Source organism: Marmota flaviventris, chromosome 16 (assembly GCF_047511675.1).
Source record: "Marmota flaviventris isolate mMarFla1 chromosome 16, mMarFla1.hap1, whole genome shotgun sequence".
Taxonomy (NCBI): domain Eukaryota; kingdom Metazoa; phylum Chordata; class Mammalia; order Rodentia; family Sciuridae; genus Marmota; species Marmota flaviventris.
The window spans coordinates 228,333-289,280 of NC_092513.1; the positions used below are offsets into that span (position 1 = coordinate 228,333).

The following is a 60,948-nucleotide window of genomic DNA, read 5'->3' on the forward strand; positions in this document are numbered from 1 at the left end:
GCCTCCCAGCCACCCTCCCAACACTTGCTATTTCCCCACAACTTTAGGCCAGTAAAGGAGTAAAAGAGGTGACTCCAGGAAACCCAGATCGGTTTCAATTCCTGTGCTGCTGTCTGTGCTGGGGCTGGGTGGAGCCATGTCAATCACACAGTTGTGGGCTCTGGGCCTCCATGCTACCAGTGGCAGGCATGATGATGGATGATGTGCAGGAGGTTATCGTGGCATCTGGGTTCAACATTGACGAGCAGGGTGTCATGATGTCCGTCAGGGTGTGTATGTGGGTGATGATGACAGGTGACATGGTGGTGTCACATGGGGTGCAGTACTGATGTTGGGTATGTTGGGGACAACGGTGATAGCCATGGGTGATGGTGACTGGCAGAGTGCAACAGAGACAATGGTGACTGGGCTGGTGGCATGGCTGCTTGGGGCTCTCTGGGGTCTTCTCTCCCCTCACAGTCTACTTTGATCTCCACATGTAACTTTTAACTCCTCAAAGCTTAGCTACTGCCAGCCTGCTGTTGACCATATTCCTACAAATATTTGAACAGCCAGTCAACATGTATTCACATTTATGTGTTATGTTCAGCGAGAACTATGAGATCCCTTTTTGCTAGGTACACCTTGCTGGGGACCACCAGCTGTTGTCTGACATGATGGTGACACACACTGGTGACTACAGGGACTCTAGCAAAAGAGGGCTCTACAAAATAGTCACAGTAGTGTAGGGTACAACAGTTAACTTCATGCAGTCATATCAATACTACTGGTTTACATCTGTTCACCTCCCTACAGGCTGCAGATGGCACTGCAGAACAGTCTCTGCAAGTTTTGATAAATTTTAATTTTTATAATAGATTTGTACTACTGTAGTAGTAAGAGATGAAATGGACTTCCATCCACATGTATATTAAGCACAAACAATAAACCTACTTTTTTTTGACATTTGAAGGCTCTGTGATCTTTTTTAAAATTGTGCCAAATCTATGAAAAATAAATCTGTATATAAATGGAAACTACAATCCAACCCTGGGTTGAAGGTCAAGTCTATGTGGGGGTGGGCGTAAAACCGCTGGATCATATAGAAATTATATTTCACTTTTTGAGGAGCTGGCAAAGTGTTTTTCACAGTAGCTGTACTAGTCACGTTCCACTAGCAATGCAAAGAGTTCCTATTTCCCAGCACCCTGAAGGAAGCTGGTCAACTCCTTCTCCTCTCACTGGGTGGGGCCTGAGAGCTCCCCTGCTCCCCCTCCTGGGTGGGGCTCAGAATCTCCCTCCTTCTGAGTGATGCACCCCCAACTCTTCTCTTCTTAGGCATCTCTGTCTGGCTCTCTGCTTCCAGTGTTGCCCACTGTGTTTAGCTGGCTGTCATTGTTTTTATTACCATGGTGATTATGAGGTGGTATCCAGGTGGCTTTGCCATCTTGAATACATTGTCTCCCAATCCATAAACATGCAATCTCTTTCTATTTACTTAAGCAGTATTCTGTAGTTCTCAGTATTTCACCTCCTTGGGTTTGCGTCTAAGTATTCTTTTTTTTTTTAAGAGAGAGAGAGAGAGAGAATTTTTAAAATTTATTTTTCAGTTTTCGGTGGACACACATCCTTATTTTATTTTTATGTGGTGCTGAGGATTGAACCCAGCGCCCCGCACATGCCAGGCGATCGCATTAAAGCTTGAGCCACATCCCCAGCCCTTCTAAGTATTCTTCATCGATAATTATCACCAACTAGCCAGGCTGGTGACCTGAGCTGGGTTCACAGAGCTGGCAGCACCAATAACTTAAGAAAACGGCAGAAGGAGCATCTAACACCTAGAAATACCTTAAGGAATCAGGGGTGGCTCTCAACCTTAAGGGTCCTTTGGAAAGAGATGAGGGGGGAGCATGCCTGAGACCCTTTTTATTGAGGAGAAAGACACTTGAGAAAGTTCCACCCAAATGAGGCAAGGGATTGGGTTTAGGGGGCTGTAGCCCAGTCTCACTGGGTGATGCCCACTCCCAGACCTTCATTCTCCTGCCGAGAGGAGATGAAATCCACCTGTTTCCATGCGCAGTGGGAACCAGTCTCACACCTCTGTTGCTCAAGGTTAAGGGTCTGTGCTCATTCCTATGTGGCAGCTTCCAAAAAATAATATTATTAGAAATAGAATTGTGTCCAGAAGAGGTGGCACACACATGTAGTCCCTGCCATTCAGGAGCATCAAGTGGGCAGTTTTCAACTTAGTGTGATCCTATCTCAGAATAGAAAGTATTGAGGGTGTAACTCATTTGTACAACAACTTGGGCTCCACCCCCGGTACTCAAAAAAATTGTTTATTTCTTTATACAGTAATCATGCACTCTCTAATTGCTAAATTTGTTTATTAGCTCTAACAGATTTGTGTGAATTCTCTGTGATTTTCTGCATGTAGAATCAACTGAAAACAGAGATAGTTTGCTTCTTCATTTCCAATTCAGATGCTGTTTATTTCTATATTTTGCTTAATAATGGAGTTGGGGAAGCTCTATACCAATACAACTGGTGTCCCTTGAAGACAGACACACAAGAAGATCATGGTGTGAAGATGAAGGAGTGAAGTACAGCAAGCCAAGGAGCTCCAGAGGTTGTGGGGAACTATTAGAGGCTAGAAAGACAGACAGATTCTCTGCAGAGCCAAAACCCTGCAAGGACTTTGACCTTGGCATTCTGGCTCCAGAACTCTTCAGGCTGTCTCCAAGTGCCCGGTTTGTAGCACTCCCTTACTGCAACCCCAGGAAGCTGACGCTCCACTTGGTGGGTGGTGTGGGTCTGTGGCTGTCTCAGTGGTGACGCTGTTCCTCTCAGGTGGTGCTGACCTCATGGAATGCATTAGCAAGGGCTCCCTCCTCTGGTGTTGTTGGAATAGTTTGGTGAGATTCATGCTGTGTCTTCTCAAACTGTTTTATAGACTTCATCAGAGAAGCCATCTGGTTCTGGGCTTTTCTTCTGGGGGAAGTTTTTGATAAGTGATTCAATCTCTACTTGCTATGGATTCTGTTGAGATTTTCTCTCAAATCAGTATTGATAATTTGTGTGATTCCCAGAGTTGTGAATTTCTAAATCATCTAATGTGTTAGAATACAACTGTTCATAACAGTCTCCTCAAATGTTTTTGACTTCTGTCAGGTCAGTAGTAGTGTCCCTTCTTTGATTTCTGATTTCAGTTTGTGCACCTCCTTTTCTTTTTTCTTAGTTGGTCTAGGTAAAGACTTGTCAATTGTGTTGATCTTTTCAAAAAACTCAATTTTGTTTTTGTGGATTCTATTGTTTTCCTACCCTCAATTCCATTTATTTTTGCTTAATCTTTATTACCTCCTTGCTTCTTTTGGCCTGGGGATTAGTTTGCTCTTTTCTTTCTGGTTTATAAGATGTAAAATTAAGTTGTTCATGACAGCTTCCTTCTTTTTTAATATAGCACTTACCCATATAAGTTTCCTTCCAAGTACTACCTTCACTATGTCCCATAAGTTTTGGCATGCTGTAGTTTTGTCTTCAGTTATTCCAAAATATATTCAAGGTTGCTTAGTGATTTCTTCTGGAACCACTGTTTTCTTTAAAAGTGTGTTGTTTAATTTCCATTTGTTTATGAATTTCCTGTTTTCTTGTTTTATTCACTTCTAGTTTCATTCTATTCTGATCGGAAGAAATATTTTATATGATTTCAATTTTTTAACACTCACTGAAGACTGTCTTATAACTTGCCATGTGATCCATCCTTGGATATGACCACCAACAAGAAACTCCATCAACTATACCTCTTGACCAGCAACTCCACCAATCCCTGGGAAAGGGTACATATTATTCTCAGAGCTACCACATTACAACATCCAAATTTTCCACTTCTTAATAAAAATTAACAAAGTACATAAAGAAACAGAAAATTATTGTCCATTTAGAGAAGAAAATATGAAATTAACAATAAACATTTCTGAGAAAACCAAGACATTGGACTTATTAGACCAAGACTGTAAAATACTTGTATTAAATGTGCAGAAGGAAACCATGGCAACTAAGAGAATTATTAATGAACTGAAAAGACTATTGATACAGAGACAGAGACTTTAAACAGAACGAAATTTTAAAAAGCACTCTGAAGCTGAAACCTACAACAGCTAAATGAAATATTCACTAAGAGGCCCAACATCAGATTAGAGCAGACAAACAAAATGATCCACACATTTGACTACATCACAATTGAAATTACCTAGTCTGAAGAGCAGAAATTAAAAAAAAAAACTAAATAAAAATAAACAGATGGGGCTGGGGTTGTGGCTCAGCAGTACAGTGTTTGTCCAGCGCGTGCGAGGTGGTGAATTCAATCCTTAACACCACATAAAAATAAATAAAATAAAGGTATTGTGTCCAACTGCATCTAAAAAAATATACATAAAAAAATAAACAGAGTCTAAGGAACTTACATGACACCATCAGTGTATACTATGAAGAAGAAGAAAGAAAGGCAGGAGAAAGTATTTGAAGAAATAATGACCCAAAACTTCACAAATGCAAAAAAAAAAAAACCATGAATCTACACATAAAAGAAACTCAAAAAAACTCTGATCAGGATAAACTCAGAACCCACAATGAGATACATTATAGCCAACTTTCAAAAGCCAATAATAAGCTGGACATGTTGGCACATATCTGTAATCACAGCTACTTGGGAGCCTGAGGCAGGAAGATCACAAGTAAAGGCCAGCCTGAACAACTTTTGGGAGACCCTGTCTTGAAATAAAACAGGACTGAGAATGTAACTCAGTGGTGGAGCCCTCACCTAGCATGAACGTGGCTCTGGGTTTAACCCCAGCACTACATACACATGCAAAAAAAGCCAAAGTGAAGGCTGAAAACAGTGAGAGAGAGAAGCAACTTGCAACATACGCGCAATCCTCAACAAGATTAAGAGCCTTTTCTTTGTCAGAAACCATGAAGGTCAGAGGCAATAGAATGGTATGTTTAAATTATTGCAAGGAAAAAAAAAAAAACCCTGTCATGTAAGAATAAAAGAGAAGTTATAACATTGCCAGATAAACAAAGGATAAAGGAATTCATCACCAGGAGAACTTGGCTACAAGAAATGCTAAAGAGAATCCAGGGTAAAATGAGAGGAACCTGTGTAATAAATCAGAACAATACAAAGAAATAAAGATCTCCAGTAAAGGTTAAAAAGCTAGTGTTACTTTGTTATGCTGTTGGGTTATAAGTGATGTGTGTGATTTAAGAAGTAGATGCGGGGCTGGGGATGTGGCTCGAGCGGTGGCGCGCTTGCCTGGCATGCGTGCGGCCCGGGTTCGATCCTCAGCACCACATACAAACAAAGATGTTGTGTCCGCCGAAAACTAAAAAATAAATATTTTAAAAAAAAAGAAGTAGATGCAGAAAACAGTAATTATAAATCTGTGAAAATTGGGGACACACTTACAAAGATGAAATTAGTTGCAACAATATAAAGGAACAGATTTAATGAATGCTGTTGAAGCCAAGTTTGTATCAATTCAAACTAGGTTGATATAAATTTAGGATTTAACTCTAGTCCCCATAGTAACCATTAGGAAAATAAAATATACAGAAAGGGATATGAAAAGGAAACCAAAACCTGTCAAATCCAAAAGGAGGCAATACTGGGGAAATTAAGGAACAAAAACAAAGGAAATATAGAAAACAAAAGCAAAATGGCAGAAGTTCTTATTTCTCAGTAATCACATTAAATATAAACATAACAAATTCATCAACTAAAGGATAAAGACTGATTAGATGATTTTAAAAATTTGATCAAGCTATATGCTACTCACTTTAGACCCAAAACACAAATAGGTTGAAAGTGAAATGATGGAAAAAGACAATCCATCAAATAGCAGCCAAAAGAGCCAGCATGGTTACAGTAACATTATACATTAGACCTAAGTGGAAAGCGTTAGGAGAGAAAAACGACAGCACGTTGACACTCACTCAGCAGACGTGATAAGGGAAAACATGCAAGCACTAGACTCTGAAGCTCCAAAGCCTGTGAAACAAACACTGAGGGAGGGAGGACTCTGCACTACAGGCTTCAAGGCCTACTCTCAGCAGGGGGACTGTCCCCATAGGTCGGAAAGGAAGGAGAAGACTTCAGGGCACAGGTAGTTGAGGACTGAAGTTACACATCCATAAAAAACACTCTGAAGTCAGCAGACGGTGGGGACACTCTGGATGTGCAAAGGCAAGGTGTCCTGGGTGAGCATGCCACACTCAAGTCCGCATTGACCGCACACAGGAGGACCTGGGGAAATGTCCATGAGCCTGTTTTCTAAACACAACCTTTTCACTTGGCCAAGACAGGACCTTCTCCAGGAATTTTCCCCTGCTGTCACCGAGGCTGCCACCCAAGACTGTGGCCCCTGGGGCTAGGCTGAGGCCTAGTCCTTCACACAGACCTGCTGGGCCCCGCACACACAGCTTCCCAGGTGGGCTCTAATGCAGAGTCACAGGTGAGGGTGCCAAATCTGGTCCTACCTGGGCTCTGGCCTAAGAGTGGGTCTGAGAGCCCTGTTAGCCATAGTGGTCCTCTTCCCTGCCCTCACAGCCCCCAAAGTGGGGCCACAGGCCCCTGGAACATGGCTCACAAGGCCCACGTGGAGCGGCAGCAGTCCTTTGTCTCTTGCTTCCCCTGTGTGTCCCCAGGCTTCAGCCAGGTGTGTTCCTGTGCATCAGTTAGTTTCCAGTTCAGCTCAGAGAGTGATCAGAGAGGCCCCTGCCTGACTGGACTGGCAAAGCCATGATCAGGATAGCAAGGCAAAGGCATTTCAAGACTTTAGACAGCAGAAATAATAGTAATCTTTTCCCATCTTAGAATGGCAAAAAGATTTTACTTATTATACAATTCAGCCTGTCCATAGCAGGTGGTTGTAGAATTGAAATTCACATCTTCTTGCTGGCCTCCCAGCCCCACCTCCATCCCAATGTCCCACAACTGTGGGATCTGATGAGCATGTTACCTTGAGGGCATCCTTAAAGGGCACCCTGTTCCAGCCACCAGCTGGGGGAAATGTCCGTGCTGCTTCTCTGGGGAGTTAAGGGGCACCTCCCGCCAGCCTCCATGGCCTCGTGTTCCCTGTGCTGCTGTAAGTCCTCCCTGAGCCCCAGGCTGCAGGGAGTGGCTACAGGTTCCCAGAGTTGTGCAGAAAAGCTTATTTGTGGATGTGCCAGGAGCCTACTCCAGGGGTCTCTGCAGAACTGTGCACAGTGGGAGAGAACTCTCAGCAAGCAGGAGAGAAAAGAGGGAAGCAAGTGACCAGAGCTCCCCGGATAGAGCCAGAACAGGGTTGCAAGTGAGCCGCTCAGTTTGGGCAATGTCCTGCACGGGAGGGGCTGGGAGTAAGCCATTCACAGTTCCTAGGGGCTGTGCCAGTGATCTGGTCAGATGTGGGGTTTTGTTTGTTTGTTTTTGTTTTGTTTTGTTTCTAGTACTGGGGATTGAACTCAGGGGCACTCAACCACGAGCCACATCCCCAGTCCTATTTTGAATTTTATTAGAGACAGGGTCTCACTGAGTTGCTAAGTGCCTCGCCGTTGCTAAGGCTGGCTTTGAACTCAGGATCCTCCTGTCTCAGTCTTCTGAGCCATTGGGATTACAGGTGTGTGCCACCATGCCCAGTCAGATGTGCTTTTTAGGATAAAGACACAAGATAGGGGAGGCATATAAGGTCCTGGAAGGAGAGCTGACTCCACAGTTTCACCCAAACCTGCTAAAAGATCCACTGAGACAGCAATTTAGGAGAGATAAATATGGAATCTTAAGGGAACCCTCCTCAAGCCATTAAGAGGCAGAAACACAGTTATAAACATGCCTTGTAAAATGTCCTTATAAAATGAAGGAAATATGCAAGCCCAGGAAAACTGGCATGAAATTGTGCAGCTCCACCCTGGATCCACCTACAGCCATTCTGTAAACACTGGACTCTCAGCCCAAGGTGGGCTCTCACTCTGAAGACAGCCTGCGTTCACCCTTGAATGTGGGTCTGCCTTTCTAACTAAAGCTGCCTGTGCCTTTTTGTGGCTCATACTGAAACTCTCCTACATCACCATGCCAAGAACCGGCTGGTCCTGAGTCGAGTTCCCCTCTTCTCTGGGAACTCCTGGGACCCTGGTCCAGAGACAGCTCCTCTCCTGTGACAAACCTTCTTTTTCCTTTTTCTCAAAACCATGTCTTCCTTATTGAATTGGCCTAGGGGACAAGGACAGAGCTTTCAGTAACAAGAACACTTAACTAACAAGTCTCTCAGACAAAGCAAGACTTGAATGAATCACATCTGTGCACTGGACACCAAGAGCCCAAGGAGCTGAACCAGTCAGTGGCAGGAGGGCCATGTGCACATCTGCTCTCCTTACCTCTTTTCTCTGTCTGCAACAGGTGTTTACCTAATGTCTGAGGTGTTGAATTGAAGAAGTCAAGTTAACTATGATAACCCTTCAGGGGAGGCTAATAAGCACATCCACGGGCTTTACTTCATTAGAGGCCTCATGCTGTGTTCACAGGCCAGTAATGTCCAGTAGGGAGGAATCCTATTGAAACCGGAGTCTGGAGATGAGACCAGATTCCCCCACTTCTCCAGTTTCCTTCTGGATTCTTGTTTCACAAATTTTGAAGAATAAAAGCCACAGGCAATCATGGAAGGGAAGAGTAAATGAAACAGGACTTAATTAAGTGAGAAGAGAAAGAACTCCCGCGATGCGAGAGGGAGCCTGATAGCAGAAAACTCCATTTTGGTGTGCCAGCTCGAGAGCTTATAAATGGTTCTGGGCAGAGCCTGGAGCAAAATCTGTTACCCAGGCATTGAAGACAGCACCAAGGCTACTACCTTCGCATGCTCCATCTGGGTTCACCCCTGTTGGATATGGAAAAAGACAAACCCAAAATAATACGGCCTGGGGAGAAGGAACGAGGGAGTCACTGTCTTTTCCACTGACAAGACAAGCCCTTGGGGAGGAGATATCCATCAAGTCTGAAATGACAGTTTCTGGGAAGAGGCCAAGGCATTGATCCCACCCTAAATCTGATCCCACACTGTCCGTCAGGCCCAGTAAAGAGAAATCCCAGCTCCTGATCATTGACCCCACACCATCCATCTGGCCCAGGAAAGATAACCCAAACTGACATGTTCATCTGCTAGTATAACATATAGAAGCCTTTTTACTGCCTCCCCTTGGCCAGTGGCCATTTCCACCAGGAAAATGGGTCCATCAGAGGCATCACTCCATTCCCAAATAAAAACTGTGCTGAGATGATGTCTAAGCTTTGCATCCAGCCTGGTCCTTTTGCACTAACAACCCCCACCTTCCATTTTCGTAACAAATGGAACAAGAGATTTGGCTGGAGGTGTTCTCAAAGGTGAGCCTCAAGGCCTTTTATACTTGATATATAGGCCCTGGTAGTGCTCACAGCATGTCTGTGGGTTAGCCTCTAGGTGAGGTTCCAGAATTTGAACAAGACCTGTTGGTGGGACCCATCACGTCTGATTGCTGATCATTCACTAGTCTTAATCACTATTCCCTCCTCTCCTTAGAAATGCCTATAATTTGCCCCAACTAAAAAATGAATGGTAGAGTCTAGAAAGTTTGTGTTGATGTATTCTGTAAGTACCTTTCTTATGGCAGACACACATCGATGATGTGCTGATGAATAGGAAGAAGAGAGCTGCAGTCACAGGCAGTGTGGTCCCAGCCAGCATGGAAGTGGCAATAAGAGATGGACAGGACTGAACTGTACATCTCAGTCAACCACCCTTCTCTCCGAGGGACTGCTGAGGCAGACTGGAAGACTTGTGTTCAGACCAGGAACCCAGCTGGTCTCCTACTATCGAATGCTGCACTTAGAAATCTCATTCTCCCAGACACTGAGAGGTGAAGAAAACTGAAAATATCCCTTAGCAGGGAGCTGGAAGAGACAGGTCAGCTGTGGTTTCATTTCTCCCCTCCCTACTAGGCTGCAGCTAAGGTTCCTAAAATCCTAGAAGACCCTAATCCATTCCTGCTTGAGCCCTTAGGTATCTGGAGCCCCAAGACACATTTATTTGTTTTGTTGGGAAGAGTACTCTGCTCATATTCTCTCACAGGGACATGTTCCTTCATGGGGACAATCCCTGAGTCACACACCTACACTTTGTGTGTGGGGAGGGACAGGGGCCTGAGGTTAAGATTAATTTCCTTGGAATACAGAAGCAGGATGCTAGTTGGCAGAACACCCAGGAGCACAGAAGATTTTGTGGATTAGGGAAAGTTCTTTCCTGTGTTCCTGATGGAAACCTGGGTACAGGCTGGGTGGTTTTGGCAAATGCTATTGTTGCAGAAGAGACCTGCCCACAGAGCCTGCAATACAGTGATGTCCCCCCACCCCAGGGGATTCTTGTGTTTTTGCTTGAGAGGATTCCAGGCAAGTCAGAAGACTTAGTAAAGGAACAACATAATTTATTAGAAGGAATAGGAAAGAGGAAAGGAATAGGGAAAGAGAGGGTCCTCAGAGAGGAGAATAGGGTGCCCCTTCTGCCTTCAGATTCTATTGGGGCCCAGGAATATTGCCAGAGAACCTGCCCAGATCCACCTCTTGACATGTGACTGACAGGAAATTATATCAGATTTCCAAGTCCCCACTGGGCATGGTAAAAATCCAAAGCAATGGGCTCAGGTTGTAGCTCAGTGGTAGAGTGCTTGCCGAGCATGTGTGAGACCCTGAGTTCCATCTGCAGCACCACATAAAACTAAACAAAATAAAGGTACTGTTCCATCTACAACTAAAAATATATATTTAAGAAATCCAAAGCAATTCTGGGTCACTTTGACCAGTGATAATGGGTTCTAATTGGAACTTGTTCTAACAGATTTTATGGCTAGGGGTAATTATCCTTATCTCCCCGAGTCCTGGGATCTGGTCTATGTATGTAAGTGTCAAAAAAGCACACCCAAGTTTTCAGGGTAACTTTTGTTCTTATCAGCCTGAATTTCTCCTGCAGATAAGAGGTTATTTACTGAGAAATGTAATGTATCCTATCAACTTAAGTCAGGCAGGGCTGCAAGTAAACTGCTTTAAAAATAAAGTATGTGGGGCAGGGATTGGCTCAATGGTAGAGCACTTGCCTAGCATGTGTGAGGTACTGGATTCGATTCTCAGCACCACATACCAATAAATAAATAAAATTTTAAAAATAAAATAAAGTATGTGTCAGCACAGTGGGTTCAGTTTACAGAATTATCCCCTTACTCTTAAGTCCCACCGTGAAAAAAGGTTCCACAAAGGAGGGGGCAAGTGCCCTTCTCTCCGTCTCTCTTACTTTTTAAAATATTTATTTTTTGGTGTAGAAGGACACAACACAATGCCTTTATTTTTATGTGGTACTGAGGATTGAACCTGGGTCCCGCCTGTGCTAAGCGAGCGCTCTACCGCTGAGCCACAATCCCAGCCCCTCTCTCTTTTTAATGTTTGTATTTTAGTTGTAGTTGGACACAATACCTTTGTTTTATTTATTTATTGCTGAGAGCCATAGCCAAGTTGGACGCATGGCATTTTGGGGTTGAAATTGTTCAGAAAGGTGACCCTGCTTAGGGATTAGGGTGGCTCCAGGTTTAGGGTGGATCCTGCTGGATTAGGGTGGCTCCAGGTTTAGGGCGGATCCTGCTGCCTCAGGCGCCCACTCCTTGAGTTCTCGCGGGGGGTGGGGGGGGGTGGGGGGGGTGGGGGGGGGTGGGGGGGGTGGGGTTCTGAGAGAATTGGTACGCAGAGGGAGTAATTTTCCCCAGAACGTGTTTGTAGAGTGCCGGTGAGAGTTCGGGAATAAAGAGTTGCTGTTTGAGTCTACGAGGCGGTGTGGTGGCTCAGTTATTTTGTGCCCAGCCAGACTGCGGCAATTTATTTTTATGTAGTGCTGAGGATTGAACCCAGGGCCTACACTCTACCACTGAGCCACATCTCCCAGCCCCCAAGCACCCTTCTCTTAATGCACTGCTCAGGACTGAAAATCCTTCCAGTACCCTCTAACCCCAGTGAACGGCCATTTGAAGAGATGGAAAGGGCCCGAAAATGGAAAAGGCTTAGCTTTCTAAGTTCTTTCCCCAGCACCAGAGGGTCAGGTCAGCGCCTCTGCGGAATGTGACAGTTGGGTTCCATGAGCTTGCAGCCTCGGTGTGGGGGTGTGGGGGTGTGGGGGTGCGGACCTGCCAGGAGAGCACCGCTCGCCGCGGGCAGGGCCCGGCAACCACACGGGAAAGGTCACTGCGTCCTGACCAAGCCCAGACCTGCTGTCCTCGGGGTAGCTCCTCACCTGGGCGAACCTCTCTCCGCACGCGCCCAGCTAGGAGCGCACCCGCTGAAAGTGGTCCTGGGAAGGGTTGGAGCCACACCTCTCAACCGCTTCTCACCCCTCCTCTGGTGCCTGGGTCACACGAGGGTTGGGTCCCAGAGCCCTAGACCAGCGCCCAGGCCACCAGGCTGAGTCACGGACTGAGCTTCCATACCCTGCAGCCCTGCTGGGTCTCTGCTGGCTCTGCAGAAGCTGGTCTCCCTTCAGCCTCGCAGCTGGGGTAGGAAAGCCTACATTCCCCACCCCGGGCCTCAGCCCTCCACGGGCCAGATGTCACCCAGTACCCACAGCAACCCAGAAGCCTCGCTTTTTCCAAGATCTTAAGAGAAAACACTTCCAGCTGCTGCACAGTCCACCCTCACCCTGGCCCATTTCCACCTGCGCGCCGGCCTGAGGCTCACACAGGTGCGGGACACGGTGTCAGGATGAGTACCCATGCAGGCTTACTTGCAGGTTGGGGCTTGGAGCGAGGCCCTCCAGGCCCAGCCAGAGCAGCTGCAGCTGGTCCAGAGGCCACACGCATTTGGCGTGGAACCACTCCAGGCTGCCCCTCGGGTGCTCAGAGAGTGGGTGCCTGGTGAAGGCATTCCTGCCCCTGCTGTCTGACAGGATCACAGCGTGGAGGATGCTGCGGCAGGGCAGCACCATCTGGAAACTGGAACCATTAGGAATGCTAAGTGTTTTGTTTATGATACTCATGATATGGATAACAGGGCATACGACAATCAATAATAAAAGTACCCACTGCCTAAGATTGCAGGAAAATTCCCAGAAGGAGACTAAGGATACAGTTGAGATATGCTATGAGGTGCATTTCAGTGTCTCTCAGGATACAAACAATGGTGTTATTCTTCAAGCTTAAACAAGAAATATTTATCCCCTGGTTAACAATTTACACTAGCCCCCCCAATCCTACCCTAAAGCCACAACCTGTACAATTGCCTAACTACAGAAAAACAATTGCTGTGCCAACAGCACAAGGACCACCGTATGTAGCTTATGGTATTCCCTCTAGGACAAGAGGCTAATAAAAATACATTCCCCAACCAATAGACCCTCCTTTGCTTTATGCAGAAACTTATGATGAAAATGGAAAAACACAGTTAATATAAATGACAAATGAGTTGAGGTGTAAAGCCTGCCCTTTAGTTAAAGATTACAAAGACAAAAGAATTGGTGTGATTTGACCAAGGATCAAGGAAGTTCTTTAAGAAAGCAGTTGAATAGGTCATATGAAAAAATGAAATTACCTTGAAAATTAAAATAGAAAAATGTAAAATTAACATATTTTAGAGGCACTTCAGAGTAGTAGGCTTTTTAATAACAGACTTTCACTACTTTAAGTGTGTTTTACTAGGATTTTAGTTTAGAAGAAAACTTACCAATAATCATAAGTATGCTTTAAAGTTAAAGGTTAATGAAATAATTATAGGTATGCTTTTAAGTTAGAAGTGAATAATAGGTCAAGAGTCATGTAGTCTAGTTGTGTCGCCTAGCACCTAGTGATTGAGGAGAAAACGTAAAAGCTTAATTATGATTGACTAAAGTTACAGAAAAATATTTTGAACAATGTACTCAATATCTTAGGTAATCAATGTATGTCAGAAAAGATTGTAATTCTTGAAAATTATGTAAATCAAAAAAGTTTCGGGCTTTGAAGCTATCCATTAACTACCTAAAAAAAACACCTGTAAAAAAGGTATAAAAATAAAGGTCCCAGGGGCAGAGAGATGTCTTCTGGAGGTTGCTCGTAACTTGCAACCTGTCATCTTGACTCCTCTTCTTCTTTCACCGATGCCACTCCTCCTTCAGGACCCCCCGGACCCTCACTCCTCTTGCCAGGGTTGGACCTCGGCAGGCGCCAGCCTGGCTCCCATAGGGATCTGCAGCTGAAGCTTGGTGCTCAGGCGAGGACCCAGGTGGGCATCTCCTGAGATCTCAAAAGCCACTAAGCAATGAATGGCCGGGGCAGGAATAAGTCTCTTCAGATCTGGCAGACAGTGGGCAGCCAGGGGACCATACCAAAATGTCCTGCCCCTCATTCTGAGTTGCATCGGGACCTGCACCAGCAACTACACCGTACTCGAGGCTGGCTCTAAGTATAAAAACCTCCACAGCTCATAAAGCTGAACGGAACTAAGGTTGTGGAAACACATTAGTTTCTTGTTTAAAGTAAAGCAATATGGCAGATGGTGTTCTCTTTCCCGAGTGTCGGGGAACGGGATGGCACCTGAAGTCCCATAGACATGTGCTCAAAACTGTCAGGTCTGACCGTCTTTGGATGGCTGGCAGATTTCTGACTTTGGGAACTGGGAAGACTTTGGTTCTTTGTAGGCCGGGGTTTGACCAGGCTGGGGAATACCTGGAGGCTGGTAGAGCTTACTTCTGGGTGTGTCTGTGAGGGTGTCTCCAGAGGTTGGCTGAGAGGAAAGCTGTGCTGGGTCCACCCGATTACAAAAAGGCAGAGGGGGCAAGTCTCCCCCTGCCATGCACAACACCCCTGGAGCTGGGACGCCTCAGACCCTCTGACCCTCAGAGCTCCAGGTCTCCAGCCTTTAGTCTCTTGGGATCTGCACATTTTGCATGACTGTTCTCCTGTGCTCTGGAGAACAATGACCAGCAGGAAACCAGTGTTGTACTGGGAGGGAACAGCAAAAGGAAGAGGCCTTGTGTTACTCAGCCTTTCCTCATTATGCCCAAATACCAGATACATACAACTTGAAGAAGGAAAAGAACCCATGGTAGACTGCTCTAGGCCTGTGGTGAGGCAGAACATCACCCTGAAGGGCAGTGGAGGAGGAAAGCTGCTTCGGAAACCGGCGGCTGGGAAGGGGGAGACGGGAGGAGAGATCCTTTCCAAGAGCACACTCCAGCAACCTGCTTCTTCCACTACTGTGCCCACCTGCCCACAGGTTCCATCTCCTTCCACAGTCCATTCCAATTATTTTTTCAAAAATATATATGTTTTTTAGTTGTAGGTGGTGCTGAGCATTGAACCCAGTGCCTCACTCATGCTAGGCGAGCGCTCTACCTCTGAGTCACAACCCTAGCCCCCATTCCAATTATAATCCATAAAATGGATTAACCCACTGATGAATTTAGAGCCCCCATGTTACAATCACATCCAAAAGCTCCACCTCTGGACACTGCTGTGTTGGGGACCAAGCCGTCAACACTTGTCTTTGGAAGGCACTCCAGATCCGATTCATAACAGGTGTCTTTTCCCAAATGGTCAATTCAAATGCCCAATTCACAATCTGATGGTTCTGAACCCGGAAAGCCAGAAAAAAAATCAAAGCAGATTGCTAGGGACATTCTTCAGTCTTCCTCGGATTTCTGGACCCTTTTTTTCTTTTTTTTTGGCACTGGGGAGTGAATCCAGGGACACTTACCCACTAAGCCACATTCCCAACCCTTTTTTTGTATTTTATTTAGAGACAGGATCTCGCTTAGTTATCTAGGGCCTCTCTAAGTTGCTGAGGCTGGCTTTGAACTCCCAATCCTCCTGCCTCAGCCTCTCGAGCCCCTAATTACAGGTGTCCATCATCTGGCTGTTCTGGGCTTTTTTTTTTAGTTCTAATCATGCAGCATGCATTTCAATTCCTTGAACACAAATGGAACACAACTTTTCATTTCTCTTGTTGTACACGATGTAGAGTTGCACCACATGTGCAGTCATACATATACCTAGGGTAATGATGTTCATTTCATTCCACCATCTTTCCTACCCCCATTCCCCCTCCCCTTCTCTCCCTCCCCTTTGCCCAAAGTTCCTTCATTCTCCCTCCGCCCCACTCCCCTGCTCTGGGCCTTTCTTACCAGAGATTTATGAATCTCTGAAGAGTTATCATAATTGTACCAAGACACAATGCATCTGTAAATTAAGTGGGATTAATTTTCTCTGAATCTAAATTGTTTTTTCTTTTTTTTTTTTTTTGGTATGGGGGAATTGAACCCAGAGATGCTCTAAACCTGAGCTACATCCCCAGCCTCTTTTATTTTTGAGACATTATCTTGCTAAATTGCCCTGGCTGCCCTGAATTTGCAACACCTCTCCGGCCTCAGCCTCTCAGAATCACTGGGATTATAGGGGCATGACACAAATTTTCTAATAATTATTAGCTAAGTGATCCATTTCTTGGTATGTGCAGTTCTAAAACTACAGTTTTAATATTCTAGAAAATACAGAGAAATCTAATGTACTATGGACTTTGGGGATACTAACTTGTCAATTTGGGCTCATGGATTGTGATGCAGGACATAAAATAGTGGGGAAGGACAGGGCATCTACAGGAGATCTCTATCTTCCTCTCAATTCTGCTGTGAACCTAACACTGCCATTAAAAATTTTATTTAAAAAAAAAAAAGTGCCAAACTGTGCATCTTGTAAATTCTTTTGTGTGATTTAGTTGAAACAGGCACTATTAATACATACTAAAGATTGCCCATCTTTTAAAAACGAAGTCTTGCACGTTATTTTGTTTTCCTACATTTTATTATGCAGTATGAGGAATAACGTATACCCTTTAGATAAAAAGCTCTGTTGGGGGCTAGGGATACAGTTCAGTTGGTTGGTAGAGTGCTTGCCTTGCATGCATGAAGCCCTGGGTTTGATCCTCAGCACTGCATATAAACAAACAAATAAAATAAAAGATCCATCAACAACTAAAAAATATTTTTTAAAAAAACTGCAGCCTTGGGCTGGGATTGTGGCTCAGTGGTATTGCGCTCGCCTAGCACAGGCGGGGCCCGGGTTCGATCCTCAACACCACATAAAAATAAAGGTATTGTGTTGTTCCCATCTACACCTAAAAAATACATATTAAAAAAAAAAAAAAAAAAACTGCAGCCAAATGATCAACGATTGAAATGAAAAATTTACTAAATGTGCTAAACAATAGATTTGATCAGAGATGAAGGAAAATAGCACTCTGGTGGAGGTACTGGTGATTGAACTGGGTGCTGTACTTCTGAGCTACACTCTCAGGCCTTTTTATTTTAAGACAGGGTCTCACTAAGTTGCTCAGGCTGTCTTGGAACTTGTGATCCTCCTGCCTTAGTCTCCCTAGTGCTGGGGTTACAGGTGTGGCTACCGTGCCCAGCAAAATCATTTACACCATTAATTCACCACATGTATAGTGGAAAGGACAAGAAAGAGGGATAAAGAAACAATGGGATAACACTTCATGCCTGGTACAGTGGTTCACCTCCATGTATAGCCATACAGTGTTCAAACTGACTTCATTTGGAAATGTGGTCCTCATGGGTGTGATTAAAGACTTCAAAATGAGATCGTCCTGCAAAATCATGGAATTTGCAGGGAAATGGATGGCATTAGAGCAGATTATGCTAAGTGAAGCTAGCCAATCCCTAAAAAACAAATGCCAAATGTCTTCTTTGATATAAGGAGAGTGACTAAGAACAGAGCAGGGACGAAGAGCATGAGAAGAAGATTAACATTAAACAGGGATGAGAGGTGGGAGGGAAAGGGAGAGAGAAAGGAAATTGCATGGAAATGGAAGGAGACCCTCACTGTTATACAAAATTATATATAAGAGGATGTGAGGGGAAAGGGAAAAAAAAAAAAATCAAGGGAGAGAAATGAATTACGGTAGATGGGGTAGAGAGAGAAGATGGGAGGGGATGGGAGGGGGGATAGTAGAGGACAGGAAAGATAGCAGAATACAACAGTCACTAGTATGGCAATATGTAAAAACGTGGATGTGTAACCAATGTGATTCTGCAATCTGTATACGGGGTAAAAATGGGAGTTCATAACCCACTTGAATCAAATGTATGAAAGATGATATGTCAAGAGCTTTGTAATATTTTGAACAACCAATAAAAAAAATAAAAATAAATAAAAAAATAAAAGAATAAAACAAAAATGCAAAAAAAATAAATAAATAAAAAATAAAACAAAATGAGATCGTCCTGGATTTAGAGTGGGTCCTGAACCCTGCCATACGTGCTTTTTTTTGTTTGTTTTAAGTTGTCCATGGATCTTTATTTATTTATATGTGGTGCTGAGGATCAAATCCAGTGCCTCACACATGCTAGGCAAGTGCTCTACCACTGAGCCACAATCTCAGCACCACACGTGTCTTTAAAGGAGACACAAAACTGCACCTGAGGATAGAGCACAGTCCAGCAGTGCCTGGAACCATAAGCATTGAAGAGGCAGAGGGGTCTGGGAAGAAGCACGGCTCTGGGGCACCTGCATCTGGACTCTGCCTCCAGAACAGCAAGTTTCTGTTGCTCTCAGATACTGATTTTGTGATTTGTTAGCGCAATCAGAGGAAACTGAAGCAATGGCTAAACTGGAAACTGCAAGATTCTGAACACATTACCACATCACAGAGCACAGCCTCAGAACACACTAACACAGAAAGAGGCTCGGCTCCAGAACACAGTAGCATTGTAGAGTACAGAGAGTATAACTTCTGAGTGAACAGGAAGCCTGAGTGCATGTTGGTTAGATAACTGAGTAAAATCAATGTGGGAATTTATCAGGACTGGGGAGAAGTGACTTTACACTGGGGAGGCTGGCAGACATCACCTTCATGGGCCACTAATATGATGGTGTCAACAGCCGGCATCCCATGGCAGAGAAGCTGTTGCCACCAAAGACACAAGTGCAGCCTGACTCTGACCTGAGAAGTATCAGGCAGACCAAGTTGAGGGGCTGTCCACAGGTAAGGGGCTATACCCTCAGAGTCCTGTCAGCTTAAGGATGCAGGGATAGGTTTCAGAGCAGGGAGAGGGCAAGGGCACAGGGTAAGAGCATCACCAGGGCAGGAGACAATCCTCAGGGGCTGAGACTAGAGAACACCAGGTTCAATTCCTATCTGCCAGTGTCACAGGCAGTTCCTAATGGTAGCTGCTGGCTGCTACTGGTTATGACTAGTAATTGATGACTGTTACTAGTTACTGTGGGGAGCTGCAGGTTGTCACTGTGGTGCATTCCTTCACTCAGGGGAGGAAACACACACACAAACAACTTGGGCCAGCTCAACACATGTTCCTAGCTGAGGCTCAGCAAGGTAACTCTGCATTCTCATTTTAGCTCATATTGCAAAAAAGCATATTTTCAACAATCTAAGCACCGCGTTCAGCACATTTTTGCATCTTCTGTTGGTGATTTTGCTGTTCAAAATGAACCAAAACATAATTTACAAGGTGGAGCACATGTGTTTTCTCTTTTGACAAAGAGTAAAACAAGTCTTCACCTTACATCTGATGAAAGAAATTAAGCACAACAGATAAGCTGTCTGGAAACTTGTCCAGAGTCACAGGTTCCCTGGAAAGCAAAGACCAGGCCCGCTGGACACTCAGACAGGTTTTAGAAAGAGCATCAGCTGGTGGCTGGGGCTGGGGCTCGGCAGTAGAGGGCTCACCTAGCACTTGCGAGGCCCTGGGTTTGATCCTCAGCACCACATAAAAATAAATAAACAAAATAAAGGTACTGTGTCCAACTACACCTAAAAAACAAATATTAAAAAAAAAAAAAAAAACAAAGAAAGAAAGAAAGAGCACCAGGTGGACAGAGGTGCTGAGATGGAAAGCGTCAGCACCTCAGGGCTGGCTGGAATTCAGGTACGGCAGGAGTCACCAAGAGCCCTCCAAACTCACCTACACATGCTTCCTGCTCATTGCTTTAACCAGCAGGTGGAAATGACAGCTTAAAGCACAGCCAGGAAGGGAGCACAGCCAGAGGATGTGGCACTGGGCAGCAGCGCTTGCTGGGCAGGTCTGCAGAGGTGGACCTGCAGGCTCTGACCCTAGCCTTTGCACTGCTACATCCAGCTCTGTGGTTGGCTGTGCCTGCACCAGTGTTTGAGATATAATCTCTTTGTCTTCACGTTTGTACAGGACTCACTGGTAAGATAATCATGTATTTTTTTGATCACACGGTATTGGAGAAAACAAATGCCTTTTGTGTAGGACACTGTGTTTAGATACATGGAAAAGTTATCACAAGCCAAACAGCAGGAAATGGACACCACCACCCAAAGCTTCGGCTCCATGGACTGTCTGAAGAGCAGAACATGCGCCTCTCAGGCACTGGCTCCTATCCCACAGGCGTGGTTAGGCAGCCTAAAGCCTAACCCTGCCCCTGCCCTGTTCTGCCACAGGGGCCCTGCTCTGCCCCTTCGTCCCCAGGGTCTGCCCCCCACTCCTGCTCTGCTTCATGGGTCTGACATTCACACCCTAGAGTGTAGTCCTTGTCCTCATCCTCATCCTCACCCAGCAGGAAACTCCTGGGGGAGCTGTCCTTGTCCTGGCAGGACAGGGTCTTCCTCCTCCTCCTCCTCACCAGCTGTGTGGGCTCAGCCCCCTGCTCTTGCCCCCGCAACGCCAGGCTCAGGAGTCCTCTCTCCTTCCTCCGTTTGTACTCCATTATTTGCTTGCTGAGTGCCTCATGATCGATCCCACACAGACTTGAGCATGAAGCAGGTCCTGGGGCATCATGTGGTGATAGGGCATCAGGGTCCCTGAAGGAGAAGAGGAACCTTCATACCAAGCATAAGCCACGCCATGACCACAGTCATCAGTATAAAATGCCACTGGGGGCATGTCCTACACCTGCCCACATATGCACCTCCCGGACAAGGATGTGGAAGGGATTTCTGGATTTCAGAACCCGTGGCCAGCATAGTCCTGATGCCACTTGGTACCATCATGAATACACTAAGCACGGCAGGAACAGCAGGCAGTTGAACAGAATCACAGGTGGGCCTACAGGTGCAGCAACTCAGGTCAGTGACACACCAAACGACAAAACCTGACTGCAGTCACATCACCCTCTTACCCGTCAACACTAAACCCTGGAGGCCCTCTGGCCTGCCTCTTCCCCATGCTGGCTCCCTGATGGTCAGGATGTGCAGGCTGTGGTGACATGGAGCCGTGGCACTAGCTCCTGCAGGCTGGTTCAACCCAGACTTACTGCTGGGCCCTGCAGTCGCTGAAGCACCAAAAATGCAGATGCTGCTCCTATCTAGGCCAGCCCCTCCACAAACACCCCTGTTCCCAGGCTTGTGACCAGACTGTGTTGTTCCTCAGAGGTGTACCTGCACCTCCACCAGCCATGCAAATCCACTTTCCTGCACCCTTCCTCTAAGGATGATAGGCTCATCAGTAATGATCACTGCATCCTCAGCCTCCCCTAGCCGGCCCCACCCACAGCACAGCAGGGTAGCATCTGAGAGCTACGACAAGGCCTGGCATACTGCATGCACCCAGTTAAAGTGCACTAAGCCAGGGCTGAGGTCGTAGCTCTGTGGCAGAGCACTTGCCTAGCACATGTGAGGCACAGGTTGGATCCTCAGCACCACATAAAAATAAATAAATAAGGGGGGGCTGGTATTGTGACTCAGTGGTAGAGCGCTTGTCCAGCATGTGTGAGGCATTGGGTTCAACTTTCAGCACCACATATAAATAAATAAATAAAATAAAGGTCCATTGATAACTAAAAAACCCCCAATTTAAATAAGTAAATCAGATAAAAGTAAAAAAAATGCACATAATATTTTAAAAATGTTTAAAAGTGCACTGAGCCAACAAGGAAGCCAAGACAATGCGGCCATCTCCCCAGTGGACGAAGCCTCACAGACGCCACAGGCCTCACCATGTGCCTGCAGACCACTGCCTGTGGATGCCTGGGCCCCAGGGCCAAGTACCAAGGGGCAACATGGGCTAGTGGGACACAGATCACACAGCCACTACAAAAACACTAATCCTGTGCCTGGTAATCTGCCCCAGGGAATGGAAACACATCCCCACACATCACCTGGGATCATCTCCTATGGGGTGGTCTCCTTCATCTGGAGGTCCAAACTCAGCCACTGCCAGTAAACCATCAATCTGAAAAGGAGCACCACAGTGGTAGGTCACTACCCACCCTTCCCCCTCCCCCCACCCCACCCCTTTACCGTCTCCCCCTCCCCCACACAGGAAGCACTGGATCTGTGGGCCAAGCCTAAAGTCCACACCGGCAGCCCTGGCCCACACCTCCCATCCTCATAAGCAGTCAAAGGCCACACTTCCAATCCACACTGGGAAGGGGGCAGAAACACCTGCTGTCCTCAGGCATAAGGCCAACCATGGGCCTCCTGGGTGGACTTCATCTGCCCTTTTGTAGATCTCTCTGCTCTGGGGCTGTGCGACAGCCGGAGCTTGCAGCTGCCTTGGTGCTATTCTAACATGGCACCTCTCTCTGACAATGAACTGAGCTTATGTGAAACTTACAAACGTGCGAAACCCATTAAACAACGATTAAAGAACTAATATTGACTAGTTTCTACTGTAGTTTCATAAAATGCTTCCCTGTAGCCACGTAATTTGTGTGCTTTAGGGGAGAAAAGGCCTCTGGCAAGGCAAGACAGCAGGTGCTAGGAAGGCTGCAGTCAAGCTGCAGAGGCAGGAGCTCTGCAGGGCAAGGAATCTGAGCAGGAACACAGCAGCAGCAACCAGGAGGCAGGCTGCTACCCACACAGGACATCACCCACACACCCTGCTGGACTCGGCCCTGGCTGTTCCAGTGGCCCATCTGGGATCTGCACTTCCATCCTCTAGTGGCAGTGGCCCACTTCAGGCACAGCTGTGCCTTCCCTCCTCCAGAGATGTGTCGGAAGGAACCTGTGGAACCTGCCTCCCCAGAGACTACAGGAGCTACAGGTGAGAAGTTTAGCTTGGGGCTGCATGGCCAGTTGCCCTGGTGGCCTCAGCACTCGCACAGTTGAGCTCTCTGCCCCAGTGCCTTGTAAGGACTACTGTCCCTGCTGCTGCTTCTAACTCGGGACATTCCTCCACTGTCAGGGTCACTACCTGCACAATGTTTCCTATGTTATCTGTGTCATGAGTAACAAAAGACACACACGTCAAACTAGATCCTTTCCTTCTGTGAAGCTAAATCCTCTCTGGTTGTCCAGTGGATGACAGTTATCCAGGAAAAACACTACACTTGTTATCTGCTGATTCTTGGTAGACTTTTAAAAAGTTATAACATACTTTAACCTCCAGTTTCAATCTTTGTAACAAAACTCCTCTAAAGCAAAGAAAATGGTGGTTAAATACTTAGGTCAGAAAGTGAATTCTACAACCTCAGGTTAGGTGGGGAGGTGGTGAGATGCGAGGCAAGCACACAGGGCAGCTCTGGCCACCTTAAGTTCATACACTGAGAAACAGCACTCTGGGTCACTGGTCAGAGTTCCATTGATGAGCAAAGACTTAGAACCAGAAAAGGGGTTACACTGTGGTTGCCACTGCAAACAGGGTTAAGGGCCTTCCTTAAAAAACTCCTTCGCAGAGTTTTTAAAACATTATCTATTGAGTATTTAAAAATTAACAAATTTAAAAAAAAAAAAATTAACAAATTTAAAATCCTATTCATATAAGTTTATATCATAAAAGGGCAATTATTTAGAAGCCTCACCTCTGCCAGAGCTGCGTTTTTTCTGTCTTGAATGAACACTATTGGCGGCACATTCCTCAGGGTCTGCTGGGACATCAACAGGTGTCTAAGGAGAAGAGAGATGTGAGACTCTGGGCTCCACCTGGACACCTAGTGGAGAGGGTAGGTGCTCAACACAAGCTATGTGGGAATCCCAAATATGAAAATTAGACCAGCACACAGGGTAGATGGGGCAGGGCAGGGAGCCCAGGACTTGAAGGCTAGCCTGGACAGGGTAGCAAGACAATCTCAAGGGGAAAAAACACAGATGAAAAAGTTTCTGTACTGAGCTGCCTATTACAAAAGGGTGCAGAATGCACTATAACCAATTCCTCCAACACATCAGAGAGCCAATGAACACCAATCCGAACACAGAATCTTCTGTGGCCCTGGGAGCCTGTCCTGCACTCAGTGGACAATCCCTGGCATGGCTCCACCCTCATGTCCTAGATGCTGGAGAAAAATGGTCTCTGTGTGGCTCTGTCATGAGATACAAACATGTGCCAAGCTAGGTGTGGCACACACGTCCAACTCAGCAGCAGCACAGAATCCAAGACACCAACCAGCAAGGGCCTCTGCAGCTGACAACACAGCAGTCTCTGGCACGACAACAGAGAGATCTGCCTACATAGCTTGTAGCCTTGTACACTGGTCACCTGCATAGCAAGTGACCCAGAGTTTCAGAACACTGATGCATTCTCTCAGAACCAACTGGAGCACCTGGAAGCCATGAGCTCAGTGGTGGATGCTGATTTTTCTAAGTTTGATTTTCAATTGAAAGGTTGCGGCTTATTGCTGTGGTGGATACGGCCAGCTATTTACCCTCAAGTAGCAGGCTTGCCTCACTCTTCTTTGAAACAATATCCGCCACACACCTACCTCGAACAGCTGGGACAGGGGGCCCAACCACAGGGGTGTCACAGACTGCACTTGAAGCGTGTCCTGCTTATTCATTTGCAATGTTTCAGGGCACGTGGCATGTCTCACTGTGAGCATCACCACAGAGCTGACAAGGTGCCTCCAGGGACAGAGGTGGAAACATCCCTGTGTCACAAGAACCATCTTAGCCTCACCACCTCCCTGAAAAATACTACACCTGTTATCTGCTGATTCTTGGTAGACTTTTAAAGTCATACTTTAACCTCCAGGAAAACACCTCCAGGGTCCTACACAACTGAGCTGAAAGTCAACTACATCACATCCTATGGAAAAATGTGAACTATACTCTAAATTCAAGAAAATTAACCCAGAATTTTCCTTCAAAGCAGAACTCCTTCATGAGTGAAACCTACAAGTACAACAGCCTGGTGACCTGGGTGCCAGCAGAAAGCAAGAAACAGGGGCATCACCTCATGTGCGCCGCACTCCTCTGCAGGGTGGCCTCTGTGCTCTTGTTCTGGTCCGCCGAGAGGCTCACCTTCCAATAGACGCGGCAGGCTGAGAAGTCTGGAGTCAGCGAGACCTAGACACCAACCACAGGCACACTCTGTTTACAGGCTTCCTCAGACAACCTTCCCGGGATGAAAACCACAGCTCCCTTTAGCCTCCTGCCCAAGAGCAGTGTCCGTGCCCCACAGAGGCCAGCACTGCTGCTACAGAGTACTCGTGGCAGGCAGGAACGTTGCCAACGCCCCTTCCCCAGGACTGTCCGCAGCTGGAGCCCTGCACCGGCCTCACAGCCTCTCCTAAGATGCAGACTGGAAACACAGAACTGCCCCTTCTCCTCATGGCTCACATCCTCTGAGGGATCAGAGGACCCTCCTGTCTTTATGCCAAGCAAAGGCAGGTGTCTTAACCACACCTCAGAGCCTCCTCAGGCCTTCTTCCAGGGTCAGACAGCATGCAGGTGCTGCGGGGTCATGGGTCCCACCCCTGGGTGGCAGCCTGGCTGCCTCTGTGCCCAGCATAGGAACCCCTTGTCTCTAGCACTCCCCACGACTCTGCAGCCCCAAACCAAGGCCACGGGGTGCAGAGATCAGCTGGGAGAGCTGAACTCCGTCTTCTCTCCTCTGGCCTGCCCTCTACCTTGGAGAGCTCCACATTCAGGTTGTAGACCTCCTGGCTCACTTCAGGGGTGCTTAACAAGTCTGTCAGCGCTTTATGGAGGAGGCCGTTCAGGGCCCGCAGGCGCACATGATCTTCCTTCCTGGTCCTCTTTGAGGTTCTCTTCAGGAGCAAGTCCAATTTGGAAGGCCTATAAGTCTCCATTAAGAAGAAGAACACGGCCCAAGGGCAGGTTACACCTGTCACCCATCACCAACTTGGGTTGGGGAAGGGTGCCATCAACGTAAGACAGACAATAGTCACCTCGGTTACCTCAGCTCTAAGGTAAAGTATGTCTGTTGTTCCCAAGATCAAAACTGCTGCCAGTTTTATTTTTAAAAAAATTTTTTGAGGTATACTTTGCATACCATAAAAACTCACTGTTAAAAAGTAAACACAATATATTTTTAGTATACACAATGTATTTTTTCTAGTTTGAACCATTTATCATATGAACTTTTGTGGTTCACATACACTAAAAATTTGATGAACACTAAATAATAACAGGACATTCTAGAAAACGTCAGCCATAGTCAATTTTTATCTGAAACGGTTAAATCCATGCTAGCAGTCCCACGCACACAGATACTACCCTCCAGGGCAGATTTGGACAGCCAGTCAGGCAAGAGCTGTGCCAACTGTGAATCTCACCCACCACGACGACGAGGGGGCTGCTTGACACTCACCCAGTAAACCCCAGGGAAGGACCTTCATACCAGAACTTCTTCCTGCAAGGAGAAAGCAAAAGCCACATTGGATAGTGCCAGCAAATCACAAGAGTTGCGTAACCTACCTTAAGAGGGTTCATACCTCAATGGCATGGGGCCCCAAAATGTAGGCAGTTAATGAACAGCATTGTTGTGGAGGCAAGGCAGAAAACAGTTTTAATTCAACTTCATAATTTTGACTTTCAAATTTGCCTACAGTCCTAAGGGTAGAGAAAGAGGACCTTAAAATATCTCCCAAGATGTACATAAACACCACACCCAGTTGACCAAGTGGTTCCCATGGAGGGCCAGGTTGAGGGTACTGGTACTGCTATGCCATATGCTAAGGCTAGACAATCATAATGGCCAGGGAGACCCCACTGCTCACTTTTAAAGAGGGAGTTACAGGTGAGCGAGGCACAGGGGCTACATGATCTATGTGGTGGTGAGCTGCAGCTGGAAGCAGATGATTATACACAAAGACGTTTATGGGTAAGCATCTATGTAAGGGAGCCGTAAGCACAGACTTTTTATTTCACAAATGGAAAGGCCCCAACAACAGACACCCCAGTGGAGCATGTACACCAGGCACCCAACCCATGGTGCCACTTTACCAGGACCAGGAGTCCTCAGAGAAAGGGTTGATTCTAGGATTGTGGCACAAGAACAGGATATGTAAGATGAACCTGGCACACCTTGTAGCACTGGAAAGTAAGGATATGCTAAATAGGCACACAGAACCCCACACGATTGGGGTGTCAATGGTACAGAGACACTGAGAGGGCTCCTAACGGCCACAGTTGGAATAATGAGAGCAAAGTAAAGTCATAGTGGAGTATAATCCACAAATCCACACTGATGTGAGTGAATTAACAAATGGAGGAGAAGATATGCATCTCCCACACAGAATCCCAAATAGTTTCTGAGCACAATTCTCTCCTCCTTAGGCAGCGACTTCACATACTGACTTCTTCCCAAAAAGGACAGTATGGAAAGTGGAGGAAGAGTCACTGCTCAGGGTAGACACCTGACAAACACCCAGCCAGGTGATCAGCACCTGTGTGGACCACACACACCCTTGATGTGACAAAATCACCTCTGCAGGCTCCTCTCCAAACTCCACAGCCCACACACAACCATGAGGAAACACCAAAAAACCCCAACAGAGGGCACACTACTGCTAGTCTGACAGTACTCCTCAAACAGTACTTTGCAATTTTTCTGTAAACGTAAAACTATCTTTAAAGTAGTTTATTGAACAAAACAAGTGATGCAGGCCTGTGATCCCAGCCATGCCAAAAGCTGAGACAGGAGGATCACACGTTTGAGGTCAGACGGGGCATATTAAATAAAACCCTGTCTAAAATGAAGAATAAACCGAACCAAAAAACATACCCACCAACAGTAAAAACTAAAGTGGGGTGAAGATAAAAATGTCTTACATGGGGGCTGGGATTTTGGCTCAGTGGCAGAGCGCTTGCCTAGCATGTGTGAGGCATGGGGTTCAATTCTTAGCACCACATGTAAGTGAATGAATAAAATAAAGGTCCATCAACATCTAAAAAAAAAAAGTTAAAAATGACTGACTGTACTCATCTTAACATTAAGAAAACTAATTGAGGGCTGGGAATATAGCTCAGTTGGTAGGGTGCTTGCCTCGCATGCACAAGGCCCCAGCATCACACAAAAAACAACTAGTTAACAAGACAAAGGCCACAAAGAAAAGGCAGTGTTAATAAGGAAAGGCTTCCTATCCCCCGTAGCCACCCGCGGTCCCCGGAGGACACGTTTGTCCCCCATGAACCTGTCACCCGCCGTGGACCTCGCCCCCGCAGCCTCAGCACCGCGCATACCTGGTTTTCGAAGCAAATTTCTTGAGCAAGTTCTTGCTGCCACAGGAGACGGCAGAGCCGTGCAGGCTCCGCGTGCGGGCGCGGTGGAGTGCAGCCTCACCGCAGCCCCGCCGCAACAGCACCCCGGCGCCGGGGCAGCACAGACCGCGGGCGGCAGCCCACATGTCCGGGAGGACTCTGCCAGCACCAGCGGGCGCCGGATCCCGGATCCGACACCGAGGCTGGACGACAGACGCAGGCCGGCGCAAGGTTGGAGCGGAGACGTGATGCGGACGTGGGGCGGGGCGACGGGACGCGGGGGCGGGGTGACGGGACGTGGGGCGGGGCGACGGGCCGAATGGGCGGGATGACGGGGGCAGGATGGTGGGTGGGGCGATGACGTACAGTTGTCATTGGCCTGGAGGCGGGTGGGCGGGGAGAGAGAGGGCGGCCCCGCCTACACATTTGCGCGCTGGAAAGCAGTGGGAGCTCAGAAGACTGCTGGGTGCTATAGGAAAAGCAAGTGACCCTGAAATTTCAAATACTGAAAAGATTTCAGTGGTTTTCACCGTGTTTGAGAAGATAGACATTCTTAATGTTATTCAACACCATGCAGTGTACACAGGTATCGAAGCATCACATGGTACCATTAATATGCATTTACTGTTTTTATGCATCCGAGTAAAAATGAACTTTTAAAGAAAGGTTAAAAATAGCATGAAACTGACAGAAGGGCGAGCTGCTGAAGTGATTGAGAAGGCAGAGACATGGACGAGAGGCCGGCACACAGAGCCCGCAGGGTGGACCAGAGGCCCGCAGGAGAAAGCCTGCGGTGAGGTAGATAAGAAGGCCCTTCCACACTGAGCCAACAGGTTGGACGGATCCCGCATTCTTCTTTCGGATTCTACTGCTAATTTATTTGCTCCTGCCATAAAACTTATTTCCTGTAATACTTCTTTACTCATCTATCTAGACAAAGACATTTGTCTGTTTATCTAGAGGCTTCCAAAATAAAGTGTGTTAATCTGGATCCCATAATCATGGCCGTTTCCAATAATCTTTGCAGTCCCTACCTCATCCTTTATGCCCCACTCCCACCAGCTGCAGACCCCCGTTGGTATTCCTCACTGCAAAGTATATCGGAGAGCAGGCCTTGCCTTGTTTCCTGCAGTAGCCCCAGCTGGGAGAACACTGCAGCCTGAGAGTTCTCAATAATTACCTATTGAAGTAATTATTGAGAAGGAAATTGAAGGAAATGAACAGTGATCTTTGAGTATGGGGAATGAATAATATAAGAAGTCATCAGAATATAACAAAATAGAAGGTAACATAGCTCACGAGATTTGCAGATCTAGTCCAGGGTTTTAATTGAGAAACTGATGTGACTCCATTTTTGAAAATAAATAACAGCAGCTTCTACCTCAAGGCTGTCCTAAGGAAGGGGGCATGACCCTTATCCTTGGAAAAACCCACAGAGCACTCCTAAGCACATACCCACCCTGCTGAGTTGTTTGTCTACAAATAACAGGAGAGGTCTGCGGTGCCAGATGTCCCTGACTCAGTTAGGCTAGGTGAGGACCTATAGCAACCCCCTAGCAACCACCAATCAGCATGAGACAGGGAAAATATCTGGGTGCCAGATGACCCCCCAGTAGTTTATGGTAGTTGATAACATGTTGGGAAACCATGTAGTTTGGCACGTACGCCCCTCATGGCCTAAACCAATCAGTACTAACCAATCACCCCTACCCAACTTGTTCCTGCCAGTGAATGTGCTAATACTGATTAGAGTTGTTGTTTGATTTTCCCATGGTATGGAATATTTGCTGTGTGATGTTGTGACACAGAGAGTATCCCCCCAAAACCTGTAAAATCTCACTGAACAAAGGATCAGGACTCACTCTCTGGGACCACTGTCTCAGGAACGGTTGTGAGTCCAGGCTCGAGCTTGCAATAAAGATTCTTGTGTGATTGCATCGGATTCGGCTCCTGGAGATCTATTGGGGTCCCACGAATCTGGCATTACACAATCTAAATCCAAATCAAAACTAAGCCTAGGATTTTCCTTTAAATTCATCTGAGACTAGATAACTGGATGCAATTTCCCTCAGCAGGAAGTGAGAGAATGGAAGCAAAGCATGCAGCAAGCCGCCTTCAATAAACATTACCTATTACTCTTAAGCAACTTTAAGCCAGTCTACAAGATGGGTGTGACATGTGAAGTACCCAGAAATACAGCTTTCCCCATTTAGTCTACTATATTTCTCAGTCCTCACAAGTCACTTAAGCAACACTTCGTTAGGAACAGGAAGGCCGTGGAGAGCTGCCAGGATGCTTTCAACCAGATCTTGCATGATTTGCCATTTGGCTTGGTGAGTTGCACTTCCAATGTGAGGTGTGACAATGATGTTCTTCAGCTTCAACAAGGGGTGATCTCTGAAATACACATTAATTAGGAAAAACATGGAGTTGTTTGGTTTCTTTAACTTTGTATTCTGGCTTCACCTCCCCTGTGAAACCAGAATTTTGCCACCCCGAGATAAGAAGTTTGCAGGCACCTCAGGCACACCCAGAATTACACCCACATGTACCCACCACTCAGCTAACCCTAGCTCAGGAGACCCTATGTTTTGAGGTACAAAGCATGTATCCTAATCGTACAGAGGCCATGAGCTCACAATTACACATGTGCCTGCTTGATTAGAGACTGGCCCGCAAGGTGGAAAAGGGCTAAGGGCTTTAGGGGATGCCAGAGCTGTTCTACCATCATGGGAGAAGCTGAATTCACTTTTAATGAGGAGTGGCATTCAGAGGGGAGATTCATCAGAACTAGCAGATTAAAGGAAGTTGACTTCCAGGAGGAAGGCCCAGGACGGCAGTTAGCCTGGAAAGGTGATGAGGTAGAGTGGATCAGGCAAACTCCAACTTGATGGATAGCACTAGATGCCAGCATTGGCAATGGATGTGGCCTCACCCACAGGGTCTCTTAACCATTTGGATACAGCTGAAATAGCCATGAAGGGCCATGGCCTCTTGGCCCTAGCTGCTAAGAGTCAAGGGCACACCTACTAGAATCTTGTGGACCCCAAGGATGGCAATGTATCTGGAACCCCTGACTCAGACTACAGTAGAGGGTGCAAGTACTTCCAGCCTTAGAACTAAGATGAAGATGAAGCACAGCACAGATACAAAGGTTTGTAAAAGAGGCACCCAAGGCCAACAAGAAGGCAGAGATTCTGTGCAGTGTCCTATGTGGGGCCCAATCCTGAGCACTCTGAGCTCCCTTTCCAGGGTGAAGCTGACCCAGAACCTGGACAGTCTGCTGTATACAGTAGGACAGGCCACACCCCACAGTTCCATGGCTCCCTGAGGCTGCAAGGCCAACAGAAGCACTCATCTGCCATTTTGCCACCTTCTATCCAAAAAAAAATTGGATTTTGTCTGGTCTTGTTACCTTGGCAGGGGCTCTGGGTATGTCACATCCAGTGCTGCAGCCTTAATGACCCCATTCTTCAGAGCTTCCACCAGTGCATCCTGATCAACCAGAAGCCCTAGATGAATGAGACAACTCCTCAGCAACCACATGGGTGTTGACATGTGAGAAGAGAGTTTCATCATACAGCTATAGCTTCAAATGTGTCTTCATTTTGTTCCAGAAACATGTTTAAATGTATGCAAATCCTCACAAAGAACATGCAAACTTCACACTAAAATTACATTTAAATCATGTCCAACCAATCATTAGAACAAAACCAGGCCTCAGCCCACTGTGTGCATTGCTCAGTGAGCCCTCAAATACCACAGCAAAGTTGATTCATGTTGCAGGTGAGGCTGTGTTTTGGTTTGGATGTAAGGTGTCCCCTAAAAGCTCCGATGTTAATGCAGGAAAGTTCAGAGGTAAATTGATTAGATTGTGAGGGCTATAACCAGGTTAGTTTGAATTATTTGACTAGTGGTGATTGTGGGAAGGTGGGGCATGGCTGGAGAAGGTGGAATCCTGGGGGCATGTCTGGAAGGACGCCTCTTCCCCAAGTCCCTCCTCCCCACCGCCCACTTCCTGATCCCACCATGAGCTGAGGAGCTTTCCTCCACTGGGCTCTTCCTCACCCTGGGCCCAAAGCAATGGACTTAGTCATCTATGAGCTGAGACCTCTGAAGCCATGAGCCCAAAATAAACATTCTTTCCTCTAAGTTTTTCTTGTCAGGTATTTTGGTCACAGAAACAGAAAAAGTTAACTAAAACAGAAATTGGTATCAAGAAGTGTGAGCACTGTAACTATCTGACCATGTGTTTCAGAAACCTTTGCAGCTGGTTGGTAGGAGGAATTCTGAAAAGTTTCGAGATGTGAACAGCAAAAGCTTTAAAATATTGTAAACAGAGATGAATGGGTGATTCCGGTGAAAGCTCAGACCAGAATGCTGATAGGATTATAGACAGTAAAGACTGGGCTCATGGGCTGGGGATGTGGCTCAAGCGGTAGCGCACTCGCCTGGCGTGCGTGCGGCCCAGGTTCGATCCTCAGCACCACATACAAACAAAGATGTTGTGTCCGCCGATAACTAAAAAATAAATATTAAAATTCTCTCTCTCCCTCTCTCACTAAAAAAAAAAAAGACTGGGCTCATGAGGTTTGAGAGAGAAATGAAGACTCTGCTGGGAATTGGTCTAGAGGCCACTTGTGTTACATTCTGGCAAACAACTTGGCTACATTTTGCCCATATGCCAAGACTTTGTGTGAGGCTGAATTAAAAGGGGATGGACTAATCAATCTGATGGAGAAAATTTCAAGGCAGCAAAGCATTCAGTCAGTGGCATGGAGATTGCTGGCACCTTTAGACCAGGTTTTCCATGAAAAATGGGAACAGAAATCAGAGATAAGGGATTTTTAAAACTTACAATCTGGCCAGGAAAGTGCATGTAAAGTTGGGGCCCAGGAGGGTGTGCTTATTGAAGAGATTACAGCCAGTAAGGAGAAACTAAGTCCTTTGCACAGAGACAATACAGAAAATGGCTTGAGAGCATCTTAGGAATTTGTACGACCATTTCCACTACTGGCTCCAGGGTACAGAAAATAAAAATTTCATTGAGAAAAGATCATGGATGTCCTGCATACACAGGGGTGCCTAGGAAGTTGATTCACCACGCTGAGCCACAGCTATGATTCCAGGGGGCCCAAGTGTCACAGGCTGTCTATGGATTGCATGTGGGTCACTGCACATGGAAGCCTAGTGGATAGAAACATCTGGAGTCTGGGAATGACCAGTAGACATTTTCTCTGGTCAATTGCCCATGGACAGTGTGAATTTCTGTCCTGTTCTTCTGTGTCCCACACAGCACCTGAGATGGGTATGACTTGCCAAGATGTCAGCAAAACCTGAGGAAGCGAGACTCTGCCTTTGAAACCTTATCCCTGCCTTTGATACATCCCTTTACATAAATAACCAGAGCCATCTTTTCTCTGTCTAGTTCCAGCGCCCATGTGGACTGGATCTATCAGGGGCTTCACTTTTGTAAATACATTTCTGAATATATTTATGTTTTGTTATTCACTAATTATTTGAGACTTTAAGTTTTAGGGTGGCTTACATTTTCCTGGGCAGAAAAAAGAATGCCCCAAAGAGACACTGGCCATTGCCTCCGTTACCCAGGTACTGTGCTAGCTGGCAACAGGTCTTAGCATTATCCACATGGTTCTGCAGGAGTGCAGGATACTAAAGTTAAGGGGTCATGGAAGCTGCCACCAAGATTTCAAAAGAAGGCCTGGGAGGCCAGGTAAAGTGTAGCAGGGTTGGAGTCCCTGCGGGCTTCCCCTGAGAGGGCAATGCATGAAACTGTGAAGGTGAAATGAAGCTGGAATGGAGACTCCAGGAATTAAGAGATGCTAGTGACATGGACTGTCTTCTGAGAAAAGCTGCTGGCTGTGGAGAGAGCCAGGCTAAAAGAGAGCCCATATGCACTGCAAATGGCAATACCACTGGGATGAGGCTGCCCAAGGCCTTTGAGGCTAACACCTTGCAGCCAGGGTCCTCCATGCTGTATGCAAAGTTGCAGGTGGAGTTAAGAGAGCCATTTGCCAGCAGGGTTTCAGTCTCGCTTTGGCCCCTCTTTATATGCCCCTATTTCTCCCTTTTGGAATGAAAATATTTACTCTCTGCCACTGTGTATTGGATACATGTAACTTGCTTTTTATTTTTACAGGGGCTCACAGCCAAGAGTTTGCCTTGAGTCTCAGAAGAGACTTTGAACTTAGACATTTGAGGGAAAGCAGAAACTATCAAGATTGTGTGGGCTCTTGGAGATGAATTGAATATACGTTGCATTGTGAGATGGACCTGAGTTTTTGGGAGCCAGGGGTAGAATGTTATAGTTTGCATATAAAGGTCTCCCCCCAAGTCTCCTGTGTTGATGCAGGAATGTTCAGAGGTGAAATGATTGGCTCTTGAGAGCTGTAACCTGATCAGTCCATCCTAGTTTGAATGGACAAACTGGCTGGTGACTGTGGGCAGATGGGGCGTGGCTAGAGGAGGCAGGCCCCTGGGGGAGGGGTGCATCTTTCTTGAGTTCCTTCCTCCATCCATCCTTCCCTCCTCTCTCTCTCCCTCTCCAGCCATTATGTGCTATCTCCTCTTGAGCCCACAGCATTTAAGTCCGCTGTTTGTAGACCAAGACCTCTGAAATCCTGGCCCCTCCTCTCAGTTGTTCTTGCCAGGTATTTTGGTTACAGGAATGAAAAGCTGACTTAAACAGACTCATAGGTTACAAATCTGCCCACAATTATCCTGTACCCCAGCCCTGGTCTTACCAAAACCTGGTCCTGTCTCACTTTCATGCCATCTCCCCCAAATCACCCAAGGGGCTCAATTGAAAAACAGCCTCCAAATGTCTGCATTTAAAAATGAAATGAGGGCCAGGATGCAGGTCAGTGGGAGACCCTGGGTTCAATCCCCAGCACCAAAAAAAAAAAAGCAGTTATGAAACAAACAGAACGTGATGCATGACTCCATTTACAAAATAGCAAGAGTGTGTGTGAGCATCTGAGGCTGAGGCCTGTGAAGAACCTGCTGGCTGATAGTGCTGCCCATCACAGACAGTCCATCTGTGAGCCACTGCTCCTAGGTTACGACCAATGCCTGCCCAGAGGCTGTTGGAGAAAGTCCAAACTGAGGCCACGGATGGCCCCAGAAGTTTGCATACTGGCCTTGATGCTACTGAAAGCGTGCTGCACACTGGTCTTTTAAACTGTCTCATTGAAGGTCTGAATTTTCAGACAACTCTCAAATAATTAACTCAGCCATGTGCAGCTTCATGGCAAGAGCTGGTTCTTGCTTTCTGGGTAAGGTCACTGAGCTAAGCGATACTCAGGGCTGTTGGGGGTGCTGAGTTTCTCAACCATGTCCCCAGCCCCACAGGGCACACTGCCCAGATGTCTGCCTCAACAGCCAGCCCTCACATGCACCCCCACACCAGCATCACAAGGATACCATCTGTGTCCAATGCTGCCTCTTGGCACCTAAATGTCAAAAGTGACCCTCAGAAACTCATCCCCAGGAACTGTGTTAAATCCCCCCAGAGCATCAAATTGCAACACCACTCCATCCCAACAGACATTGACTTGTGATATGAAAACTTCCATATCGTAGCTATTATCCTTCTTGATTCTTACTTGAGGTTCAAAGTCATGTAAAGACAAAACTCAGGAAAATTTCTAAATAGAATGTAAATTTTCTTAATTCACCTGCCACCAATCTAAATGGATTTTGTGAATTTTCTGGACCAGGGCATCCACTCAGGATAAAGGGGACAAGAAAAGCCAAGGGCAGAGCTAGAGACTCCCAGCCATGTCTCCTGGCCACACGGTCATCACAGACAGGCCTACCTCTGCCGACATTGACCAGCACAGCACTTCGCTTCATCAGCTGCAGCTCCCGCCTCCCCATCAGGCCCTGGGTCTGGGGCGTCAGGCTGGCAGCCAGCATCACAAAGTCCGAGTGCTGCAGCAGGTCTTCCAGCCTGGCACAGTAGGCAGCACCCACGGCAGCTTCCTCCTCCAACCTCCTGCAGAGAAATCACTTCCTCAGAAATTCAGCCAGATGCCCAGGTGGGTGACACTTCCAGGGAGAAGTCTCTCAGGGGAAGTGGCGGGGTCCACTAGGCCCAACTCCCAGCTGGACACATGAGTCCCAAAGGCCTGGCAGTGTGGTCAGCCCTGGAGTCCTCAGGATGGCTCACTCCCCTATGGAAACTCTGCTTATCCAGCCCCTGCAGGGTTGCCAGGCCCAAACCTGTATCCCCAGATCCCTGCTTCCAGGGACAGCGGAGGCTGGGCAAACACATCTCATGCCCGGAGAGGAACAGGAAAGGCCTTGAGGTACTGTCTGCTGAATGGAAAGCCAGGCCCACAGAGTCAATGCAGGCAGGACTGTGGCTTTTTTTTTTTTTATTTGGGTCAAATTTTAACCCTTATTCTGGTCACCCAAGACAACTGATTATTCGACAGAAATCATAAGCACCAGGACTTGACAGCATCCTGGAAGCCACCAATGGACTTTCAGATGTGGAATATGAAATGACACAATTCTTTTCTAACACAGGCAGGTGTAGCCTGAGGGGAGATGCTTGCCCAGTTCCCCAAACCCTGTCCCCTTCACTTGCTTGGCCCTGGCATCCCTGCCTTTGCCCTCTGGTGGCACTGAGATCTGGGACTATTATGTTTCTTTGTGCAAACACAGTACCTGATGAAATATGATATGTCAAGAGCTATGTTATGTTTTGAACAACTAATAAAAATAATTAAAAAAAAAAAAAAAACAGTACCTGAAAAACCAGCTCACCATGCTCCACAAATGTCTGTTACAGAAAAGAGTTTCCCCAATTTTCTTTAAGGTCAGAAACCTATGCATTTATGTGAAGAGTTGGTTGATTGTAATGCATTCTGCTGTCATATGTAACAAATTAGAATAAAAAATTTAAAAAAAATAGTTGGTTGAGCAGCTGCCCTAGGTGCCAGTCCTGCTGGGTATGGGGATAGCAGTGAAGACATGGAGAAGCTCCACCTCTGCATCACCTGCACCCACGACCACACTCAAGCCACCAGAGGTGAGCATGCAGGAAGAAGGATCTCAGGGGCCTTGCCAAGGAAGGGCAAGAGGGAACCCAAGTAGAAGGAAACCTGTAGGTGGAGCCACTAGGGAGAGGCAAGGTGAGAACCTCCAAGGTGGAACACTCAGGGCCTGAGTTGGGGAATGATTGACCTTTGGTGGAAAATGATCACATTCTTTTTGGCCAGGCCCAGCTGAGTGCAGTGTTTGCTCCACTTCTGGAGGTGTAATAGCCTTCCTATGTCTTCCTCCTGCTGAGGACATGGCACCCCTGGGGCTGCAGACATCTTAGAACAGCACCCCAGAGTGCTAGTTAAGTACATGTCTGTAATCCCAGCAGCATGGGAGCCTGAGACAGGAGTATCATGGGTTCAAATCCAGCCTCAGCAAAAGAGAAGTGCTAAGCAACTTAGTGAGACCCTGTCTCTAAATAAAATACAAAACAGGGCTGGGGATGTGGCGCAGTGGTCGAGTAACCCTGAGTTCAATCCCTGCTACCAAAAAAAAAAAAAAAAAAGTACTGTCCTGAGATGGGTCCTGCAATATTGTAAGACTGAAAGGGAGGCCCAGGAGCCCCTGGGAGACAATGGCCATGATGTGAGGCACCCAGCTCTATGGAACCATCTTTTCCCACAGCCGATAGGAGCCATTCAGCAGTTGTGAGCAATGGCCAAGGCCTGGCTGGTCTGCAGAGAGTGGCCACAGGAATTCAAGGTGGTATAAGTACTTGAGCTGCCCCTGGGTTGGATGGCACATGAGACAGCCTGAGCAGGTTTTGTCAGAGAAGTGAGAGTTCTGCAGCCCATCACTAAGACAGGCACTGGGGCTGGGGATGTGGCTCAAGTGGTAGCGCACTCCCCTAGCAAGCACGAGGCACTGGGTTCGATTCTCAGCACCACATAAAAATAAAATAAAGATATTGTGTCCACCTAAAAGTAATATATATATATATATATATATATATATATATATATATATATATTTTTTTTTTTTTTTTTTTTTTTTTAAAGGCACTGGTGGTAGAGGGTAAGAACTCTAGAAGGGTGAGTGTAGGTGCCGTCTAAGGAAATAGGAGCACTATGGTGGGGAGGGCACACCTGCATCCTAGCAACTTGGGAGGCTGGGGCAGGAGGATCACAAATTCAAGGGGTGATCCTCCAGCCTGGGCAACTTGGTGAGACCCCTTCTCAAAATTTAAAAAAAAAAAAAAAAGGGCTGGGGATATAGCTCAGTTGATAGAGTGCTTGCCTCGCATGCACAAGGCCCTGGGTTCAATTCCCAGCATCACATAATAAATAAATGAATAAATAAAATAAACAATAAGAAGGGCAGGGGATGTAGTTCAGTGGTAAAGCATCCTTGGGTTCAATCCCCAGTACCTGCCCCCTCAAAAAAAAAATAAATGAAAGGAAATGGGGAGTGCTACTGAAGGGCTTGGCACAACATTAGGGACAAAAGTCCAGAGTTAGTTTTGGACTTGGCCTGTGATGAGTGGAGACCTGGTAGGTGGAGGGTGCACTGAGTTAGCTGAGGAGACTGGGTGGACAGAGGGCAGCACACTCACCCTTGAGGGATGTGAGACCCCCAAAGCCAGGAGGCACACAGGCCACCATGGGTTTCTGTGGCTTTGCTGAGCAGGAGCAGTTGAGACAGGCATACCACCAGCTCCCTGAAGATTATCTGCAGTGCCGAAGAGCCACACAGGCCTAAGAGCCAGGAAGAGGCACCAGCACACCTCAGTATTAATTGGGGCTTGGTGGGTGTGAACGCATCTCCTGGGACTGAAAAGTCACTTTGGAAATTATAAAGGACTTGTGTTATGTAGTGAACTTCTTTTCTTTTCAGTGGTATTTTCTCCATGAGAAGTCAGAGCCACATTTCCAGGGAATTGTCAGGAAACTTCCACCCCTTCTTGGCATGAGCTTTCCTTGGTGAGAGTGGGAATCTCCTGGCCATGCTTGGGCAGCCATAGCTCTACTGAGCTCAACCAAGGGTCAACTTTTTGAGCCTTACCTGCGGTTCCTATTGTGATACAGAATCTTCATTTCAAATGCTTTGGCCCTCTGCGCAATCTTATAGCCAATGGTGCCCATGCCGATGATCCCCAGAGTGGCCCCCGACACTTCCTGCCCCAACCAGTTTATAGAGAAGTGCTTTGTGTCCGGTGAGACAGCCAACTGACAACCTAAAACATACAGGCACAGTGCTGTTAAATGGCATCACTAGCAAAGGGGTCTTTCCACAGAGCTCAAGGCAGAGAAGGCCTATGTGGAGGCTGGAGCTCAGGTCCTCTGTGCTTCCGCAGAGAGGACAGCAAAAGTAAGAGGTAGCTTCCTCAGAACAAAACCAGACCCTCTGGAGAGGATGTTCTGAAATGGCAGCGTATTTCACATTAAGGATTTCTGGCTAGAACTTGTTTCAGAGTCTGTCTTGACCAGTAGCCAAGAATAAGAGGAGCCAGGCTCTTGCTCCTTCTCTCAGAACTGCTTCTCAGCAGAGTTCCCATTGGGAGAAGATCACGTGACTTCCACTGCCACTTTTGTGGTAGTCCTGAGGCTACCTTATATTTTACCCTGTTACATACATGAGTGAGAGCTGGTGGTAGAGGAGCTACTGCTCTCAGAAGCCAAGGTGGACATGGATGCTGACAGAAGCCGTGTACACCCAGGAGGAACTATTAGGACGGCCTTGGGCCTGAGCCTAAGCAACTCCATTTTAAAAACTCCAGTTGAAACCTGCAGTCTCACTAGGCACTCCCACAGAGCCCTCCAGTGTGGCCTCAGACAAGTTACTTCCCCACACCCTGATAAACAGAGTAAAGCCCCTGGCAGGCTGTCCTCACCTGATCAGAGGGAAAGGCAAGAAGATCAGGGTGGAGACCACCCGACCCAAAGTTTCTGACCCCAGGGTAAATGATGTCACTGAGAAATCCCACGGTAGCTGATAAGGATTGAAAGGGGGGCAAAAGCCCCAAAATTTAGTATAAATGATAGAGCAAATGAACAGGGATTCAGCCAGCCAAAACAAGGATGCACTTGAGCTGGAGAGCCTAATGAGGATCTGACATCCCATCACTGGTCATTGTTCCTGAGCCTCTGCGTGATCCTCACTGCTCTCAAACTCTACCACCTCATCTGGACCTTGGTGAGAGCTGCAACTCCTCCCTACAACCCCCTCCTCAAACAGTCGTTCACTCGATGCCAGGAAAAGCCCCTTGGTTCCAGACCTGGTCACCAGAGTGAGTGTGCATCTGCTGGACTTAAAGCCTAAGGCTTCAGACTTTTGAACTTAGCACACAGAGGGAATGTCTGTCATTAGCCTGTCATGATTAAGTGTGTTTTGCAGTGCTTAGAATTAATCTAGAATTGCTTGCTGTGAATTAATTAATCTAGAATTGTTTGCTGTGAATTGATTATGTCTATTGCAGTGCCTAGCCTTGTCATTTTCTTTTTCTTTTTTAGTTGTAGATGAACCTTTAATTTTATTTATCTGTTTTTATGTGGTGCTGAGGATTGAACCCAGTGCCTCACACATTCTAGGCAAATGCTCTACCACTGAGCTACAGCCCCAGCCCCGTCATTTTCTTGATTAAGAAGGATTGTCATTTTCTTGATTAAGAACCTATAGAGTGAAATTGTATTGAGTAATTTGAGTGAATCTTTATTCATTGAAAGGGGCAGAGGAGCAGGGACATTCTTTATTTCTCCTCTCAACTGCATGCGTTGCAATTTTGCCCCCTTGCAACAAGGAACTCAATTCCCAGCAGATGAAGTCTACATGTCACCCAAAGATATCAGAACCAGAGAAGGACCTGTTTGCGTGTTTTGAAATTATTTTAACATGTATATTATTAAATATTTATCATCTGAACCTTTGGACAACCAACAACAGCATTTTTACCTTCCACCACCCTGCGAGCTGAGGCCAGCAGCAGGGCCATCCCCAGGTCTGCTGTGGGAGTGGACACTGCGTGTGGGGTGTGGGCCACCTTCACACCACAGCTGGCAATGAATGGCAGGTCCAGGTGATCCAGGCCTGCTCCCGAGTTGCCAATGATTTTCAGGCAGGGCAAGCTCAGCAGCAGCTCCCGGTCAATCACCGGGCGTCCACCCCAGAGGTATACAGCTTGGATCTTTTGACTGAATTCTGTTTTGTTTTCCAAAAATTGCTTCATGGTAATGAGAGTAAAGTGCTTCTGCAGCTCTTCCACATGAGCCTCACATATGCCATAGGGTCCTTCAAGGCCAAACACTAGAACTCCAGGCAGTGCTGGGTCTCTTGCAGCCTGCAGACAGAAAGACATGAACCACACAAGAGTGCCACATCTCCTGCTCCAGCATATCCAGGCGGCAAGGCTGGGCTTCTCCTGTTGGCTGGACAAATTCTCAGGCACCTGAAAGTCAGACAGAGCCTGACTGCCTGCTCCCTCCTGCTTTGCCTGGGTTTTTATTCCTGCCTTGGGAAGTGACCTCCTGGCCAGGAGGGCTGTGGCTAGACTCCCCACCTCCTCACCCCTGCCTCATGCAGAGGCCAGGTGAGGTGCTAGCAGCAGATCCTATGAAGACAGGCAGCAGTCATAACAAAGCCCGGAGCACTCGCCTGGCCTGTGGTCAGACACTGAGGCAGCCTACTCAGTGAGTGTCTGGGATACAATAAACACTGTGCTTCAGTCCTAAGTTTCAGGCTAATGCTTGCAAGCAGCTGTGGAGGAGAAAAACGCAGACTCCACCCCCCATCTAGGCCAGAGAATTAAAACCAGGTGAGACATGTGAGCAGGTAAACAGTTTCCAACTCTCCCAGTCCACTGTTAAACAGATGAAGCCCCCATGGGGAAAGGAAGAGCCAGAGTCACTGAGCCAGTTGCTTCCACAGTGAACTGGACAGAGTGGTGGCGGAAGATTAGCTAGGCCAGGGGTTTGGCCAGGCAGTTGCCACAGGTAAGTGACAGTGCAGGTGGTAGGGTTTGCAAGCATGGATCTCCCCTGGGGAGGAGAATGCACCACCTGTTCCCAGGAGTTTTGCTTGCTCTTAAGGAACAGAATCAAGTCAGTGATATTTTGCACCTGCTATGTTCTTAAGTGCCTTTAATTTGAAATAGCCAATAATACATCAGGGCTATATATCTTGGGATGTGGTATTTTTAACTCTTTTACAGCAATAAATAAGTAGTAAAACTGACCAGCTGGGCACATACCGGTAATTCCAGCAGCTCAGAGGCTGAGGCAGGAGGATCTAGAATTCAAAGCCAACCTCAGCAACCCCCAAGGCTCTAAGCAACTCAAAAAGACTGTCTCTAAATAAAATAGTTATTTTTTACACTTGATCTTAGCCAAAAGGCCGAGAAGCGATAAAATAGTTATTTTTTTTAAAAAAGGGTTGGGAACATGGCTCATGGTTAAGTACCCCTGGGTTCAATCCCTGGTACAAACAAACAAAACTGACCACATTTTACTGTGAAAATAAAAAAAAAATATGTCTTGTCTGTAAAGTGAATTATAGTTTTAGGTTCCTTGTTTCTGGTTAAATATGAGATTTTTAAGAATTTAAAAAATTTTTTTAGTTGTGGGTGAACAATATCTTTATTTTGTTTATTTGTTTTTTATGTGGTCCTGAGGATCGAACCCAGTGCCTCTCACATGTGAGGCAAGTGGTCTATCGCTGAGCCACAGCCCCAGCCCAAATATGAGATTTTTAGACATTAGTATCCTTCTATGAAGAAAATCAACAGCTTTCCAAACACTAAGGTTTTGTTTTGGGGTCTTTTGTTTTTGGGTCCCTGAGGCTTGGTGGGGAAAACAAACCAAAGAATGTTCAAAATCTGATCAAAGCTTACACTATGATCAGTTCCAAAAAAAAAAAAACACAGGCTTGGGCTTACTTCTGACCTTCAGAAAAAGATTTAAACAGCCTTGTCCAGATAGGAACACCTCTGTGACTTTCACAGGTTGGCCACGACAGCCCAGGGCTCTGCAATTGTGTTTCCTGCTACCTTGGCACAGAGTGACACTGTGCCCCTGCCACACCTTCATGCAATGTGACACTGCACCCACCCCACTTCACTGTCCATGCCATACCGGGGCTATTGCCCTGTCATTCTCAGTGTCTGCACATGGGAAAGACTGAGACTCTTTACGGGTTCAGAGGAGTCCATCTTGAGTCAGAAGAGACAAGCGACAGAGAGCACAGGCTCACATTTCCCTTCCTCAAGCCCAGACTCCGCACATCTCCTTCATGCTGGAGTTCAGCCGAGGAGCCTGCCGGGGACAGGCACAGACCCTCGGCCATGAGAGGTCACCACCAGCACTAGCTGCAGTGGTCTGCTGCTCTGTCCCCGGAGCTGCCAGCCCTCCAGAGTCCTCTCCTTTCATAGTGCAGGCTGCCCACTAGGGACCCTGCTTTCTTCTCTTTCCTAATTGCTGCATCACAAGATCAAGAGAGGGGAATGTTGGGACTGAATAGTAGGAGCAGCATGGGTGGGTAGGAATGTCCTCGACTAGGAAAACTCAATCAAATTGGACTTCTGTTGTGAGGACTGAGAGGACAAACCTATCCATTTGGAAAAATCAAACTTCTTAGCTTTATTTTTGCCCAACAGTAACAGTTCAGATATTTACAATTCCTGATTGCTGTTCAATTTGAACTGTTAAAATTGTTTAAACATTAATTTCTTCTCATAAGATGATAGCTTAGTTAAAAAGAAAAAGAGCATTTACCTTTGTAGACATTGCCTTTGACAGACTTAAGGCTCCAAACTCAGATTTTCTTCTTTTAAAGACCCTGGAAAATTGCACCCCCCCCCCCAAAAAAAAAAAAAAGAAAAAGAAAAAGAAAAATGTAGGCTGAACCTTCCACAGCTTCTCTCAGATAAAGTCAGGGACAAAGATCAGCCTGCTGGGAGGAGACTCCTGGCCAGTGGGAGGAGGTCTGGACCCCTGACCCTGAGCTGGGGCAGCCAATCAGTGCACACCAGCATTCTCTGGCTGAAGGCACCAGAGCACTGGAGTAAAGCATAAACAAAACTGATGAGGACCAAAGGAGAGGGGAACAAGAAATGTGCTGGGTGCTGTGGTGCACGCCTGTTATCCAGTGGCTTGGGAGGCTGAGGCAGGAGGATCACGAGTTCAAAGCCAGCCTCAGCAATGGCGAGGTGCTAAGCAACTCAGTGAGACCCTGTCTCTAAATATAATACAAAATAGGGCTGGGGATGTGGCTTAGTGGTTGAGTGCCCCTGAGTTCAATCCCTGGTACTGCCCCCCTGAAAAAACCTAAGAAATGTAGCTAGGCATGGTGGCCCATGCCTGTAATCTCAGCTACTTGAAAAACCTAAGGCAAGGGAATGGCAAATTCAAGGCCAGCCTGGTAACTCAAAAAGACCCTATCTCAAAATAAAAATTAAAAAAAAAAAAAAAAAAGGCTGGGGAGGAGGGTGCTGGGGCACTGGGGCATAGCTCAGTGGGAGATGCTATGCCTAGCATACCCAGGTCCCTGGGTTCAATCCCCGGCACCACAGAACAATAAGTTCAATATGTATCGTTATAATGCACTAATAAATAAATAACAAAAAAAGAAGAAATTTGCCCAAGTCTCTAACAATCAGCAAGATCTGTTAGTGCAGGGCAGGCTGAACAAATGTTAGCTGCAAGATAACCAGGGCAGTCCAACCTGTCTGGTTTTTTTTTTTTTTAATGCTGGCCCCCCTCTCAAGCATTTCACATGGTGACACATCCCTCTTCCTTGGCATTCTTTCTCCACTGAATGTTAGTGACGACCCATTCTTTTTTTTTTTTTTTAAGAGAGAGAGAGAGAGAGAGAGAATTTTTTAATATTTTATTTTTTAGTTTTCGGCGGACACAACATCTTTGTTTGTATGTGGTGCTGAGGATCAAACCCGGGCCACACACATGCCAGGCGAGCGCGCTACTGCTTGAGCCACATCCCCAGCCCCTGTCTGGTTCTTTATCGCAGTTTGCATCAAGTCTGAACTCTCTCCTGCCAGGGCCCCCCTCTCTTGCTCTCTCTTTCTCTCTTCTCCTCTTTCTCACTGCTGCAATAACGATCTCTTGGTCGCTCCGAGTGCTGTGGTCACTTTCCTTTCAAGATCACATCAGAGGGAGATTGTATCCATAACATGCAGTGACCTTCTGGAAAACACAACTTCCCATGACTCTTCCTCTTAGCACACTAGGAGGAGCAATGCCCCATCTCACTTCCCAAACTCTGTTTCCAACAGCGCCCAGTAGGCTCCCTGTTCCTCCCCTCCATCCAGCCCCTTTCCACTTGGCTCCTCTTGTCTTCTCTCCACCCCTTTCAAGCCCCATTTTTTTCTCACCTACCAGTAATTCTCATTCCTCTGGTTGTACATGATGTAGAATGTCAGGTCAGTGGCGGAGACTTAGAACTGGAAAGAAACATCAATTAGGCGCTGATGGAAACGCCTATCAATCAGCAGGGTCTCCTGACTAAGGCCTGTCAATCAGCAGAATCCTTGGCCAATCCTGGAGTTCAGCCAGCTGAACTGATCAACTCCAGCAGGACATGGGACCCTAAAAATCCCCTTTCCTGTCCCAAACCCTTCCCTTCCTGCTGTAAGCCCCATAAATGTCCAATCCGATCAAGCTTCCACCCGGTTTCTCCTCAGACCCTTCTCCTGTCCACTCTGTTGGTCTCATGAGTTCCGCCTGGGAGTGATATCTAGGATAAAGCCTCTTCTGTGGTCTTTTAAAATCTGCCTCCTTTGGTCGCTGCCCGCCTTGCCTGATCTCACATAGAGTTACACAGGTCATGTAATCCTATGTGCACATAGGGTAATGATGTCTGATTCATTCTACTATCTTTCCTACCCCTATGCCCCCTCCCCTTCCTTCACTCCCCTCTCTTCTAGTCAAAAATACCTCTACCCCCCCCCCCCCCCCACCTATTGTGAATTATCATGCTTTCTCTTTTAAAAAGCAATTTACTTGCATCTCTGCCTGGCTAAAGTCAACAGGATATTTACATTCCTCAGCAACCATTATCTGCAAGGGAAATGGATCCTGAAATGCTTTTAAGAACACGTTACCCTGAAATGGGGAACTTTGTGTGACTCTTTCGCAGATCAGAGCCCAGAACTGAATTAAGGATAATTCCTCCTAACCATAAAAATCTATTAAGAGATTCCAGAGTCTGTGGTTGTAACTCAATGGTAGAGTGCTTGCCTAGCATGCATGAAGCACTGGGTTTGATCCTGAGAACCACATAAAAACAAGTAAAGGTATAAAAAAATACAATAACATTTAAAAAATTAAGAGAAAAAAAGAATCCAACTAAAACCATCAAGGGCCAAAGTGACCTGGAGCTGACATGCGCAATGAGGACTTTTTGTTCTTTTTATTTACGCATGACAGCAGACTGCATTTTGACATATCATACCGACTTGCAGTACAACTTCCCATTCTTGTGGTTGAACATGATGTGAAGTTACACTGGTTGTGTATTCCTATATGAACATAAGGAAGTTATGCCCCATTCATTCTACTCTTTCCCATTCCCCTTCCCCCTCCCTTCCCCCCCATGCCCCCTGTCCAATGCGGTGAACGCCCCCACCATTGTGAGTCAGCTGCTTGTCAGAACATTTGGCCTTTGTTTGGGGGGGACTGGCTTATTTCACTTAGCAGGATGTTAAGTCAAGAGGTGGACGTGGGTGGAATTCTCTGGAAACTTCCCTCTGAGTTTTAGTGGGATCTCAATAAAACCAGATGCGGAAAAGTCACGCTGACCCTTTCCTCTGCGATCGGACCCACTTTTTCCCTTCAGCCCCCGCTTTTCGCCTTTCCTACCCTTCCAATAAACTCATGCCCGCCGAGGCAGGTCGGAGATCCTTCTGCCGCGACGGCCATATGGGGTTCCGGGGGGTCTTCGCGCTGCCGGCTTCGGGGAAGGCCCTGTAACAGTAGGGAGGCGCCTCGCTACCGTGGCACGGGAGCAGGGACAGGCCACGTCCGGCCGCGGGGGAACAGGGTGGTGGCTTTCACAGGGAGGTTCTCGGTCGGGGAGGCTGGTGCCGGGTAAAGGCGGCCAAGCACAACACCGCTGACACTTCCCCACCCGACGAAAGAAAGAACCAACCGCTGGCTCCCAGCGAAGCCGCGCCCGCCCAGCGCGCAGGCGTAGATGCGCCCGGACGACCTCCACCCCTGTCACCTGCATCGCGCAGGCGCGGCCAAGGGCACGTCCGGGCGGCTGACGCCACGTCCGCCGGCACAGGCGTATGCGTCAGAGCGTGATTCCGGAAGTGCCCCTGCGCGGGAGGCGCTGGTGCGGCCGGGAGGTGCGGGCCAGACGAGACCCGGAGACAGAGGGCAAGGTGGGGCCCGGATGGGCCGGGGGCCTGAGCGGGGCTCCCACGGGATGGACGGGGGCCTGGGCTAGGGGCCCATGGGGCGGGGGGGCGCGGGGGTCCCGCAGTCGCGCGACTTCTGCTCTTTTGTCGCCTGCAGGCAGCTCGCGCGGCGCCCTGCCGCACCGCCCGGCCACGCCAGCATGTCGTACATGCTCCCCCACCTGCACAACGGCTGGCAGGTGGACCAGGCCATCCTCTCGGAGGAGGACCGCGTCGTGGTCATTCGTTTCGGGCACGACTGGGACCCCACCTGCATGAAGATGGACGAGGTTCTGTACAGCATAGCGGAGAAGGTAACGGCCCGGCCTGGCTCCTCACCCTTCCGCGTTCGCCGGCAGCGGCCCGGTGCTGGCCCTTCTGGCCCGAGCAACGGGGACCCGTGTAGCGGCGGCGTGGCTCCCGGCATTGTGAAGATGGCCTTCTGTTTCTGTCAGAAGCGTCCGTAGTTTTCCAAATTTTTAAGAGGTAGCAATTTTTCTTTTAATTTATGGTTCAGTGAACAAAAACGTTTGCGGGCTTTGTTGGATGCTTTAAAAAGAATTTAGGTGTAGTTGGACACAAGACTTTTATTTACTTGTTGTTAGTGATGCTGAGGATCTCACCCAGGGCCTTGCACGTGCCGGCGCGCCCTCTACCGCTGAGCCACAACCTCAGCCCCTGTTGGATGCTTTTTAGATGTTGAAGAACCTTTTTTTAAATTCATGTATTTGTATGAGATGCTAAGACTCGAACCCAGTGCCTCCACATGCTAGGCCAGCGTTCTGTTCTACCACTGAGCCGCAGCCCCAGCCCCGTGGGTGTTCAGTCCTTGGATTGTGCTTGTTTGGGTTCCTTGTTATTTTTGTGTTTATAAAGAGAACTTGTAGGGCCTGGGATCGTGGCTCAGCCGCAGAGCCCTTGCCTCGCATGTGTGAGGCACTGGGTTCAATCTTCAGCAGCACATAAAAATAAATAAATAGGGCTGGGGATGTGGCTCAAGCGGTAGCGCGCTCGCCTGGCATGCCGTGAGGCCCAGGTTCCATCCTCAGCACCACATACAAACAAAGGTGTTGTGTCCGCCGAAAACTAAAAAATAAATATTAAAAAAATTCTCTCTCTTTAAAAAAATAAATAAATAAAGGTGTTATGTCCATCTACAACCAAAAAAAAATTTTTAAAAAAGAACTTTGGGTTTGCACATTGGTAAATCCTATACTTTTCTTTTTTCTTTCTTTCTTTTTTTGTACTGGGGCTTGAACTCAGGGGCACTCGACCACTAAGCCACAACCCCAGCCCTTTTTTGTATTTTATTAGAGACAGGGTCTGCCTGAGTTGCTTAGCGCCTTGCTTTGGCTGAGGCTGGCTTTGAACTCAAAATCCTCCTGTCTCAGCTGCTGGGATTACAGGCCAGCGCTAGAGCGCCCAGCTTATAATTTTTTCTTTTGGTTGGTTTTTGCTTTAATCCTTTCTTCTTATGAAATCATTTCATTTGTAGCTGGAATTATTCAAGCACAGAATACACTAAGAGGAAACAGAAGCATGTGTGGTTAGAGTTTTCCTGATTTTTTTTCACATTCATACACTGGGTGGTCTGCAGCACTTGTTTGCTGATAGAAAAAGTGCATTTGTAGGGCATTCGTGTATGGTCAAAGGTCTTATTCCTTTCCTGTAAATTTCTTTTGATAGCTTTAGGAAGAATTTTATTTGGGGTTTTTGTAATTGTAACAGTAGGGTAGAAGATAAAGATAGTAAAGTGATAGTGAAATATCTAACATTCTGATGTTCCACAAATAATTTGAGATTATTATAATGAAGAGTAAAAGTTACAGGAACTCTGAAGCTATTTTTTGCTCTCATAATAGTTAATGTAATTTGGGTTAAAGTAATTCCTTTGAGTAAATGGGAGTAGATATAAGATGTGTTTTTTTGGTAGGAAAGGAAACACTGATCTGCCCTTTGGTTAATTTTTGCTATCCTATTTAGGAGAAGCAATGTTGAACTGTTTCTGCATTTCAGTCAAAACAGATGTCTCTTGCAGTGCTTCAGAAGTGCAAATCAGAGATTTGGATACTGTTGATCTGGGGCGGTTTTTTTTTTAATATTTATTTTTTAGTTTTCGCCGGACACAACATCTTTGTTTGTATGTGGTGCTGAGGATCGAACCTGGGCCTCACGCATGCCAGGCGAGCGCGCTACCGCTTGAGCCACATCCCTAGCCCATCTGGGGCAGTTTTTAAAGAAACTTCTGAGGGAATTGTGGCATGACTTGACTGTGGGTCTCACTTTCAGAAACCCTTCAGGTCAGGGTCAGAGGGGAACTTTGATTATCAACCATTTCCCAGCTACTTCTTATCAGATGCCAAGATAGTGAGGACTGGAGGTGCATGGGGAGTGTGTTGGGGTCCTGCAAGCCAGGGTCCTATAGGGGATCATTTCTGCATTGCGAAAGCCTCTGTGGACAAGGGCAGATGCTGCTTTAACTTCAGAGAATAGTCAAAAAAGCATGTCATTGCTGTGTTGACTCTGAAATAACTTGGGCAGAGCTTCTGGAATCTTTTGCTGTTCACCTTTCAGGGGTGGCTATGCCAACCCTGATCCGCGGGGATAACTGGGAATGGGAGGGCCTTTGGCTCTGCAGAACCAGGTGGAGCTCAGCAGGAAGCTCTTAGGAGGGAGCAGATTCACCTTGTGCCTGGGTTTAATGAGCTTTTTAAAAAAATATTGTGTTTTAGTTACTAAAAATGCAAATTTAAAATGTATTAAAAGACTATTGGGCTGGGGATATAGCTCAGTTGGTAGAATGCTTGCCTTGCATGCACAAAGCCCTGGGTTCAATACCCAGCACCAAAAAAAAAAAAAAAAAAAAAGGAATGTTAACAGCCGGGCATGGTGGCACACTCATGTAATCCCAGCGGATCGGGAGGCTGAAGGAGGAGGATCACGAGTTCAAAGCTAGCTCAGCAATAGTGAGGTGCTAAGCAACTCAGTGAGACCTTGTCTCTAAATAAAATACAAAACAGGGCTGGGGATGTGGCTCAGTAGTCGAGTACCCCTGAGTTCAATCCCAGTTCAAAGCCAGCCTTAGCAGCTTAGGTCCTAAGCAACTCAGTGAGACCGCATCTCTAAATAAAATACAAAAAAGGGCTGCGGATGAAGCTCAGTGGTTAAGCGCCCCTGGGTTCAATCCCTGGTACCAAAAAAAAAAAGTATTATTTATTTTCTTAGTAAAGTCGTTTGGCAATGTTCAACAGCAGTTTTTGAAACTTAAGGTTTGGATATAAAGAACAGTATAATTTAAAAAATCTCCCTCTGTAGCATCGGCAGATTGTGGGGCCTCTTCCTCATTTTGTCAAAAGCCCTGTTTGACTGTTTCAGCTGCCTAAAAGTGAGTACAATTTCCACAAGTTCAGACTGTGTTGTGGACTGGCTGCTCCTGCAGCACCCACCCCCACCTCATGCTGAACACTTAATGGAGAAAGTTAGTCTGAAAACAGATACACTTAAATGTGTGTGTCTTACAGATTCATGGAGCTCAATAAGTATAGGACAGTGTGTTAGAGTTTCCTGTGTAGCTGCCAAAGAGGGTATTCCATGTGCTTGTGAACTGTTCTAGCATTTTGTGGGAATATGGTTTGTCACAGCAGTGCTTTGGATTCACTGTTCTCTAAATTCCTTGATGAGTAGGAATAGATGGGACCTTTTCATGTGTTCAAGAGCCCAGGCAGATAGAATTTCAAATCTCTTCAGTGATGTCCTTGACATACAGTAGTGCAGTCTAATGTATCTCCAAGGCAGATACATCTGTGGACTTTTAAAGGATGATGTTCAGAACCCGTCTTGATCATCCCATTAAGGGTCACAGAGGTGGTGGGTCCCGAGGAAGTCAGTGCTCGGCCAGGTGAGGACTCATGGGACAAAGCAACCACCTCTGTTTTCTGAAGAGTTTCCTCCTGGCTGCAGCTGCCCCTGGGGAAATGTAGTTCCACCTGTAGGGACGTTCCTCAACTTTCTCTAGCTTGGTATGTGCAAATCTGATTGCTTAGATGCCTCCCCAGCCTCCTGAAGGTAGGTCCCTTGTCTGGTCCTTCTGCACCACTGCTGCACCTTCTTGTGTTCTACTTCCTCATCCCAGGTGCTGAGTCTGGAACTTGGCTGCTGTCTCCTCTTTCTCTTTATTCTGGTGTTCTCTTTGCTTGACGGATTCCCACCCTCCTGCAGCCTTGGCCTGCTTTGGGCAGGACTCTTCCTTCAAAACTCGGCTTCGGAGATCTCATCTAGAGCATGGGCTTTGGACAGACACAGGCCACTTTCCATGTGGCTCAAAGTCATGACCTTTCTGAGTCTTGATTTCATTATATGAGAAACATCAGCAAGGCCTTTATTTAGAGGTGTAGACTTAGAATTTATGAGTGAAGAGTGCTTTGTGCAGGGTGTATTCTGGGTGTCCCTGAGCCAGACTTCAGTGTGCCACGAGTTCAGTTGGGTCCTTGCAGTACCAGAGCTGGACATGATAGTCTATTGGAATGGACAGGGGGAGATAACATGGGTATAAGCTAGAGCACAGGAGGTGCATGCTGTGTCTTGAACATGTGGCTTCCCTGGGTACTCAGTGCCCACAGATTTCAGGGTTGTGTGGTTGGTATTCACTGTGTCTGCTCCTGAGCAAGCCTTCTGGGGTAGAAGTGCAGCTTGGCTCCCCTTCCCAATGCCTGCAACCATTCCATGTCTTGGCTCCTGTGATGAGAGTTTGTTTGGTTTTATTTAAAGCCAGAATACAACTTAACCAGTTTACTTTGAAAATAAAGCTGGTCCTAGGGACCTGACATTTACATTCCCTCTGCAGATGGTGTGGGAAACCAGTCTTGGAGAAGTGTGTGTTCATGAGTTGCCTGACCAAGAGGAGGATGTGCATTATCACTGTGTGAAAGCCTCACATGAAGGGTTTTGCAGAGTGACATGTGGGCAGTGAGGCACACCAGGTGCCCCTCATGCCAGAGTTCCATAATAATCTCTGCACCACAGCTGGAAGGCAGACAGGTGGAGGTCTCACCACAGGTCAACTCTGTCTTTCCAGAAACGGTTTAAATTTCCTTAGTGAGGTTTGTTTTGTTTTGTTTTTGGCTGGTTTGTTGCTTTGTTTGTTTGGTAATATTCTAAAAGTGAAGCATGCAGTCAATGAGTGAGGTTTTTCTCCCTCAACCTCTACAAGTGTCAGCATTTGCCAGTCTTGTGTTTTCTTTTTTTTTTTTTAAAGACAGCTTAGTTTTTTAATAATTTTTTTAAAATTGTTGATAGATCTTTATTTTATTTATTTGTTTATATGTGGTGCTGAAGATAGTACCCAGAACCTCACACATGTCAGGCATGTGTGCTACCGCTGAGCCACAGCCACAGCCCCAAGTCTTGTGTTTTCTAAACCTTGTTTGCCATGCTGTGATACTTAGAGCAGATCCCAGGGATCATGTCATCATCTGTAGGTGATGGTCAGGATTTTAGAGTTGGTTTTATGGAAAGGCATATTGTACATACTGGTTTCCTGTAGCTGCTGTGAGAAACCACAACCTAGAGGACTTGAAATGATAGAAATTCTCTCACAGTTCTGGAGACCAGGAGTCCACGGTCAAGGTGTGGCCAGGGCTGTGCTCTCTGGATCCTCAAAGGGAGACATTTGGTCTCTTCTGGGCTCTGGTGGTTACCAGCCCCTCTGATTCCCTTGGTTTACGGACCCCATCACATGAGACTCTGTGTTCCCATGTCTTTCTTCCCTCCCCGCCCCGCAACTGAGGGTTGAACTCATGTGATTTACCACTGAGCTATACTCCAGTCTATTTTGGCCTTGAATATGCAATCTTCTTGCCGCAGCTTCCAGAGTCACTAGGATTACAGGTGTGGGCCACTGCATCTATCTACGGGGCTCTCCTCCTGCAGGATGACCTCCTCTTACCTGATTTCTTCTTCAGTGATCCTCTTTCCAAATAAGTCACATTCTCAGTTTTGGGAGTTAGGACTTCCTGTCTTTTGGGGCAGTTGCAGTTCAAGCAGTAATGTTACAGGTAAGTTGGTTATGCTTCCTAGAGGGCATTGAGACAGTTTATAAGGAGCCTTTAACATGTCAAGATGCTCTGTTCCTGAGATTGTATTTTAGCATTTGTTCTTAAGGCCAAAAGTATACCAGGTGAATGACAGGTGTTTGTGGAAAACAAGAGAAGACTGGTAAAATAATGGCATAGCTGCTTGGTGGAATAGCATGCAGGGATGAGAACTATGTTTTTGGAAAGTAGGTAATTTGCATAAGAATGCTTATATTAGAGCAGTATACAAAATACGACCTCATTTTGTTAAAACAGTATAAATAAACTTTACAAATATAACCAGGAAAAAAGGTGGGACAGAATCTCTCAGAAATACTGATGTTTTTCTCTGAGTGTGGGATTGGAGGTGTTTTTAGTCTTAAAAATTTTTCTGTGGGGCTGGGGTTGCCGCTCATTTGTAGAACGCTTGCTTTGCATGTGTAAGGCATTGGGTCTGATTCTCGGCACCACATAAAAATAAATAAATAAATAAATAAAAGTATTGTGTCCATCTACAACTAAAAATAAAAAATAAAAAAAAATTTTCCCTAAACTTCTGATGAGCTTGTAATTAAAGAAAAAATTACTAGAAATTGCACATTATCAGCTGGGGTCCTAGCTGTTCATGTTTGCAAGGGTTCAAGCCTGAGCAGCTGGGCTGCATGGGCAGATTCTCCAGGCCTGCTCAGCAGTGTTGCTGTCATGAGTACTTGTGGAGGGCCTCCTGGGTTACACCAAGTTTGTGTGCCGTGATGCGTCTGGTCTGTTTTCTGCAGGGCTTTGGCAGCTAGCTGCTTAAGTCAAGTTTGGCTAGCTCCTGGCCATCCGAGGTCACAGTGCAATTTGGAGTAGCCAGCTGGTCAGGATGCTGGCCGTGTCATGGTGTTTTCTTAAGTGTTAGCACTGTGGGGGAAATGTTGGATAAGTGGTTTGAAAAAAATTGTCCAATTTACATAAATTCTAGCTTTTGATTTTTTAATGTGATTTTTATGGAATGAAAGTCAAATCAATCTGTTATTTTTAATCTCTTTACTTTTTAGGTAAAAAATTTTGCAGTTATTTATCTTGTGGATATTACAGAAGTACCTGACTTCAACAAAATGTATGAATTATACGATCCATGTACTGTCATGTTTTTCTTCAGGTAAGTTGTTATTTACATGACATATTGTTGGTTTGGACCAGATTCTATAGCCTAGAAGGAGTGTGTTAATAATGAGCCATTTCATGATGCAGGTTATAACACAAGCTGATCAGTGACGCTGAATGGTTTTCAAAGTGACAGTTTCCATTTTAGCATTACTCAGTGACCAGTTACCCTTTGAAGTAACTTTGCCCAGAAATTTGGGTGAAGTGGAATGAAATGGAAGACACCCTCATTGACATTTTAGATGCCTTTACATGCAATCTGTGGATGAAAAGTGTTTTAAAATAACTCACTTGTTAAGCGTGATGTCAGTGACTTTAATATTTAATGTTCTGTCGTCAGAGCAAACTCTGAATGTCATTACTCTCTCACAAATACAAGTTTATCTTCTCAGCTCAAAAATTATGTTGTGGATATTTAATTTGGAAAGAAATCACCATTTCACACTATTGTTGACAAAATTTCTATGGTAGTTACCACAGAAGTTGGTAAAAGCAGTGTCAGTGTTGGCTGTATTCCAGAACAGGCGATTCCTAACCTCTGGGATTGCATGGGGGTGCTTTAGTTTATGTTCTGCATGATAGTGCTATACATTTGCACCCGTTTGTGAGCTTACAGTTGTGGAGGTGCAATGTCTGGCAGGGCCAACTGAGTTCTCTACTGAGGGTCTCAGAGACCAGGACCATGGCCTGGGTGCTTGGGGAGGGCCTAGGGAGAGTCCACCTTGGCTTGCTGGAGTTGTTACCAGATGCAGGTCTCACAGTGGGGCTGAGGCCTGTTTCCTTGCTGCTGTCATCTGGGCTATTCTGCTCAGAGCCCTGTACCTCCATGGCAGTGTTGGGTGTGTGGAGTCCTTTGCATACCCTCTCACTTCCAGTTCTAGTTAGATCACCCAGACAATCCAGGGTAACCTCCTTATTTTAAAGCAACTGATTAGGGACCATAATCTGTAAAATTTCCTTTTCAGTGTAACAGAGTCACAGAAATGAAGCTTTCTTTTGATACTGGGGATTGAACCCAGGGGTGCTTAACTGCTGAGCCACATTCCCATCTGTTTTTTGTGTTTTATTTAGAGACAAGGTCTCACTAAGTTGCTTAGGGCGTTGCTAAATTGTTGAGGCTGACTTTGAACTCCTGATCCTTCTGCCTCAGCCTCTCAAGTTGCTGGGATTACAGGTTTGCGCCACCATGCCTGGCTTGAAGGCCCCCCATCCTCTTTTTAAACTTTTTTAAAACTTTATATATTATTATTATTATTAGTGTTGGGTCAAACCCAGTGCCTTAATGTTCTAGTCAAATGCTATACCACTGAGCCACAACCCCAGCACTATAAAGCCTTTTTGTATTCACAGAATTATGGGAAGCATTTTAGGAGTTTGCCTCCTGCAGTCTGCTCTCTGTTTCCAAGGATTTGCATCCCCAGCGGGCTGGGGATATAGCTCAGTGGTAAAGTGCTTGCCTCGCATCTCTCCCTTAAGCAGAATATTCCTCACCAGGGTTACTGAGGACCCCATCTCAGGACCGAATCAGGTCCAGAATCACATTTTCCACATCACCTATGTTGGGTGCGCATAAGGCTTTGCAGGGGACCCTCTTCTTTACTTGTGAAGCTGAGACAAGTGAGGCTACACCCCAGCAGAGGACTAGGCCTAGGGAAATGCAGAAAACTGGGAGGCTTCCCTCCAGGGCTGGACAGCGAGGCCCTGGGCTGGCCCTCCTGACCCCATGTTCCATATTTTGGGACAGTTTCTGCCCAAGTACCCTTTTGCAGTTGAGGTTTGTAGGTGGGTAGTTTGCCATCCTGCATCTTGCCACTGCACTGGGGCCATTACCTCCTCCAACACTTCTCTCTGCCTCTCACAGTTTCAGGTCAAGGGGGATACCTTCCCCCATATGACACATTGTAAGCTCTGATGGCGATGCCCAGGCTTCCAGATGCCTCCCGTGGGCTGAGAAGACCTGTGAGGCATACCCTCATCACCTGGGCCTGGGTGCACTGACCTGTGATCTTTTCTGGTTCTCAGCAAGTGGCCATATGTGCTCTTCCTTTTCTTTGTTCCACACAGTCAGCAGTCATTGTGGAATTCAGCATCTTGTTGCTTGCAAAAGCTAAGAATCTCTTCTTCCTGTCCCTTCTTCTCTTCCTCACCCTACCCCCCTCCCCCTCTCTCCCACTCCTTCCTTTTTCTCTCTTTTTCTCCTCCTTTTCCTTTTTTTTTAACCAGGGATTGAACCCAGAGTTCTTAAGCACTCGGGCCACTTCCCCAGGTTGGTTTTTTGTTGTTGTTGTTGTTACCAGGGATTGAACTTATTGGCACTTGACCACTGAGCCCCGTCCCTAGCCCTATTTTGTATTTTATTAGAGACAGGGTCTCACTGAGTTGCTTAGCACCTTGCTAAATTGCTGAGACTGGTTTTGAACTTGTGATCCTCCTGCCTTAGCCTCCTGAGCTGCTGGGATTACAGGCCCTGGCCACCCCAGACCTTTTTTATGTTTTGTTTCGAGACAGGTTCTCACTGTGTTACTCAGGACCTCTCCACATTACTGAGGCTGACTTTAAACTTGCTATCTTCCTGCCTCAGCCTCCCAAGCTACTGGGATTACAGGTGTACACCATCGCGCTTGACATTTTATTATTCTTGTTAGCTGTTTATACCAGTTTGTCTGTTGATTTCCTCTCAGTTTACTATACGTTGCAAGAAGAAACCAGGCTTGCACTGTCAAGTCTTTGCTTGGAAATTTCCTCTGCTAGATATCTTAGCTCAGAGCTCATAAATCCTGCATTTCACAACTGTAGGACACTGTGACCCTGTTATTTCCACCATGTAGGAGGATCCCTTTCCTGCCTTTGAGCAGCTGACTCTTCTCTTCAGGTGAGACAGGGAGGCCATTTGGGGCTGGAGATGGTCTGGTGGGCAAGGAAGGTAGGAGACAGCTTTGGGTGGTGGCAGGGGCACACTTTGTGTATTTGTGGTTTTTAGGACTGATGGTCTACTTAGAAAAGGAGATGAAACTTGCTGCTGTTGTTCTATTACCTAGCATAAGTAATGTGAGCACTTTAGTCACCCTATACACTGGATATGTATGTTGAGTGCCTCCAGGTTTCATGGTCTTGAGCTGGGACATAGGGACAGATAGGTGGTTCAAATGGGAGTAGAAGTGCCAGAGGACAGTATGTACAGAGATGTAGGTATCAAACTGGGCTGTGGAAATGTGCAAGGGACTCTCACTCTGGATGAGCCTGCTCCCTCACAGCCACACATGGGCCCTGAAGGTGAACCACAGGACAGGACTGACCTAGCTAGCACCTGAGCACAGGAACAGCTGAGGTCCTTATCCCGGGTTTCTGGGCCAGCGTGTGGACCTGGAATGTCACCCTGAAAGCAGATATTTGATACAAAGAGTGACATCAGATGAGTGGTAGCTGCTTTGGTTGAGGGGAGACCAAATGAGAGGCCTCCTGAGAAACAAGCTTATTGAACAGGGTTGAACTGGACATATGATCCTATAAATGTGAGAAATTGTACTAGTAAAAATCTGTCTTCAACAAACCAGGAAAAATCAAGCAAGTGCAAAAGAGGGTTAGCAGCTTTACTCTGGACGGTGCAAGTATGAATTCCTAAGATAGAAGTCTAATCTCTTGAAAAACAAGTATCTAAAAGGGTCATCTACTTCCCTGGTCCTGGAGATGCAAAATGTCATGGGTAGGATTTTTGTAGAATTTGTGCCAAGGACTTTTAAGAGCAACATGAAAAACTTACTGCTTTTCAGGAAAATTAATACAAACCTCTGACTATCCCTTTAGGATATTTGTCCAAAGGACATATAGAAAAGTCTAGAAAGAGTTTGATGTCCCTGCATTGTGTTATTTGTTTGTTTATTTATTTATTTGATTTTTAAAAAAATGCATTCTTTTTTAATATTTATGTTTTAGATGTAGATGGACACAACACAGTGCCTTTATTTTTATATGGTGCTGAGGATCGGACCCGGGTCTCGCCCATGCTAGGCGAGTGCTCTACCGCTGAGCCACAATCCCAGCCCTGCATTGTGGTTTTTAGAAATAGCATTTTGGTGTCTCAGCCTTTTCTTGATCCGAGGTCTCCTTTTGGTTGTATGTATGTCAGTGATGCAACAAGCATTTGTAACAGCAGGAAGGCGGGGCTCTTGTGGAATCTGCTGTGTGCACTGGTGCCTTTCTCTCTTTGCAGGAACAAGCACATCATGATTGACTTGGGCACAGGCAACAACAACAAGATCAACTGGGCCATGGAAGACAAGCAGGAGATGGTTGACATAATTGAGACTGTATACCGTGGTGCCCGTAAGGGCCGGGGCCTGGTGGTGTCCCCCAAGGACTACTCCACCAAGTACAGATACTGAGGCTGGTGCCATGGGGCCCTTCCCTGGACTTGCTCTGGTCTGTTGAGAACTGGAGGGCTAAGGGTCACACACCTTCACGAGCTGAAGCAAATAAACACCTGAAGGAGCACCCACCACTGTTCTTAAGAACCTGTGTAGCTGACTGGTGTTTGTGGTCTCAGTTAATTGCTACCTCACCCTTGCAGAGGGGTCAAGGTGTTTTTCCTGTGGGATTGTGTTGAGAGCCACAGCCGAAGGGGCCCCAGCAAACTTCCAGCTGCCGGCTGATGATTGGCTCACAGCGGCCCCAGCAACATCTAGCTGATTGGCTCTTCTGCGGTGATGCTCATTGGACTGTTTCCCTGTCCTTTCAGACCACGGAGCTGCTCATTGGGGGACTTTTTTGGCTCCGCCCACGTGACCCAGCCAATTGGCCTCAAGAGCAGGAGGATTGTGGGAGGTGGAGAGAAGCTGGTGGGAGAGAGGCTTGTGGAAAGCTGGTGGTGGCAGTTGAGGCTCTGAGGGTTTTTCCTGAGAGGCTGTTTTGTTTGGCGTGTGTGGTTCTAAAAATAAAGTTAGTTTCTTTTGACAAGTGGCTCCTGATTGTGCCCAGCCAGACTGCGGCAGGATTGGATTCTGCAGTCTTGAATAGTTTACCAGGGCTGCCATGGCCAAATATGGTAGACCTAGTGGCCTCTACCCCAGAAAGCAGGGTTCACTTCTGGAGGCCAGAAGTCTGAGGTGAAGTTGCAAGTGGATTGGGTTCCACTGAGGGTGAGGGGAACATGCAGGCACCCACAGTTCTTTTGTCCCTTGGCTGGGAGTTGCTGTACTTGAACTCTGCCTGTCTTCACAAGTGCATGTATATGTCTGTCTCCAACTCTCCTTTTCATGGGGATGCCATTCATTGTGACTTCATCTCATATCTGCAATGACCACATTCCAGGTAAGTCACAATCTGAGATGCTAGGGGTTAGGACTTCTGTGGTGATATTAATCTATCACAGAATCCAAAGTCTTGATCGTATTCTGGTTACAAAAACAGTGTAATGACCTTTGGAGGCTTTCCTGTGGGCAGTGGAGCTGCTTCTTTTTCTTCCTGAGATTGGGTTTGATGTGCTCGCACACATCCTGTTCCTGTGGCTCCTGGTCTATCCAGAGAGCAGTCTCCTTATTGAACTCCCAGGCTCCCATGGCTGGAAGTCCCTGTCACCTCTCAGTGCACATTTACTCTAGTGAAAGCTGGGGGCACATCTAGAGAGGCTCTTTTGGCCAGGTGTCCTTGGGCAGGTTGCTTTCTACACACATAAAGTGCTGAGTGCTTGGTTGGTATGTGGTGGAGTGAGTGAAGTGCTCACTGCCGTAGTTAAAACACATGGAATACCTGAAAGAGTGAAACAGATTTCTTATCTACATATATAGGTAAGAATGCTTCTTAATTGGATTTAAAATTCAAATGTGAGCCTGGGGATGCAGCTTAGTAATGGAGCACTTGTCTAGCATGTATGAAGCCCTGGATTCAAT

General features: G+C 46.6%; 3 protein-coding genes, 1 long non-coding RNA gene and 1 other non-coding gene across 6 annotated transcripts; 1 reads left to right on the forward strand and 4 right to left on the reverse strand.

Annotated features, from left to right (window-relative positions):
* Positions 1-20,228: 20,228 nt before the first annotated feature.
* Rbfa (ribosome binding factor A) lies at positions 20,229-28,679 on the reverse strand. The gene is made up of 7 exons (XM_027935346.2): positions 28,409-28,679; positions 26,535-26,576; positions 25,831-25,999; positions 25,155-25,267; positions 23,788-23,872; positions 22,144-22,217; positions 20,229-20,848 (listed from the first exon to the last, which is right to left on the reverse strand). The coding sequence occupies exons 1-7, from the start codon at positions 28,570-28,572 to the stop codon at positions 20,458-20,460; spliced, it is 1,038 nt and encodes a 345-aa protein (XP_027791147.1). The 5' UTR covers positions 28,573-28,679; the 3' UTR covers positions 20,229-20,457.
* A 1,051-nt stretch (positions 28,680-29,730) lies between these two features.
* Positions 29,731-41,790, reverse strand: LOC114092753 (glyoxylate/hydroxypyruvate reductase B-like). Its single transcript, XM_027935350.3, has 5 exons — positions 41,387-41,790; positions 39,500-39,671; positions 36,265-36,443; positions 31,842-31,938; positions 29,731-30,823 (listed from the first exon to the last, which is right to left on the reverse strand). The coding sequence occupies exons 1-5, from the start codon at positions 41,787-41,789 to the stop codon at positions 30,667-30,669; spliced, it is 1,008 nt and encodes a 335-aa protein (XP_027791151.2). The 5' UTR covers position 41,790; the 3' UTR covers positions 29,731-30,666.
* An 863-nt stretch (positions 41,791-42,653) lies between these two features.
* LOC139702239 (U2 spliceosomal RNA) lies at positions 42,654-42,835 on the reverse strand. Its single transcript, XR_011704834.1, has one exon. It is a non-coding gene; the product is annotated as a U2 spliceosomal RNA (small nuclear RNA).
* Positions 42,836-45,298: 2,463 nt separating this feature from the next.
* On the reverse strand, positions 45,299-47,621 carry LOC114092734 (uncharacterized). Its single transcript, XR_003582796.3, has 3 exons — positions 47,302-47,621; positions 45,820-45,884; positions 45,299-45,627 (listed from the first exon to the last, which is right to left on the reverse strand). It is a non-coding gene; the product is annotated as an uncharacterized lncRNA (long non-coding RNA).
* A 131-nt stretch (positions 47,622-47,752) lies between these two features.
* On the forward strand, positions 47,753-59,558 carry Txnl4a (thioredoxin like 4A). Of its 2 annotated transcripts, XM_027935347.2 has the most exons (4): positions 47,753-47,828; positions 47,962-48,157; positions 54,955-55,058; positions 59,274-59,558. In XM_027935347.2, the coding sequence occupies exons 2-4, from the start codon at positions 48,005-48,007 to the stop codon at positions 59,443-59,445; spliced, it is 429 nt and encodes a 142-aa protein (XP_027791148.1). In that variant the 5' UTR covers positions 47,753-47,828; positions 47,962-48,004; the 3' UTR covers positions 59,446-59,558. The 2 variants fall into 2 exon arrangements, with proteins under 2 accessions (XP_027791148.1, XP_027791149.1); XM_027935348.2 differs by lacking the exons at positions 47,753-47,828; positions 47,962-48,157 and adding an exon at positions 48,176-48,329.
* The last annotated feature ends 1,390 nt before the right edge of the window (positions 59,559-60,948 follow it).

What these genes read in the sequence shown, in the direction of transcription:
- Rbfa (XM_027935346.2), bottom strand. Translation starts at nt 28,572, where the DNA reads ATGTGGGCTGCCGCCCGCGGTCTGTGCTGCCCCGGCGCCGGGGTGCTG. An exon ending in CCTTCCCTGGGGTTTACTGG is followed by an intron (nt 26,000 to 26,534) that starts GTGAGTGTCAAG and finishes GGAGACTTATAG; the next exon opens with GCCTTCCAAATTGGACTTGC. An exon ending in CCCATAGGAGATGATCCCAG is followed by an intron (nt 20,849 to 22,143) that starts GTGATGTGTGGG and finishes CTTCTCCTTCAG; the next exon opens with GGACCCTGATGCCCTATCAC.
- LOC114092753 (XM_027935350.3), bottom strand. Translation starts at nt 41,789, where the DNA reads ATGTCTTTCTGTCTGCAGGCTGCAAGAGACCCAGCACTGCCTGGAGTT. An exon ending in TATCACAATAGGAACCGCAG is followed by an intron (nt 36,444 to 39,499) that starts GTAAGGCTCAAA and finishes ATTTCTCTGCAG; the next exon opens with GAGGTTGGAGGAGGAAGCTG. An exon ending in GCTGGTCAATGTCGGCAGAG is followed by an intron (nt 31,939 to 36,264) that starts GTAGGCCTGTCT and finishes TCATTCATCTAG; the next exon opens with GGCTTCTGGTTGATCAGGAT.
- Txnl4a (XM_027935347.2), top strand. Translation starts at nt 48,005, where the DNA reads ATGTCGTACATGCTCCCCCACCTGCACAACGGCTGGCAGGTGGACCAG. An exon ending in TGTACAGCATAGCGGAGAAG is followed by an intron (nt 48,158 to 54,954) that starts GTAACGGCCCGG and finishes TTTACTTTTTAG; the next exon opens with GTAAAAAATTTTGCAGTTAT. An exon ending in ACTGTCATGTTTTTCTTCAG is followed by an intron (nt 55,059 to 59,273) that starts GTAAGTTGTTAT and finishes CTCTCTTTGCAG; the next exon opens with GAACAAGCACATCATGATTG.